The 63,345-nt window shown below is 42.8% G+C and overlaps 1 protein-coding gene across 1 annotated transcript; it reads right to left on the reverse strand.

Annotated features, from left to right (window-relative positions):
- Nucleotides 1–18,805: 18,805 nt before the first annotated feature.
- Nucleotides 18,806–52,310, reverse strand: depdc7b (DEP domain containing 7, paralog b). The gene is given in 10 exon segments (XM_060908272.1): nucleotides 18,806–19,029; nucleotides 19,776–19,851; nucleotides 21,418–21,543; nucleotides 24,772–24,914; nucleotides 25,711–25,970; nucleotides 26,116–26,302; nucleotides 39,763–39,881; nucleotides 40,007–40,352; nucleotides 40,355–40,429; nucleotides 52,235–52,310. Coding segments are annotated over 10 exon segments (1,632 nt in total).
- Nucleotides 52,311–63,345: the final 11,035 nt, after the last annotated feature.

A 63,345-nucleotide genomic window follows, 5' to 3' on the forward strand; every position in this document is an offset into this window, starting at 1 on the left:
GCCGGGCCAGTCTTCTGCGGAGGTGCCGCAGACTAATTTTGAAATTATCCCTTATTAAAAGACTTAATGCAAACTCTCCCTGTGTCAACCCCTGATCAAAATATTGCCTTATTAGGTGATCGATTATTCCAGACATTCTAATGACCAAAGTTGTGTCTATACAGAATGAGAACTAGCCCCAAAGTCAGCATATCACAAGTCTCTTGGCGCACCTGAATGAACCATTTCTCAGCTGTTTACTCGAGATCATGAAATAATTTTGTTTTCTCGAGATCACGGAATAATTGTTTTGTTTTCTCGAGATCTCGAATTAGTTGTGTTGTTTTCTCGAGGTCCTGAATTAATTATGTTGTTATCTCGGGATAACAAGGTGAATAAAAAAAAGGATTATATGAAGGGCCTCTCTCGGCTTCCGTACGGATGAAACGACGTGTGTGTGCTTTTTGTTGTCAATGTACAGTCTGTATTTCTGGTGGTCATTTATTCAGTCGAATCGTATAAAACACGCGAGGCAGTTGAGAAAGAAACAAACGAATCTCCGTTCTTCACTATTTTATTCAGCGAAGACATCGATTGAGGTGTGTGACTTTGCGCATGCGCATTATATTTGTATCGATACAGAGCCGCTTCATCTGTCCACACTACAGCGAAGCGCTACAGTGCCGATACTGTACCGGTACGAAACCCATACATTTGTGGGTTTCGTACCGATACAGTTATACCGCTACAGTACCGGTATAGTTGCTATTGTGGACAGGTGTTGCGATACGAAAGTAGTTTCGTATCGGTACAAAATCCCTAGTGTGGACAGGGTATTAGAGTCACCAGTTAACCTAACCTGCATGTCTTTGGACTGTGGGGGAAACCGGAGCACCCGGAGGAAACCCACGCGAACACGGGGAGAACATGCAAACTCCGCACAGAAAGGCCCTCATCGGTCACAGGGCTCGAACCCGGACCTTCTTGCTGTGAGGCGACAGCGCTAACCACTACACCACCGTGCCGCCCGCCATAGTAAACTGTGGGTGGTAAAAGAGAGCAACTGGACTTGCTTGAAGATTCTTGAAGACGTTTCACCTCTCATCCGAAAGGCTTCTTCAGTTCTGACTAATAGGGAGTATCAGGTATTTATCCTCTCATGGACGAAAAGCAATCCTAAGTGTCATTGAGTCATCCTGTTGGTGTGGGTCACTGGGGGCTGGGTGTGAACGGCCTCGAGAGTCGTTGGGATGATCAACATGTTCAACATCAGTTCCACTCGGGAGGACGTTAGTGGGAATAATCTAGCCTTCTTGGATTGTGATGTACACATTAGACAAGACAGAAGCCTTAGCATTGAGGTCTACCGGAAACCCGCCCACACAGACCAGTACCTACTTTTTGACTCTCACCACCCACTGGAACACAAATTGGGGGTCATTAGGACCTTGCAACACAGGGCTCAGAACATCCCTACAGCGGTAGAGGGAAAAGCGAAGGAGTAGAATCACATCAAGAAAGCACTTCAGAACTGTGGGTATCCCAACTGGGCTTTTTTCAAGAGCAGAAAAAGGAACATAACGGACAAGGAGGATAACAGGAACAAACTCAAGAACATTGTCATTCCCTACATTTCTGGTCTATCTGAGAAACTCAGGAGGATCTACAAACACAACATTCCGGTACATTTCAGACCCAGTAACACCCTGAAGCAGAAACTGGTCCACCCTAAGGACAGAATAGCCAGACACAAACAAGACAATGTCGTGTATGCAATTCAGTGCAGTGCGGAATGCACGGACTCGTATATTAGGGAAACAAAACAACCGCTTCACAGGCGCATGGCTCAACACAGGAGATCCAGTTCCTCAGGCCAGGACTCTGCTGTCTATCTTCATCTTAACAACAAAGGACACTCATTTCAGGATTGTACCATACGCATTTTAGCCAGAGAGGATCGTTGGTATGAGTGAGGAGTTACCTGGAACGGCCATCACTGAACAGAGGTGGTGGTCTAAGACATCATTTATCAGCCACCTACAATGCAGTCCTTGGCACACTTCCCAGACAACTGAATACACACCAAAACCCAGCTGTTTTCAGTGACTCACAAGAGGACAGAGAGAGCCAACTATCCATTGATCATCCCAACAACTCTCTAGGCCGTTCACACCCAGCCCCCAGTGACCCACACCAACAGGATGACTCAACGACACCTTAGGATTGCTTTTCATCCATGAGAGGATAAATACCTGATACTCCCTATTAGTCAGACAGAACTGAAGAAGCCTTTCGGATGAGAGGTGAAACGTCTTCAAGAATCTTCAAGCAAGTCCAGTTGCTCTCTTTTACCACCCACTGCTCCATTATCGCCTGCAAGCTTTAAAGTGCATATCCTGGACCAAATTCTTTTTTTTATATGAAAGTATGTCCCTTTACACACTCATCCAGAAGGGTAATTTTGCACAAGGCCATCTGTCTACAGCAGAAAAAAATAAAATAACAAAACGCGTCTGGAAAAATCCCAAGGGAGTCTGGAGCCAGATTCGTGACGTCACCTGCAGAAGTGCCAGCAGGCTGGGGGCGTCGTGGCTCAGGTGGCTGGGGCGCCATGCCATGGATCCGGGGACCCGGGTTCGGTTCCGAGCCGGGGTCATTTCCCGATCCCTCCCCGTCTCTCTCTCCCGCTCATTTCCTGTCCTGTCTCTATGCTGTCCTATCCAATAAAGGTGAAAAAAGTCCAAAAAAATATCTCATCTCATCTCATTATCTCTAGCCGCTTTATCCTGTTCTACAGGGTCGCAGGCAAGCTGGAGCCTATCCCAGCTGACTACGGGCGAAAGGCGGGGTACACCCTGGACAAGTCGCCAGGTCATCACAGGGCTGACACATAGACACAGACAACCATTCACATTCACACCTACGGTCAATTTAGAGTCACCAGTTAACCTAACCTGCATGTCTTTGGACTGTGGGGGAAACCGGAGCACCCGGAGGAAACCCACGCGGACACGGGGAGAACATGCAAACTCCACACAGAAAGGCTCTCGCCGGCCACGGGGCTCGAACCCGGACCTTCTTGCTGTGAGGCGACAGCGCTAACCACTACACCACCATGCCGCCGTTACTCCACAACTCAATAAAATAATCCCATCAAACTATGACCCTCTGGTAGATGAAGTCACCAAATTATTAAACTGATGGTCTAATTTACCCATGTCCATGATGGGACAAATAAATGTTATAAAAATGACAGTTTTACCTAAATTCCTGTACTTTTTCCAGACACTTCCTCTACCATTACCAGCATCGTTTTACGATCATTTAACCAAGTTGTTCAGTCAGTTCATCTGGAACAATAGGAAAGCAAGACTTCACCTAAAATTACTATACACGTACCAGCCTTATGAGAGAGGGGGGCTTCATTTTCCAAATCTCAGGTGGTATTATATGGCGGCCCAGTTAACATCAGCTACACATTATTTTTGTACTTCACCCCCATCTTGGGTAAGTATTGAACAAGAATCAGTTCCAGAATTGTCCTTACATAGTTATTTATATTCTTCAGATGAAAAAAAGACTTAAAAAAATACAAAAAAATCCCTTTCTGAAAAACACAATTTTAGTGTGGCACGCTGCACACAAGCATATGGGAGATTCTCCAGTATTCTCCCAATTCACCCCTATCTGGGGGTAATGAACAATTCACACCTGGTAAAAAAGATGGGAGATTTAGATCATGGCATGCAAAAGGCATCCAGAGAGTGAAATATTTGTATATGGATGGAGTGTTGCTTACCTTCAATCAGTTATGTGAAAAATATCAAATTCCTCCAAAGCATTTTTTAAAATATCTACAATTGAAAAATTTCATGTCATCCAGATCCAGACAGATTATGCGTGTCCCACCATTATCAAAAATAGAAGAAGTCTCCCTTGGGCGTATGGGAAAGAAACACCTACTTTCTATTTATTATAATTTGCTAATATCTACTTCTAAAGATTCAGCAATGGACAGGTTAAATGCTTGGACAGATGACATACAAGAAGACGTAACTGAAATGGATTGGAATAAGGCTTGTTTAAAGGCACAAACACAAACAATAAATACAAGGTTTAAGCTCCTCCAATATAAATGGTTGATGAGGACGTACATGACCCCTGTCAAACTTCACCATATGTCTGGCAACATTCCAGACACTTGTACTAAATGTCTAAATAACAAGGGAACCCTTTTTCACTGTTTATGGGAATGTCCAAAGATTCAGATGTTCTGGAAAGATGTTATAAATTGTCTGTCAGAGGTCTTTCATATTAACATACCACTAAATGCTAAGCTGTGTGTACTTGGAATCTATCCATTGAACTTCATACAAATGCAGAAATAGACTAAACTACTGGACTTTGGACTTCTACAAGCCAGGAGAGTGATTGCACTTAATTGGAAGAGTGTAGAGGTGCCCTCTATGAAACAGTGGATAAAGGAACTTTCAGAGTGCCTTGGTCTAGAAAGACTAACATATATTGCTAAGGGAAAACAGAAAGTTTGTTCATCTCTGGTAAACATATATGAGCTTTATAGAGTCTGAAATGTAAACTTTTATTTATTTCAATTTTATTATATATTTTTAAGTGTGATCCTTATTATATTGAAGTTAAAGTATTTAATTTCAAATTTTACATTGATTTTAATTTTGCAAAATTGTGCATTGATATGTGCATTGTGCAAGTTTAGGTGTGTGTGTGTGTGTGTGTGTGTGTGTGTGTGTGTGTGTGTGAATGTTAGGTTCTATTTGTGACAATAGTTCAATTGTTAAAGTGTTCTGTAATGCAAAAAGACCAATAAATATATTTTTAAAAAAAAGGAATGCATTTTTGATCGCTATTTTGTCACTGCTATAGCAAGTGTTTGAAATATGCTGTGTGTCACGCTTCCGGGCTCACCCTCCGTCTGCCTCAACCCTCAGGACTCCAGTTCCCATAACCCCCCTCACACGCCAGTCACTACCATGTGCACTCCGCCATCCGATCTGGAACCACTTCCTAGGAGTGGTTCACCTGAGTTCTAATCACAATCACCTGTACCTTTTTGTTTATGTCTGTATTTATACCCCTTTGTCTGTTTTGTTCCTTGCACAGTATTGTCTTCACTTCCCATAAGCCTATTGAGCGTTATTGTACTGATTGTTTTTCTGTGTATGACCCTTTTTGCCTTCTGTTTTTTTTCCACTTAGCCTCGCCCCTGTGTTTTGACTGCCCATTTCTCTTGATTCCTGGTTCCTCGACCTTTGCCCGTTTTCTGATTACGATTTGCCTAGCCCTTGTGTTTAGATTGCCCGTATCTCCTGATTCCCAGTTTTTCGACTATTGCTTGTTTTCTGACCACGTTTTGTCTAGCCCTTGTTACTGTTTTGGATCTCTTTGGATGCAGATGGCGGATTACATGGAGCTACAGGTAGCAGTTAGCAGCCAAGGACAGATGCTTGGACAACATCACCAGCGCTTTGACTCCGTAACTCAGTCCATCCAGACTCTGACGCAACAGCAAGGTGAGCAGCAAAAACACTTGGTACAAATTGTTGAAAGCATGAGAGAAATCACCACCTAACTCCAACGACTCAGCTCCTCCGGCTCACCTATAGTTTCCAACCAAACTGTTCCCTCCACGGCTGTTACCAGTTCGTTTGTTGTCAGTAAACTGGATAAATTTGATTGCACACCTAATCAGTGTAAAGGGTTTTTGTTACAATGCTCTATATTTTTTGCTAATTCCCCCCGAGCTCTGACAAGGCTCGTATTTCATTTATGATATCTCGTCTTATAGGCAAGGCATTAGATTGGGCTACCGCAGTTTGGCCCACAGTCCAATCCAACACTTATGACCACTTCATTAGAGAATTTAAAGCAGTTTTCGATCACGCCAATGAGGGCTGCTCTCAAGGGGAATTGCTCACCCAACTACAGTGGTGCTTGAAAGTTTGTGAACCCTTTAGAATTTTCTATATTTCTACAGAAATATGACCTAAAACATCACCAGATTTTCACACAAGTCCTAAAAGTAGATAAAGAGAACCCAGTTAAACAAATGAGACAAAAATATTATACTTGGTCAGTTATTTATTGAGGAAAATGATCCAATATTACATATCTGTGAGTGGCAAAAGTATGTGAACCTTTGCTTTCAGTATCTGGTGTGACCCCCTTGTGCAGCAATAACTGCAACTAAATGTTTCCGGTAACTGTTGATCAGTCCTGCACACCGGCTTGGAGGAATCTTAGCCCATTCCTCCGTACAGAACAGCTTCAACTCTGGGATGTTGGTGGGTTTCCTCACATGAACTGCTCGCTTCAGGTCCTTCCATAACATTTCGATTGGATTAAGGTCAGGACTTTGACTTGGCCATTCCAAAACATTAACTTTATTCTTCTTTAACCATTCTTTGGTAGAACAACTTGTGTGCTTAGGGTCGTTGTCTTGCTGCATGACCCACCTTCTCTTGAGATTCAATTCATGGACCTGACATTTTCCTTTAGACTTCACTGGTATAATTCAGAATTAATTGTTCCATCAATGATGGCAAGCCGTCCTGGCCCAGATGCAGCAAAACAGGCCCAAACCATGAGACCACCACCACCATGTTTCACAGATGGGATAAGATTCTTATGCTGGAATGCAGTGTTTTCCTTTCTCCAAACATAACGTTTCTCATTTAAACCAAAAAGTTCTATTTTGGTCTCATCCGTCCACAAAACGTTTTTCCAATAGCCTTCTGGCTTGTCCACGTGATCTTTAGCAAACTGCAGATGATCAGCAATGTTCTTTTTGGTGAGTAGTGGCTTTCTCCTTGCAACCCTGCTATGCACACCATTGTTGTTCAGTGTTCTCCTGATGGTGGACTCATGAACATTAACATTAGCCAATGTGAGACAGGCCTTCAGTTGCTTAGAAGTTACCCTGGGGTCCTTTGTGACCTCGCTGACTATTACACGCCTTGCTCTTGGAGTGATCTTTGTTGGTCAACCACTCCTGGGGAGGGTAACAATGGTCTTGAATTTCCTCCATATTTACACAAGCTGTCTGACTGTGGATTGGTGGAGTCCAAACTCTTTAGAGATGGTTTTGTAACCTTTTCCAGCCTGATGAGCATCAACAACGCTTTTTCTGAGGTCCTCAGAAATCTCCTTTGTTCGTGCCATGATACACTTCCACAAACATGTGTTGTGAAGATCAGTTTTTGATAGATCTCTGTTCTTTAAATAAAACAGGGTGCCCACTCACACCTGATTGTCATCCCATTGATTGAAAACACCTGACTCTAATTTCACCTTCAAATTAACTGCTAATCCTAGAGGTTCACATACTTTTGCCACTCACAGATCTGTAATATTGGATCATTTTCCTCAATAAATAAATGACCAAGTATAATATTTTTGTCTCATTTGTTTAACTGGGTTCTCTTTATCTAGTTTTAGGACTTGTGTGAAAATCTGATGATGTTTTAGGTCATATTTATGCAGAAATATAGAAAATTCTAAAGGGTTCACAAACTTTCAAGCACCACTGTACGTCAGGGTAATTGCTCAGTTTCCGATTACACTTTGGAATTTCACACTCTCGCGGCTGGGAGTGGTTGGAATGAGCCTGCATTACTAGTGATATTTCGCAACGGACTGAACTCTGACATCCTAGCTGAAATGGCTTGTAAGGACGACGGTCTTTCACTAGAAAAGCTGATTTCATTGGCCATTCACCTAGAACAGGGGTTCTCAACCTTTTTCAAGCTGGGCCCCCCCCCAAAGCTGGTTCATTGCAGTTGGGGCCCCCCCTCCTCCTGGCACCCCCCCCCCCCTTACAGGCCCCACCCCCACTACACCACCTTGCATAGATAGATAGACAGATAGACTATTATTTTTAGGCCCACACATTATTATTATTATTAGTAGTAGTAGCAGTAGCGGTAGGTAGGCCTATCATCATTACTAGGCTATTGTTATAACTGGAAGTAGCATCAGACTTCTAATGTGAGCTTGCAGGCATTATTATTATTACTATTATTATTATTATTATTATTATGAGTAGTGGTAGGCCTATTATCATTATTAGGCTATAGCTATATAATTATGAGGTTACATGTTTTGCTATTATTATTATTATTATTATTATTATTATCAGTAGGCTTATTATCATTACTAGACTATTGCTATAACTGGGAATTGGCACTAGACCTCTATGAATTTATGCTTCATTATTGTTATTATTACTAGGCCTAATAATAGGCATATCATCTGCATGTTTTACAGAAGCTTGCAGGTAGGCGATGTTAATGTGAGACCTGAGCCTGCTTTGCCTTGCAAAGATCCTCAATTCTTGGTGCAATATCTGATAAACATAGCCTCAAATCATCCTCAATTTGTGCACGATTGTGGTATTTCGTTTTGAGTGCAGTCATTTTTGAGAATCCTGCCTCACACAAATATGTGGACGCGAAAGGGAGAAGAATCTTCAAGGTGACGTCACACAGAGTTGAGGGTATTCCTGCATCAATGCTGCCCAGAATGACGAAAGAGGGCAGGAGGTAAAAAGTTCCTTCAGCCTACTGTCACTCTTCAGCTCAATAAGCTGTTCCTGCATATCAATTGACAGCTCGTTTGCTGTGCACACAAATGGATCTCGAACCCACGCAAAAGAACGATAATCCTCTTTAAAGTACATCACAAATTCTTTTCTCATTGCAGACAGGTGCTCAGATGCTGATTGAAATAGAGAGGAGAAATCGTGTGACATGCCTGCATCAGTGATAAAGTCTGCAAGGCTGGGGAACATGTCGCAGTTCCCTCAGGACATCCTCCTCAATCGCCTTGTCATGCAGATACCTGACATAGGCGAGGAGCTGTGCCTGCCCAGCAATATCAGTGGATTCGTCTAGCTGCAGCATGTAGTAAGGACTCTGTTTTATGAACTCTGAATTGCTCTCTGATGTCATTAGACATGTCTGAAATCCTCCTAGCGACTGTGTCATTGGACAGTGGTACTGCACCGAGTTTGGCTGCTCCACTATCTCCTATCATTATTCTGCACGTCTTGTGCGGCCGGTAAAATGAGAGTCTCGGCAATTGTATGCGGTTTACCCAGTTTAGTTATTCTTTTGGCCACTACATACGATGCCTCCAAACACTGTTTAGACAGTGCTGTGCACTGAAATGGCTGGCTGTTGCTGATGGAGGCCATCAAGCTTTCTTTTAAAATATTCTGCTGGTTTATCTTTAATAGCAGCATGTTTTGTTTCGAGGTGCCTTTTAAGTTTGCAGGGCTTCATCCTGTTGTATGCTAGCACGTCGGCACACACACATGACACACTGAGGTCTCAGATCAGCCGTGACTGTAAATCCAAACTGCAGGTATGCTTCATCGTACCTTCAAAGCTTTTTTGCGGCTGGTGGTGCATCAATTGCCTTGTTGGTCCTCACTAGAAATCTCTCCATTTTTGTTAATTATAATTTGGATGTGTGGCTATGTTAAGAGACAAGTATCGGGGACTAATCAGACGGGACTTATGCACGTTCTTTAATGCAAGTGTTTAACAATTTTGCAGGCAATACCAATTTTATTTGAAGACTTAAGATTGTAGTCCTGAGTGAGTGTGTGATTGTCTTAGTCGCGTGTGTCATATGTGTTGCAACATGGTGAAAAAGGCAGAGGCTTACCCTATTAGCTAAGTGCACGCTTAGCAGTTAAAAAATAGCTAGGGCTGAGATTGGGATAGTCTTTAAAAAGACTGTTTGTTTGGGTTTGAAGTAAAGGCCTAAAGTAGATCGATATCAACACTGATAACAGACTAGCGAGAGCTGGCACAAGCAAACTTGGCAAGAGACTAGACTAGAGTGAATGAAGCTCAATGTGTGTGCAGACGCTTATATAGTAGCCTAGCAGTTACGTGACATCGCGTCACAGGCTCAAAATACTACCCCCTGTATTGGTAAATTTGAAATGAAACTGTGTGGTTGATTTGTTTCTGTGTTATAGTAGTCCAACCACTTGCATTTTAGACATGGGAATTTTCATGATTTTTTTTCCCCTCATCCTAGCCTACTCGCATGCCCCCCCAGGGGGGCGGGCCCCACCGGTTGAGAACCATTGACCTAGACCAACTGAAACCCGGGAGAGGTCCTTGTAAATCACCTACGGTTCCAGCTGCTGCACTGACCCCTCGCCGCTTGTATCCACCAATGACCCGGACTCATGAGGATCCAGAATCCCTGCTAAGACTGACTGTTGTCGATGGGGAGCCTGTGGGAGAGGGGCTTGTTAACTGGGTCACGAGACCAATCAGTATGACTGTCAGTGCGTTATATTCTGAAGAGATCTGTTTTTTTGTATCAAATTCTTGTGAGTATGCTATCATTTTAGGTTTGCCCTGGCTTAGAAAACATAACCCAGTCATATCTTGGTCCAATAAAGAAATACTCTCTTGGTCCATTTACTGTTATGACACCTGTCTAGCATTTTCCACAGTTATGGTATCATCAACGACTATAGAAAGCCCCAATGCCAATGTTGTAGTCTCCGTTCCCCCCAAATACAGTGACCTGTTAGAAGTGTTTAGCAAGAAAAGTGCTACCAAACTTCCTCCTCACAGAGAATATGACTGTTCCACTGAGTTGATAGATGATGCTATTCCACCTAAATCTAGGATTTATCCACTCACTCAAGTGGAGGAGAAAGCGATGGAGGAGTATGTTCAGGAGGCTTTAGAATAAGGTTTGATCCATCCTCCTACATCTCCCGCAGCTGCAGCGTTCTTTTTCGTCAACAAGAAGGATGGGGGACTTAGGCCCTGCATCAATTATTGTGGGCTTAATCAAATCACTAAACCCTATTCTTACCCGTTGTCTTTAGTCCCCATAGCGCTAGAACAACTTCATGGAGCAACAATATTCACAAAACTCGACTTAAGAAGTACATACAATTTAGTCTGCATAAAGGAAGGTGATGAATGGAAAACTGGGGTGGCATGGTGGTGTAGTGGTTAGCACTGTTGTCTCACAGCAAGAAGGTCCTGGGTTTGAGCCCAGTGGCCGGCGAGGGCCTTTCTGTGTGGAGTTTGCAAGCTCTCCCCTTGTCTGCATGGGTTTCCTCCGGGTGCTCTGGTTTCCCCCACAGTCCAAAGGCATGTAGGTTAGGCTAATTGGTGGCTCTAAATTGACCGTAGGTGTGAATGGTGTGAATGTGAGCGTGAATGGGTGTCTGTGTCAGCCCTGTGATGACCTGGCGACTTGTCCAGGGTGTACCCTGCCTCTCGCCCATAGGTCAGCTGGGATAGGCTCCAGCTTGCCTGTGACCCTGTAGGACAGGATAAGTGGCTACAGATGATGGATGGATGAATGGAAAACTGCATTTCTCACCACTAGGGGGCACTATGAGTACTTAATAATGCCCTTTGGGTTGCGTAATGCCCCGTCCATATTCCAAGCGTTCATAAATTATGTCAGGGTGGCACAGTGGTGTAGTGGTTAGCGCTGTCGCCTCACAGCAAGAAGGTCCGGGTTCGAGCCCCGTGGCCGGTGAGGGCCTTTCTGTGCGGAGTTTGCATGTTCTCCCCATGTCTGTGTGGGTTTCCTCTGGGTGCTCCGGTTTCCCCCACAGTCCAAAGACATGCAGGCTAAGTTAACTGGTGACTCTAAATTGACTGTAGGTGTGAATGTAAGTGTGAATGGTTGTCTGTGTCTATGTGTCAGCCCTGTGATGACCTGGCGACTTGTCCAGGGTGTACCCCGCCTTTCGCCCATAGTCAGCTGGGATAGGCTCCAGCTTGCCTGCGACCCTGTAGAACAGGATAAAGCGGCTAGAGATAATGAGATGAGATGAGATGAGATAAACGATGTCCTCATTTTATCCATCACTTTGCTGCTTTCTGGGGATATCGAACAATGTCCTGGCCCAAACATCTCAGACAGGGGAAACATCAGCCAAATGCCGGCCGCAATGATTGCCCAAACTGTGGGAAGATGGTGAGAGCTAATGCCAAAGCAGTTGCTTGTGATTTTTGTCACGCTTTTGTGCACATAAAATGTGCGAATATCGCATCAAAAACATATGATTTGGCCGTAAGGAGTAAATCCGATATTCCCCTGGTGTGTAATCAGTGTTTGAATGAACTGTGTTGTGCCAATATGATCGAGAACATGGAAAATTCAGTGCATTGTTTTGAGGACAATTTGGTTAATATGAGTAATAACAATGAGACTGTTTGTTTTTAATCGGAAAGGACTTCATTTTATTCATATTAATGCAAGGAGTTTGTTGCCTAAACTTGACGAGGTCAGGCATCTCGCATTTACTTCTAAGGCTGCGGTGATTGCTGTGTCGGAGACCTGGCTCGATGGTTCCATCCAAGATGCTGAAGTCGAGCTAAATGGTTATTCCATCTACTGGTGTGATCATAGCAGAAACGGTGGAGTGTGTTTGTTTATCAGAGATGATTTAAAGTTTAATCCTCGAGTTGACCTCCAAATGGATGGCTTAGAGATGGCTTGGGTGGAATTGCTGCTTCGTAAGACGAAGCCCATTATTATTAGCGTCTGCTCCAGGCCCCCTAAGCAAGCAGACTTTTATGAACTCTTTGAAACAGTTTGTTGTAAGAGTGCTATATGTACGGAGAAAGAATGTATCGTAATGGGCGATTTTAATACAAACTTATTATTGCCTTCTAGTAGGACTAGCTTGAAAAAAAAAAAATCATTCTTAAACTTTTGCAAAATGTTTGGCCTACAACAGTTGATCACTGAATCAACAAGAATTTCTATTAACAGGAGGTCTCTGCTGGACTTGATATTGGTCTCAGACAGTGAAAAGATATCACAATCAGGCGTCCTTGATATTGCCTTAAGTGACCATAATGTCATTTACTGCACACGCAAGATGTATCTAATTCACAAATGAAGACTGGTAACCATCGTTCCATCAGATAAAGATGCACAAAACATTACACAACTGAAGGGCTTATACAAAGGCTTTCTGAAAGAGATTGGTCTGATGTCCTAGGAAGTAATGATGTTGATAGTGCTTGGGTTTTTTTCAAGCAGCATTTTATATCTGCACTTAATTCTGTTATACCAATGAAGGAAACGAGAATGAAGCAGAATAGTGCAAATTGGATGACATCTGAAATTCTGGATCTTATTAGACAACGTGATGGCTGGTTTAAAAAGTTCAAGAAATCCAAGTCACCTACTGATTATGATAAATATATTTATTTGAGAAATCAAGCGAGTTACAAGGTACAGAAAACAAAGTCTGAGTTTTATGCTGATGCTATTGTTGCAAACTCACATCAGCCAAAAAAGTTATGGAAAGTGCTCAATGATATGGGCTCTACAGGTAAATCAAAATCAAAGCCTGGTAACATTGGGCTAGTCATTGAGGATAAGTTATGCTTTGACAAACAGCAGGTTGCTCGTCAGTTTAACACATTTTTTACAACTGTTGCAGCCCGTTTGGTTGATAAGTTGCCTGTTGCATCATGCAGATACAACCAAACCTTTTAAAATTGCTTTTATGAAGGTAAACATGCTACTTCTAACACTTTTGAGTTGAACCCTGTCTCAGAGGCAAGGGTGAGGTCATGTTTATCTGCAATGCCTATAAATAAAGCCACTGGACTGGCCCTTATTCCATCCAGATTTCTGAAAGACAGTGCCAGTGCAATTGCAAGTGTACTCACCCATATAACAAATCTATCCTTAAGCCAGGGTATCTTTCCAAGTGAAATGAAGAGGGCTAGGGTTGTTCCCCTTTTTAAGAAAAACAGCAGATCAGATGTTGGCAATTATAGGCCAGTATCAATTCTGACAGCCATCTCAAAGGTGTTTGAGCGTCTTGTGTTTGAGCAGGCGGAGGAGTTTTTGGTTAAACAAAACCTGCTGTATGAGTTTCAATCTGGGTTTAGAGCAGCTTACTCCACTGAAACCTGTTTCATCCACTTATTTGATTACATTTGGCAGAATTTTGATGAAGGAAAGCATGTTGGTATGATACTACTTGACTTGCAGAAAGCCTTTGATACGGTAAATCATGCAATACTGTTATTAAAACTACAGTGTCTGGGTTTTAGACCTACTGCTATTAAATGGTTTATATCGTATCTTAATAGTAGAACTCAAGTCTGTGATGTTGAGGAGACAGTATCGGATCCCTTGGGCATTACAATGTGGGGTGCCCCAGGGTTCTATTTTGGGCCCTCTTTTATTTTTGGTTTATATAAATGATATGCCAGCTGCAGTCAAATGTAAACTACTTTTATATGCTGATGATTCTGCATTACTTGTCGCTGAGAGGGAGTGATGTTTGTGAGATTGAAAATACTCTTGGGAAGGAGTTAGAGAGGGTTAGTGAGTGGCTTATTGACAATAAGCTTTCAATCCATCTGGGTAAAACAGAATCCATTTTATTTGGAACAAAGAAAAAAGTTATCAAAAGCAAATGCACTGAAGGTTGTGTGTAATGGTACTGAAATAGCGTCTCAAGAAAGTGTTACATACCTGGGGTTAACATTAGAGCAGTCACTAACTTGTGACTCTGTTGCTACCAAAACATTATCCAAGAGTGCCAGTAAACTTAAATTTTTGTTTCGTAGGACAAGGAATTGTGCTTTCTCTGTCAAGAAGCTTATTGTTTTGTCATTGATTCAGTACCATTTTGATTATGTATGTTCTGCTTAGTATTCTTGTTTATCAGCTAAACTTAAATATAAAATGCAGGTGACGCAAAATAATGTTATACGGTATCTATTAAATGCATCCCCTCATACTCACATTGGTAGCACTGAATTTAAAAGGGTAGGATTACTGCCAGTATATCTTAGAGTTGAGCAGCTGAAGCTAAATCACATGTTTAATGTTATTCATGGACATGCTCACAATTACCTACATTCTCAGAAATGGTACATACACAGCATGATCATTACACTAGGGCAAGTATTTGCTCTTGTATAGTGCCCAGAGTCAATAATGCAGCTAAAAACACACTTTAAAGATGCAGTGTCTGCTCCCCATTCTTGAACAGCTAAACACCTAACATTCATTACCTCTCTCCATACATGTTCCTTCCATGTTAATCAGATACACCAAGAACAGGAAACTTAACTCTCTCCAAATTGTTCTGATAAAGTTTCAGTTGGATGTTCTCTCTAATCTTTTTTTCCCCTTTATTTAAAAAAAAAACAAAAACAACAAACTTTGACAGAAAACCTAGAACCCCATCATCTTCCCCCTACTGTATCCCTTCCTGAACTTTCTTGATGACATCCTCTTCTCCTTAGGCAACCAGCTGCAAAAAAAAGCTCTCCTAATTCCTGGCTGAATATCTTCAAATATACATCATTTATCACAATAGTAAATAAAACTGGACTTCTCAATCCCTTGAGGAATCCCATTCTCCACCACACGCTTTCTGGATGTTACCAATTGTGTTGCATTACCTCTTAACAGCACTTTAAATAAATAAATAAATTACGGGGAGCGAACCCCCCCGTACCCTCCACTCTTGACAGCTTTGCCATTGTGAGTTGCTAACTTGAATGCTTCTACTATTTTAAAAACGCCATAACCCAATTAAATACATTTCCCCTTAGGCCATCAAATGCATCCTTCCAACCCCAATTTTATAAATTTGGGACACTAAAATGTAAACAAAACTCATCTCATCTTCATCCGCTTATCCGAAGCCAGGTCATGGAGGCAGCAGTCTGAGCACGGAAGCCCAAACTTCCCTCTTTCCAGACACCTCGGCCAGCTCCTCGGGAAGAACACCGAGGCGTTCCCAGGCCAGCCGAGAGACATAGTCCCTCCAGCGCGTCCTGGGTCTTCCCCAGGGCCTCCTCCTCCTGGGGGGACATGCCTGGAACACCTCCCCAGGGAGGTGTCCAGGAGGCATCCAAAAAAGATGCCAGAGCCACCTCAGCTGATTCCTCTCGATGTGGAGGAGCAGCGGCTCTACTCCGAGCTCCTCCCGAGTGATTGTGCTTCTCACCCCATCTCTAAGGGAGCACCCAGCCACCCTGCAAAGGAAACTCATTTAGGCCGCTTGTATCCGCGATCTTGTTCTTTCGGTCATTACCCAAAACTCATGACCATAGGTGAGAATCGGAATGTAGATCGACCGGTAAATTGAGAGCTTCGCCTTTTGGCTCAGCTTCTCCTTCACCACGACGGACCGGTAAAGCGACCGCATCACTGCGGAGGCTGCACCAATCCGCCTGTCAATCTCACGCTCTATCCTTCCCTCACTCATGAACAAGATCCTGAGATACTTAAACTCCTCCACTTGAGGCAGGACTTACCAATCTGGAGAGGGCAAGCTACCCTTTTCCCATCGAGAACCATGGCCTCAGACTTGGAGGTGCTGATTCTCATCCCAGCCGCTTCACATTCGACTGCAAACCGCCCCAGTGCATGCTGAAGGTCCTGGTTTGAAGAAGCCAACAGGACATCATCCGCAAAAAGCAGAGATGAAATCCTGTGGTTCCTAAACAGGACTCCCTCCGGCCCCTGGCTGTGTCTAGAAATTCTGTCCATAAAAATTATGAACAGAACTAGTGACAAAGGGCAGCCCTGCCGGAGTCCAACATGCACTGGGAACAGGTCTGACTTAATAGCGGCAATGTGAACCAGACTCCTGCTCCATTCGTACAGGGACTGGACAGCCCTTAGCAAAGAGCCCCGAACCCCAAACTCCTGAAGCACCCCCCACAGAATACCATGAGGGACACAGTCAAATGCCTTCTCCAGATCCACAAAGCACATGTGGACTGGTTGGGTAAACTCCCTTGAACCCTCGATCACCCTATGAAGGGTATAGAGCTGGTTCAGTGTTCCACGACCAGGACGAAAACCACACTGCACCGGCCCCCTACTACTACCTCTGTGGGTGGTGAACCCACAGGAGGTCAGACCCCCATCACCGCTTCGGGCTGAGCCTGGCCGGGCCCTGTGGGCAAAGGCCCGACCACCAGACGCTTGCATACAAGCCCCAACCCCGGGCCTGGCTCCAGGGTGGGGCCCCGGCTGCGCCATACTGAGTGATGTCACGGTCCTTGTTTTATTAATTTCCATAGGGGTTTGGTGAACTGCTCTTGGTCTGGCCCGTCACCTAGGACCTGTTTGCCTTGGGAGACCCTAACAGGGGCATAATGCCCTGACAACATAGCTCCTAGGATAATTCAAGCACACAAACCCCTCCACCACAATAAGGTGGCAGTTCTAGGAGGGGTTTAAAAAAAAAAAAAAAAAAAAAAAAAGGATTTGCAAAATCAATGAAACCCTATATTTCATAGAAAATAATACAGACAAAACACAAATGTTGATTTTTTTTTTTAAATTATGCTTATTTTGAATTTCTCATCAGCAACACATTTCAGAAAAGTTGGGACAAGGGCATGTTTACCACTGTTTTGCATTACCTCTTAACAGCACTTTTTTTTTTTTTTAAATGGGGGAGACCCCCTGTACCCTCCCCCTTGGTGGCTTTGCTGTTGTGAGTGACCGCTGCATGGCCTCAGCCTCTGGCATCACTTCAGACATGAACCACCATTTGGAAGTTGGAAACCTTGGACCTATGGGAGGCAACATCTGGAATGGGATGTTCAACAAGCACAGGGGTATGATAGTCAGGTATCCACATACTGAATGTGGCTCATAGATCCAAATCCTGACTGGTTTCATATGCAGGAAGGGTGAAACTGTTGAAGTGCCATGCCTGAGGTCACTTTAAGGGGAGTAAATGTACTTTATTTTAAAACTAGGAACACAAGAATCAATGGTAAATTAAATGACAGCCATATGAAGGAACTCATGTTAAGGGTATAAAAGTACAACTTGATTAAGGGTTTGTAAAATGTATACAGAAGTGCAATGTAAAAACACAGCAGCAAATCCAGAAATTCATACAAAGTCTTAGTTTTAACTGGGAACATTTCCCCCCTTTCCAGCCCACATTAGCAATAGGATATAGGTAAAGTGGGACTCTTGCACATGGACAGTCAGTCAAGTCATTTAAACAGGGTTTATAGGTGAAAGTATTTAAGAAAGAATCAAATGGTTAAACAAAAAATGAACACAGAAGGAAAAGGCAGTGAGCAAGAGCACTTTAAGTCAGTTGTGTGAGGAGAGGAGTGGAGATGCTTGGTAGAAGAATGGAAGAATACAAGCAGCAGTAGCAGAACAGAACATAAATCACATCCTAAGATGGTGGGGGACCGGAAATATAAAAAAAAAAAACTCCAGATTTGCATAAAAATATATCCATGTATTTTATAAGCATAATGTGTGTACATAATTACAAGTAGAGGGTCATACAAGCAGAGATTTGAATAAGTCGCATTCCACCCATGTTTAGCATTTCTTTATTTTTGCTTTTGAATAGTGCAAGTCTGATTTTAAGCTTTTCACAAAAGGTAACGGTTAGATTATATAAAACCAGGATGACTACAATTAATTACCCTGTTTGTAAAGAGAAATATTTTCAAAAATTCTCACTTCAGCACTCTTCTTACCCAATAATTAACTTCAGACAAATATCTTGAAATAATGTCCGACTATCAACTGCATCAGTGGCTGAACAGAATTACAACAAAACATTAAGCTGTCAGGACTGTAAAGTGATTTAGGCATGTATACATTGCTGCAAAATTGGTTTATAGCAGTGTTTATTGGTGTTCGGTATACCATAATTGAAAAATAAATTTACCCACTTTCTCAAAATGTAGGAAAAAAAAAATTTAAAAACAACAAAATGGTAAAATCTACAAAATTAAGAAAAAGGGACAAATAATTACACTTCAGACAAGCTGATTGTGCTCAGTCTGGACCCAAAATACTGAGCAAAAATGTCAGGATGGCCTTTGTAGAACTGTGCCAGCAGTCTATTCTTCTCCTTCACGGAGTACTTTGTATTTTCATCGATATTCCTGAGCAGTACAAACAACTCCGTATTTGTCAGGTTTTTTACAGTGTCGTGGTACACGCTGCTTGAAATGTGCTGACAGAATGCAGGGCCTAGGAATAAAACAGATATAAAGCTATAAAGTTCAGTAAAACAATCACCAACTAGATTTAAAAAGAAAAAAGGCTGATCTCCATAGTCATAATTAAGCCTGTATTGATGCATCTTGTGATGAATAGTGATGCAAATTATTCAAATTGATGAAATTGTGATTTATCAGGCTGCGTGATCAGTTTTCCCCCTAACTGCAATTGTATTTAGATAGTACAGGGCAATGTACAGTGGGAATATGACTTCGGCGCGGTGGTGTAGTGGTTAGCACGGTCGCCTCACAGCAAGAAGGTTCCGGGTTCTAACCCAGCGGCCGGCGAGGGCCTTTCTGTGTGGAGTTTGCATGTTCTCCCCGTGTCTGCGTGGGTTTCCTCCGGGTGCTCCGGTTTCCCCCACAGTCCAAAGACATGCAGTTAGGTTGACGTGGGGTGGCCTTGGGCTGAGGTGCCCTTGAGCAAGGTACCGAACCCCTGACTGCTCCCTGGGCGCTCTGGGCTGCCCACTGCTCTGGGTGTGTGCGCGCACGCGCGTGTGTTCACTACTTTAGATGGGTTAAATGCAGAGGATGAATTTCACTGTGCTTGAAGTGTGCATGTGACAAATAAAGGTCTCTTCTTCTTCTGTTGTGTGATTGTACAAAAACAGAATCACACCAGCATTTTGGCTCAACTCAAGATTGCAATTCCAAGCAGCACCTAACCAATAAAAACATTTTTAAAATGAAAATTAAAATAAACGACTGACATACCTTGTGTGTTGGGGTCCTTCTTTTTCACAATGTCATCCAGTTTGTCACTGACCAGCCTGTGCAAAGAACCTGGGATCTAATAAGATCATTCAATTCACTACAATGACCATTTAAAAAAGGAGAAAAAGAAAAAAAAAGTAATCATGTATAAACACTAGACCTCTACCAAGTAGAGAATAAAACACTAGGGGACATGCCGTTATAGGAAAACAAATGATGCAGTGGTGTGGTGCAGTGGAGTTACTTTTACTACATGAAAATGATCAATTTCCAATAAGAGCACACACTGCAGCGAGTCATTCTCTTATACAAATTTTGCCAAGGATTACAATTATATTTATTAAAGAATGATGCATCATACTATTCATATTTCATGTGATGCATCGTGAAATTGTTTCTCTCCAAGTTAAAGCTAGACTGCCTTTCAGATTTTTCAAGTGTAGGTCATAAGAAGAATTTTCCCCCAACACCCAATTATTTTTGTTTAGTGGACCAAAAGCTACTGAATTTGAATCACAGACTTCCAGTTTTATTAAATTTTTTTTTAAATAGAACAATTAATGAATTTAGGGCCACATGGCCCTAAATTCTCTATTTTTTTCCTGCTTCACCATGACACAATACAAGATACCACGTCATGCATCATGTGGTGGGCTTTCCCCGTTCGTGCAAGGCATTGTGGGATACAAATTTGAAACCGGAGAGAACGGAGGATGCGAATGAAACATGAAAGACCGACTACAGTAATGGAAAGCAAGAAAAGACGTTATGTTGCGAATGAAAGGAAACAGGACCAAACGAATAAATATCGGCCATCAGCGAGCATCTCTGTGTGATCAGCTGTTCGTTTAGCGACAGAATGATGCAACTGTCAATGCACGGTCAAGGTAAACCTGTAGATGGCAGTAATGGAACACTGGGGATGCCAGCTGCTGTAAAACCCAAAAAATGAAGACAAAAGGTAAGCATGCGCACATGGACTTCCTCTGTCTGCGCAAAGCAATTTCATGCACATTATTTGCTCGGGAATCCCCTCAAATTAAATAATTTCCCAGCCACAGAATGGCCTGGGTTTTTTAAATTATTACAGAAATACATACATCACAAATTTCACCGATTTTATGAAATCGAAAGGCCGTCTACGTTTAAGACAAATTCTGCTCATCTTATTCCATTACTGAGAAACTAAAGCTCACAGTTCTGGAGGCTCTAAAGTTACAGCTTTATCTCCAAGCTACCAAACATTGATGCTGGAGATTCCTTCCAGAAATCTAAACAACCGTCTCCTCAAAACTTCAGCAACCACCATTTTGATTTGCTTATGTGGATTATCTGCACTGCAAATCCCTGTGGAACAGGGATCACTAAAAACAATGTATTAAAAACACACTGGAACCTGTGGTTTGTGTTCTAGCTGGAATTAGCATCAGAGCTGAAAACTGATCAACCCCTCACCTGTTAATCTGAATTCAGACAAAATTAGACCGCCACATCAATATTTATACTACATTTTCCATTCACAAATTCATTTTTCTGTTAGACTGCTTAAATAAATCCATAAGACCAGATAAAGGATGAATTTGTAACAGGCTGCATTTTTTTTAAATCAAGTAATCAATCATTAAAACCAAGTATTTAATACCTTGAAGATGTCCTCATAGTTATCCAGCATGAAGAGCAACATTAAGTCTACTTTGCCTTTTGAAAGGCTCTTGCTTTGTATTATGGCTCGACAAAACGCTTTCTTCACATGAATCCGATTCTCGTTCTGAAAAACAATGTATTGAAGTGCTTTTAACATGAAAGAAAATGACCATTCCTTCAAAAACAAAACTCAAAGCTTGAATAAAAGTTCTGATCCAAGTTCAGTGCTTAAATGAAAATCCCACTTAAGGGTCTTCATTTTACTTCCATTTTAGAATAATGAAAACGCTGACTGTATAAAAACCATGTATGAAATTACTCCGTGAGCAAAATGAAATCAAGTTAGTATTTTTTTCTTAAACATCTCAAACAGCTTCATGAGGGAACACCAAGAAAGGATTTATTTTATATTAAAAAAAAAAAAAAGCCACTGTAGCAATTCTGACGGGTGGGTGGAGCACAGAAGGATGGCAGGCCAGAACTGAGTTCAACAAAACTATTTTATTTTCCACTTTTCAGTGTACCGTATTTTTCGGACTATAAGTCGCACTTTTTTTCATGGTTCGGCTGGCCATGCGACTTATACTCCGGTGCGACGTATATATGTTTTTTTTTTTTTCACCGCAGAATAACTGGAGCTGATGCTGAGTCTGACGACAGCCATGCAGAAGAGGAAACGGCGCTTCATCTGCCGCTGGAGGCAGAGTTGTTCAGAAGCGACACCGAGGATGAGGAATTCAATGGATTTGCTGATTTGGAGTGAAATCATCAGCTTGATAAACTTGATTGACCTGTGTTTTATTATTAATGATAGGCCTATAGTTATTTAAATAAGTTATGTAGTGATTTTAGGCAGTGCTTAATTTGTGAAGTGGGAGGTCCCAGAACGCAGGAGGTGGGTGGGTCCGGCGACTCAAAAAAAAAAAAAAAAAAAAAGGGCGGGGGATGGTTTACTAACTTTACGCACATGCGCTTATTGTGTGTGTAAAATAATAATAATAATAATAATAATAATAGACATTATGATCTTAGAAAACGCTTTAGTGACAAACAGTTACAGACAGTAATATGTCGTGATATTATATTATAAAATATTAATTTTTATTAGTCTATATATTAAATTATATATTACATTTATCTTCTAAAATAACAGACTGTACTCATCACAACCGGTTTATTTCACCATTGGAGATCAGATCACACAAGACATGAGTTAAATGACTCATTTTAAGGATTTAAGTAGGGGATTTAAAAGCGTTTTTTTTTTTTTTTTCACTAGACGGTTGTTTTTACTACCGTACCTGTCTTTGGAGATGATATACCTATAGCCTACTTGACCTCTGATTTGATGAAATAAAATTCGACAAAAATGAAGAATGACACTCCTCGATGATGACTACAGCTTTAATAACACAGATGAAAGAGCCATGGGGCGATAATAAGCCCTACCGGTAAAAATATTCTAAAAGCAAACTGATTAATGCATCAGTAATAGGCTACTAATATTAGTTATAATAATAATAATAATATAGGCTATTAGTAATAACGATAGTGATAGTATTAAAGATAGTAGTAGATATTTAAAATAATCAGACTAGGCTACTTACAGGGCAAAGGGCGCGTTATCACTGCTCAGCTGTTCGTTTATTAAATAAACAATGCAGTCGCGCAGTAACCACGCGCCGCTTATCAGATAGAATCACAGATTCCATGGATAGAATAACCCTTCAAAAAAGTGTGACTTATAGTCCGGTGCGACGTATATATATGTTTTTTTCGTCTTCATAATGCATTTTTTGGCTGATGCGACTTAAACTCCGGAGCGACGTATAGTCCGGAAAATACGGTACTTATTTTCCACTCTCCCAGCCACACACGCATGCGCACACACAAGGCGTCTGGTTGGGGAGAGAGCTCCCTTCCTCTGCCCTCTCTCTCCTTGTATAGGGCGCGGTCACTGGGGAAGACACCCAAAACACACGTTAACTGACATCAGGTGCAGTGATTCTGCCACTTACCTTCCCTGACTCCGCCCTCCGGTCACAAACCAACGCTTGACCACGCCCCCGCTGCCACAGCCACTTTCTGGGCTCTTCAACTACATTTTATATCAACACTAATTACAAGTTCTCCAAACAAGTAAACACTCCATTTCTAATGAAATGGAAATTAGACTCTGAAATAAAAGCACAGCCGATATAGGAACATTAAATTCATCATTTACATTAGTCTTAAACGCCTTTCAACCACATACCTACATTAATGTCCAAGACAAGGATGCATTTACTCACTGTTGAGAAGCCAAATGTTTGACTGGTGGTGGACATTTCTGAAAAGCACCTTTAGTATGAAGTGTGCTAATCATATGTTTGGCGTTAAATAAACTTGACACTGATCCAAGATATCAGTTGTTTGCATGTTAATATTAATGAATCTTAAAAGGTATACTGACTTTCAGATCTCAAATTTCGTCCATAAAAAGAAATTTCCCCCAACACCCAATTATTATTATTATTTTTTTTTAAGTGTACCAAAAGCTACTGAATTTGAATCATAGACTTCCGATTTTATTACTTTTTCCCCTCCTAAAAGAACAATTAATTAAATTCCTAGCCCCTTGACCCTAAATCCTCTGCCATTTTTTCCTTGCCTCACATCAAGGTACTATGTCATACATGACATGGTGGGGTTTCCCCGTTTGCACAACACATTGTGGGATACAAATTTGAAAGAACAATGGCGGATGTGAGTGTGTGAATGAAACGTGGAAGACCGACTACAGTAATGGAAAGCAAGAAGAAAAAACGCTGTATTGCAAAGGAGAGGAAACACAGGACCAAACTAATAAATATCAGCAGTCAGCGAGCACCTCGGTGTGAGCAGCTGTTTGTTTAGTGACAGTGCACGGTCAAGGTAAACCTGTAGATGGCAGTAATGCAACACTGGAAGCCAGCTGCTGTAAAACCTGAAAGGTGAAGACGACGATGACAACGGTTCAGGTAAGAGTGCGCATGCGCACACGGACTTCCTTTGTCTGCTTGACTGCATGAAGCGAGTGATTTCATGCACATTATTTGCTTGGGAATCCCCTCAAATTAAATAACTTCCTAGTCACAGAACGGCCTGGTTAAAAAAAAAAAAAGTTACAGAAATAAACATATATAACAATGGCCAAATTTTAGAGGGAACTAAACTTCACCGATTTTATGAAACCGGAAGGCCGTCTCACTTTACGTGTTATTGTAGTACCTGAGAGTTACGTGTACATTAATAAAGCCAATCAGTATTAATCCAGGTATGATGCATGTAAAGATGAAATGCAGACCTTTCTCCATTTATAGACATACCCTACCCCTTTATGAAGACGGATCTGTTGTGGGTCTGCAGCCAGCGACATGAAGTTCAGCAACCTGTACAGCTCCTCTCTAGTAGCCACAGGAAGCAACTTCAGACACAGCTGTAACACCTCCAGAGCCACGTCGAACTTCCCGTTCACTGCCAACAAACCAGAGATGCAAAATGCACCAGTGAATATCCATCCAATGCATTCAATACATGGGGAAGATTCAACTCCTTTCAAGAGAAGTGTAATGGGAGCTCTTGTTGAGTTCCTTCAATTTCATTTACTGTACAGGTATACATGTTTACTCAAAGTAGAGTTACATACATTAGGTTAACAATGCTCATTGTTCATATACACAAATCAGAAGCCTATTTCACTCTAAACTGTAATGCAACATATACACACTGTTTTTGTATAGTAACTAGGGATGTGCATCTCCATCGCTGAAGCTAGGATACACTGATCCAATATTTAAAAAAAAAAATGCATAAAGCAACTCCTAATGCCATACAATTCAATGCAAAAAAAAAAAAAGGGTAGCTCTTCCTCATTCATAATCTGTGACCCCATCTAGACGTCAACTCTTGTAAAACTCGGCTTGAATTGGCCACCGACAGCAACTGAAAAAAACGCATTTTTAAATATTCAGTTACTGGACACATTTCTAAATAATTAAGGCAGAAGGCCTCTCAGAATATTAATAAACTGGATTAATTATTTTAAAGATGTTAGGATTCGTCCATCTTGAGTTTATCCCCAACTGTACCTATTGCATGGTTTTTTTAATCAGGGCAATCACATTGAACTTTTATATCTGTGCACCAGTGCAAATCAGTGAATCTTACCATCTGTAGTAACAATTTGCAAATAATGGGGACAACCATAAAAATAACTCGCTCATTACTTCCTCACTGTTCATGGTGATGGTGTTTTGTAGTCCTAACTTACCCAAAAGCTCAGTAATCTGTATGCAGACATCATTCAGTCCACTAGGGAGAAGAGGCTGGAAACTGGACTGTCCATAATGTTTAGACAGAATTTCAAACAGTAGAGTTTTGCATTGCTGGATGCCTGTGGGGCTCCACTGTCCATGTTCATCACCCTCATCATCCAGTGAAAACTTCGGGAGCTCTTTGCTCACCTCTACCACTTGCTGGTCTGGCAGAAAGTCCATCAGCTCTAATGCTGCCAACAGCCACTCATCATTTCTTCGGGGAGGGGGGGGAAGGATTTTCTACTATAAATATTTTGTGTTGTGTGTAAACACAAGTATGGCAATCACACCATTTATGACAAACAAGTTACTTCAATTTGTCATTTTAATGTTATTTAGTGAAAGCAATTTTAACTCACTGTGATTCCTTAAAAGCCTTCAGTATTTCTCGATCCAGGTAGTGACTGGTGTAGAGAATGTCCGGTTCATTATTGTTGGCAGCCAATAGGGGACACACTCCACAGTCCAACAGTCCGTCCAGCAGAGGGAGCTCAATCAACTTCAGCAGACGTTGAACAGTCTGCTCCTGCCACACCTTACTGACCACTGCATGAGAGCCAGAGAGCTAAAATTCTACTTGGGGAACACCTTCCTGTGGAGCCTCCCCAAAGGTCATGGTGATTTTTCTGCCCTGCTCTGTATTCCCCAAACTCAAAAATGTTCTAGGAAAAGACTATGCTGTTTTACTGGCCAAGGGAGGATGTACGGTACAAAAGTATTAAATGCAGGGGTGCCAATAACTGTGGTACACTTGTTAAAAATTCAGGGCTTTTTCTCTGAAAAACTACTAGTACATCTCGATTAGAATATCATGAAAATGTTCATGATTTTCCAGCAGTTATTGAAGGGAGTGGAAATGTATTGTAGACTCATTTCATGCAAAAATATTTCAATCCAGTTCTCCCCTCCACCAAGTTTATGGCTTTTTTTTTGGGGGGTGGGGGGGGTGGGGGGTGTTGTCACCTGCAGGACCCCTCTCTACAACTCTTATTACAGGGCATTTAGACCAGTTAAAAGGAGTCATATTTAAGGCTTCACGTTTATTTTAGAACAATAATTAGAACTCTTTTTATCCAAGTTGGATCAAAAAGTCACTGATCCTGTGCTGAAGGGATGCGGTTTCAGCAGGAGAGCTGGTCGTGTTCTATTCAGGCAGGGATTTTGATTTCAAAGGTGGTGGGGGGACAAAGTACAGGCACAATTCCTCAAAATGGCTTAAAGGAGATACACAGAGCCATGGCCTCACTTTGTTTATAAATGCCTTGAGACCTCAAGAATGGCACAGGAATATAGTTAAGCGTTAACAATAAATCTAGTATAGTAATTTTTACGATTAAAATGATTCATATAGGTAGCGGTCTGAGTGAATGACCTTAACATCTGTGACGTCACAGCAGGAAGTCCATCAGTCTCATCTCCATTTCTGCTATACTAAAACACAGAGCTAACTACAACTTTGATCCTCCATTTTGAGCTAACTTATCGCCATGCCACGTAGATGTGTTGCCGGCCAGTGCAGCAACACGACAGAAGGTGGATTTATGTTGCATTCATGGCCCAAGAATGTTCAAACTGCAAAGACTTGGACGCATTTTGTAAGAAATTCATGGGCACATTTTACTGATTACTCTGATCTGTTGAGTAGCGTTGGATACAAGCCCATATTGAAAGAGGGTGCAGTACCAACAATTAAAAAGAAAACGAAAACTACAAGAAAAGGAAAGCAAGTTCAGTTGCACCAGTTCTCCTGGAGTGTGAGCTGAGCAGTAATGGCGGAGTACTCCGTATGGAGAAAATGGAGAATGAATAGCCCAGTTGTCAGATTTCTCTGCTGGATATGCTTGCCTCAGCAGCAATATCTCACCCTTACGTGGAAGAAGCGAATGAACTGAAGGTCAGATTGTTTCGAAACAATCAGCCACAAGATCGGCCTTCAAGAAGCAAGAACACAGACAGGCGAGATGCGACTCATTTGGTTACATAACACTCGTTTACCTGCATTTAGATTAATACATGTAACTTGTATTGTGTATTTAAGTTACGGGTACAAGATTATTTAATTTGCTTCAGAATGTGATTGTCTCAGTTTATCTGATTATTTAATTAGCCTTTTACGTTTTATCAGTGAAAATGCATGCATGTACATGTATGTTGCACAAGTTATAACACCTATCCTGGTTTAATGAGGGTCACAAGAGACTGCCAGTTTAATTCCATCCAATTCTCTAGACAGCTTTGTTCTCTGGCTTTATTTCGTAAGGTGGGGGCCTCCGTGGCCGACGTGTTACTATCGGATTCACTTTTCGATGGTTCAAACTGATACGGTTCTACATATATAGCAATAGAATGTACACACACTCCAATTTCAGGACCATCACAGTCAGATGTATTACTATCTGAGGAATCCGAAGAATCTCCAATAAATCCAAATGAAGAGGCCATTGCAGCCACTCTCACCTGCCGAGTCTGGCAGCTATAGACCAAAGCCAAAGACCTCGGCCTTATAACCAGTTACCACTGTGACGTCACTCACTCAGGGCTGGCTGGCTCAGCGGGGCAGCTCGAATGCCAACTTTGCAGTTGAGTTTAACTCCTATATATTTTTTACTCCCATTTATGCAGCATACAAGAGTCAAGGATGGAGATACTATCCACTCAAATGTATTTAAAAATAAAAAGGTTCTGAGTATCTCCTTTAAGTTTTTCAGACATCCCTACTTGAGGTCCATCTGCTATACTCCAGTCTCTTGCAAAAGACATCTTGATCTCAATTAAATAACCTGATTAAATAAAAGTTGTATATAAATGAGGGAACATCTTGGAAGAAAGTTCATCCCTCCAGTACAATTCCACAGACTTGGCAAGGAGCACTGAAGATATTCTGGAGACTCATGACAGCCTCACTAAGACTTCATTTTGGTTTTAATTTGTCATCCCTCTGTACCACAACCTGTCATACCTTATTGCTAGATTCTCTAATCTGTAATTCGCTCACCTCCACTGCCCATCATTACTTTGATTTGTGTTGAGTGAAGCACAGTAATGGACTGTGCTCATTTGAAATAACGTTTAAAAAAAAAAGGTCACTTTATATGGCTAGCTAACTTGATATATTCCAACATAATGTTAGCTAACTTAGGGGTGTCTGAAGACTTTTTTTTTTTGGGGGGGGGGGGGGGGGGAAATCGCCTGTCCTCCATCTTTTCCACTCGGGTTTTTTTTGCCATCACTAACTATTGTTTGAATTGAATCATTTTTGAGCGCATGAGAGGAGAGCACAGCTTAAAGTGCTGGTCTTACAAAAATTATCATTACAGAATCCCAGGTTTTGTGTGAGATATGCTCAAAAAGGTTGTAAAGTCTCGTCTCGTCGTCTTCTGCTTATCCAGGGCCGGGTCGCGGAAGCAGCAGTCTCAGCATGGAAGCCCAAACTTCCCTTTCCCCAGACACCTCAGCCAGCTCCTCGGGAAGAACACCAAGGCGTTCCCAGGCCAGCCGAGAGACATAGTCCCTCCAGCGTGTCCTGGGTCTTCCCCGGGGCCTCCTCCCGGGGGGACATGCCTGGAACACCTCCCCAGGGAGGCGTCCAGTAGGCATCCAAAAGAGATGCCCGAGCCACCTCAGCTGATTCCTCTTAATGTGGAGGAGCAGCGGCTCTACTCCGAGCTCCTCCCGAGTGACTGTGCTTCTCACCCTAAGGGAGCGCCCAGCCACCCTGCGAAGGAAACTCATTTCGGCCGCTTGTATCCATGATCTTGTTCTTTCTGTCATTACCCAAAGCTCATGACCATAGGTGAGAGTCGGAACGTAGATCGACCGGTAAATCGAGAGCTTCGCCTTTTGGCTCAGCTCCTTCACCACGACGGACCGGTAAAGCGACCGCATCACTGCGGAGGCTGCACCAATCCGCCTGTCAATCTCACGCTCTATCCTTCCCTCACTCGTGAACAAGATCCCGAGATACTTAAACTCCTCCACTTGAGGCAGGACTTCTCCACCAACCTGGAGAGGGCAAGCCACCCTTTTCCGGTCAAGAACCATGGCCTCTGACTTGGAGGTGCTGATTCTCATCCCAGCCGCTTCACACTCGACTGCAAACCGCCAAAACCCTTATGGATGAAATAAAATCAAGGACTGTGACGTCGCCTGGTATGGCACAGCCAGGGCCCCACCCTGGAGCCAGGCCCGGGGTTGGGGCTCATATGTGAGCGCTTGGTGGCCGGGCCTTTGCCCACGGGGCCCGGCCGGGCTCAGCCCGAAGCGGTGATGTGGGCCTGACCTCCTGTGGGTTCACCACCCACAGAGGTAGCCATAGGGAGCTGGTGCAGTGTGGATTGGGCAGCAGTCGAAGGCAGGGGCCTCGACGACCTGATCCCCGAACACAGCGGTTGTAAAGTTTATGGATTTAAAAAAAAAAAATTATATAAACACATTTTTCGTGTTTGAATTCCATTCCAAAAATCACAAATCTTGTCCGCCATTAGATCGCAGTGATTCATAGGTCAGTGGCACTACATTTGTAACGTCATATGCACCACTGCCTTCTTTTGTGTCCACACTAACTATACTATTCTCTGCAATGGTGTGCGTTCTTGATGGTAATTCTTTTGAAAGAGATGACAAAAGCTACAAGGGAATGGTACACGTCAATTATATTTTATAATTTTATTTTAGGTGCCTATAGTAGGGAATATTGAGTGCTGTTTTATGCCCCGGTCCCACAACATCGATATTTATACCTATACCTGAATTTAGTTCCAGTCTGGAGCAGTCACACCACAATTTATAATCAACTATTGGTCGCTGGTTTTCACAGGAAAATGTAGCAGTTGTATGCTGTTTGTGCACACAGCAGCATACAATGGCTGACAGTGAGGAAGAGGCTTTTGATGCTCATTTTGCACAGAAGGCAAAGCTGAAAGAAGAAAATCTGGGTGCATGAAATCCTGCAGCACACAGATGACTGTTAATCTCAGACTCCTGGCGCTCCCGCATGTAACACTCACTTGGATAGTCAGTGGCATGAGACACATAGCTATACACTGTACATCAGGCACACGCCTGATTAGTGTGCTAATAAATGAACCTTTAACAGAAACAGGTAGCCTCAACTGTGGTCGTGGTTTTATCCTGTTTACGGTGGGCGTTCCCACCACGAAAGAGAAGCCAATCGAATCCGAAAGAGTGAAAGTGATCGTGCCGTTACCCTATGAATATTCTTTTGTGAATGCGCAAGTGGGCACTCAGCACTCCAACTCAGGTGTGAGTAAAGTGACAAGTTTTATGTTTCCTCTAATTTAGGTAATTAAAAAAAAAAATTATAAAAAAAAATAGGCAGTGGGCACATAGGAAAGTATATCAGACATGAGACCTCATACTTCAAATCTTTTCTTACATGATCCACAGATAGTATTTGTGGCAAAGTGTGTGTAGCTGTGCACTAAAATCTCAGTTTTAGATCTCCATTTTAATCTCATGCAGCCACACAGACACCAATCATACCCACTCTACTGCTGATCTTCCATACATCTTCCTTTTTGTCTGCATCCTTGTACAGCTTGTGCTTTTTGTCATAAAGCATGGGATTCTTTGACACTTCTACAATCAGCTGCTCCATTTATGCAACAAGGATGTACAAAGATCTCATATCATCTCTAGCCGCTTTATCCTGTTCTACAGGGTCGCAGGCAAGCCTATCCCAGCTGACTACTGGCGAAAGGCGGGGTACACCCTGGACAAGTCGCCAGGTCATCACAGGGCTGACACAGACAACCATTCACACTCTCATTCACACCTACGGTCAATTTAGAGTCACCAGTTAACCTAACCTGCATGTCTTTGGACTGTGGGGGAAACCGGAGCACCCGGAGGAAACCCACGCGGACACGGGGAGAACATGCAAACTCCACACAGAAAGGCCCTCGCCAGCCACGGGGCTCGAACCCGGACCTTCTTGCTGTGAGGCGACAGCGCTAACCACTACACCACCGTGCCGCCCATGTACAAAGATGTTCAGGAAAAATAGCACATGCTCAGACGTAGTCACATGTAAACAATTACCTGATTGGTCAGATGTTTTATTGGATCAGGTTCAGGTCTGGGGGGCGCTCCAGAAGCAAGCTCACTGATCCTGATAAACCCAGGCCTGGGCTACAGGCATTGATATCAGTCTGGTGTGACCATCCACAAACTGCAGGGGGCTGATTTATAGTTACCGGTATTGTGGGACCAGGTCTTTAGGCACACCAGATCCATTACATTCTTAGGAATGCAATGGATTTGAAGTCAGATTAAATAAAGGAAATAAAAAAAAAAAGAACCTGTATATGTACCTGCTGAAATGGTTATTGGAGAATCAACCATAGTTTTAAAATGTAGTCACCCAGTTGCTCTGATTGACTTTGTGGCAGCGGGGGCGTGGTCAAGCGGCAGTCTGTGACCGGAGGGCGGAGTCAGGGAAGGTAAGTGGCAGAATCACTGCACCTGATGTTGATTAACGTGCATGTGTGTGTCTTCCCCAGTGACCGCGCCCTATTTAAGGAGGGAGCGAGAGCAGAGGAGAGCTCTCTCCCCAACCAGACACCTGATGTGTGTGCGCGCATGTCTGTGTGTATATGAGAGACCACTGAAAAGTGTAAAAATAAAGAGTTACGAAATTCAGTTCTGGCCTGCCATCTTCTGTGCTCCTCCCACTCCTACAAACTGCCACAGACTTGTATTCGTGTTTCCTTTTCTTTTACTTTACATTGCAGCTTTTTAATTTTAGACCACAGAGCTTTCTTAGGGCGGCACGGTGGTGTAGTGGTTAGCGCTGTCGCCTCACAGCAAGAAGGTCCTGGGTTCGAGCCCCGGGGCCGATGAGGGCCTTTCTGTGCGGAGTTTGCATGTTCTCCCCATGTCCGCGTGGGTTTCCTCCGGGTGCTCTGGTTTCCCCCACAGTCCAAAGACATGCAGGTTAGGTTAACTGGTGACTCTAAATTGAGCGTAGGTGTGAATGTGAGTGTGAATGGTTGTCTGTGTCTATGTGTCAGCCCTGTGATGACCTGGCGACTTGTCCAGGGTGTACCCCGCCTTTCGCCCATAGTCAGCTGGGATAGGCTCCAGCTTGCCTGCGACCCTGTAGAAGGATAAAGCGGCTAGAGATAATGAGATGAGATGAGAGCTTTCTTAACTGCCTAACTCTGAAATCAGATCTCGCACTATAAATTAGAGGAAAGAGGTGTACTTGACAACGGTGGTCTTGTAAAGTCTGGAGTGAGAGTTGCAAAAATACTTGGAGTTGTAAAAATTTTACAGCTGCAGAGATAGTGATTTTAGTCAAAGTCAATAACAGTAAGTGCACGCTGGGACCCCCCCCACACACACCTAACGTAGCACAAAATAGAAAGGGTTTATATGGTCCAAATTGGTACTGTTAAAACTACAACCTTTTCTGGTTCCATGAGCAACTTAATTTTGGAGGTTAGGGGAAACACTGCAATCATTCTTCTATTCTAATAATTGTGGACTACAGCACAAAACTTAAAATGATAATTTAATTTCAAGTTTGAGTAAAACAGTATAAATACTGTGCATCTCTCAGTCTAGTTCAGCACATGCAAGCACAATCATGGGGAAGACTGCTGACTTGACAGTTGTCCAGAAGACAATCAAACACCCTCCACAAGGAGGGTAAGTCACAGAAAATCACTGCTGAAAAAGGTGCACAAGCAACAAGGAGGACTTCAGCCTTGAGAGGATTGTCAAGAACTTCAGAGAGCTTCACAAGGAGTGGACGGATGCTGGCATCAGTGCATCAAGAGCCACCATGCACAGACATCTCCAGGAAAGGGACTACAACTGTCACATTCCTAATATCAAGCCACTCCTGAACCAGAGATGTCAGAAGTGTCTTATCTGGGCTAAGGAGAGAAAGAACTGGACTGTTTCTCAGTGGTCCAAAGTCCTCTTTTCAGATGAAAGTCAATTTTGCATTTAATTTGGAAATCAAGGTCCAGAAGTTTGGAAGAAGAGTGGAGAGGCACAGAATCCAAGGTGTTTGAAGTCCAGTGTGAAGTTTCCACAGTCTGTGATGATTTGGGGTGCCATGTCATCTGCTGGTATCAGTCCACTGTGTTTTATCGAGTCCAAAGTCAACACAGCTGTAAACCAGGAGATTTTAGAGCACTTCATGCTTCCATCTGCTGACAAGTAGGGTTGGGCGGTATCCAAATTTTGATACCTTTAAACTGTCTGTGTTTTCCCGGGGTATACGGTATTACCGAGAAAAAAATATTTTGTTTCGGCCTACTGTGTAACGTGCGCCTATACCGGCGGACCTTGTCCAGACCTGCGCCTATGCCTCAAATGTACTATTTAAAAGCAGCATAGCGAATTGTGTGCATTGTGGTATGGATTAAGCAGCAAAGCGAATTTTGTGCATTGATGAATGGATTAAGAGATATTTCAAAGCATCACGCAACTCTTCCTTCATCTTGAAAATAGCATTCAACTGTCGTTTACACGTCTGCGTTGAAACGCCATTTGCAGCACTATTTCACCTACTCCATCAAAAAAAAGTACACGATGAGCAGGATCATACCCTTTCAAGCATGGGAAATAAAAAAAAAGAAAAGAAAAAGAATCAACCAACACCCAAGTCCGTTTAGACTGCGCGATAAACCATATTCTTCAGCGCAAATGAGGCGAACCTAATTCAAATGCGTGATAGCTGCACAAGGCAAAATCATATGGGCCCACGTCATGCCATAGCGGGGAAATTAATAATCAAATGGCCTTACCTTGCTTAAAACGTTGTCTTGATCACATAACTCCTTACAATTATTCCACTTAAATCCATACGGTTTAACACGCCCAACAAAGATAGCAAGCGCATTGCTAATTCCCACCAGAAACCTAACAGTTTACGCTACGATGTTTTCTTCCGTTTCTTCAGTAGATGACATTTCAAACGTTTATTACCCACATCCCAAATGTCATATGTTATATTATTTTACCTTGTTGTTACTCATGTAACCTACTCAAAACACAACTCGTTGGAGAGATCTCGTGGAAGTGGAGTACCCCAGGCTATGGTGTGCCTTAGGGGACATATTAGATTTTTTTCGATTTTGCGCGGTCATTTACATTATTTTAACCTTATAAGCTAACCGTACATTGATGTTGGTGATTTTTAAAGTTATTTTATCAATATTACAAGGCCCCTTACGAGGCCCTCTGGTCTAACATAAAACATAATAGCATTAGGCCTACATTTGCCTAAAATATTGAAGAAAAAAACCCATCAAAACATATACTGCATTAACAACTTTTATTAACATTTTTGAAAGTGCAAATGTAACAGTCAGCGAAACCTAAACGTGTATTCATTTTGATCGTGCAAATCTTAATAGTGCAAATCTTAATGTACATCTAAAATTAGGCCTATTATTTTATCATTTTTAATGCGAACGTACAGCAGACCATATAGGCCTAGCTAAAATAAAATAACAAACAAACAAAAACGAACAAATTGTAGGCTACCAACACAAACATTTGTAGCTGCACCTCAGTTCTAATCAATGTTTTTTGCCAAAAACACCAACATATCCACCTTTTCTGGCTTCAGCAAGACACGAAGGGGATGTACAACTTTGCCCGCTGTACTGAAAACCCGCTCTGACTGGCAGCTTGTGGCACAGATGCACAAGTACTTGCGGGCAACCCTTGACATCAGTGGAAATCGCCTGGTTCCTTCTTGCTTCCACCACACAAGGGGGTCTTCTTCTCCCTGGATGACAGGTTCCCGGCAACAGACAGACGTCTCTGCTTCTGCCCGCTCCACTAAACCGACCGGACGTGCCAGCGCACCGACTTTTCTTTGAAGCAGACATCCTAGAGTCATTTTTTTCTTGGGTACGGGTTGCTCTTCTTCCTCCTCCACTCGAATGCCCACTGGTGCGGCTGCTTGGGCACTGAGTACAACCATTTCGGCCTCCAACTCTGACTTTGTCTCGGCCAAAGCAGTGTCACTCTCGTAGCCTCCGCGATACCGAGGGTCAAGGAAGGTGCATTTTCGGATGAGTTTACGCACTGAATCGCTGGCATATTTGGCCTCTAGCTTGGCAAGAATTCCGGTTCTTATGGAGTTTGTTAATTGGGCGTCATCATCTGACATGGCCAACACAGAATCCTTGCAGAGCTGGAGCATGGGTAGGATGGAGGAACTGGTGACATAATTTTCCCCGGACAAAACGTCTGTGAGGTCACTGACTGGTTTCAGCGCTGCGTGGATGGATTGCAAGACATCCGTGTCCTGCCAGGTGAGCGAGAGGTTGTTCCTTCTGTCGTCAGACAGGACATGTCTGATGGCTTGTGACTGCTCGAGGATGCGATCCACCATGGCAAACTTAGAGCCCCAGCGAGTGGCGCAGTCCTGTGGATGGATGGATTTATTTATTTATTTATTTATTTATTTATTTATGTCTGAACATGCGCTGCCTGTTTAAACATTTAAACATTTTCTTTAGACACCTACTATTTAATGTCAGCTTACCGTTATGAGACTGTGCTCTGGGAGTCCCAACTCAACTTGTTTCTTTCTCAGCTCGCTCTTGCGGTGCCAGCTGTGAGAAAAGGCCCCCACGATGCTACGGCAGAGTCCAAGGGCGCGCTCAGTTTTCTGCCGTTGGTCTTGCAGAGCATTGGTGACCGCCAAGTTTAGATTGTGGCCGAAGCAGTTGAGCCACAGCCAGCGCAGGGACCTCACAGCTGCAGAGATGTTGGCAGCGTTGTCAGTAGTAATTGCTGCCAGTTTTGTGTCATCAAGTCCCCAGTCGTGAAGCGCGTCTTGTAGCGCAGCGGCAAGATTTTCTGCGGTGTGGCTTTCCGGCAAATACGCTGTCTGGAGGCATTTTGACACTAATTTCCACTCAGGTGAAATTGTATGTACAGTCAATGACATGTAGGGCGTCATGTTGACGGACGACCACAGGTCGGTGGTGACGGAGTAGCTTTCAGCCTCAGACAACAATGACTTAACTTCTGTCTTTACCTTATTGTACATCTGAGGGATAGCTGTTTTTGAAAAGAATTTTCTCCCCGGCAGCTCAAACTGGCCATCCAGCGTCTTCATGTTTTTGAACGAGGTTTTCTCCACCGTATGGAAAGGCATCATTTCCTTCGCGATGAATTCGGTCACGGCACCAGTGCAGGTCTTCCATCGGATGCTGTCTCTTGAGTACTTCGTTGACTTGGAGAATGCCTCCTTCAAGGTTGGTTGATGTTGTGAGGCAGCTGGCCTTGCTCCTTCGGCTTCATCTCTCTTTGGTGGGGCCGCCAAACTCAGCCTTGAAGCCGTCAATGGATGGTTTATCCGTAGGTGAGCTCTCAGATTGGAGGTGTTCCCCTCTCGCGCCGTGACCGTCTTCTTACATACTTTACACACAGCTTCATCTGTGTTTGCTGGCTCTCCCTTTTCGTTTGGTTTGAAACCAAAATACTGCCGATGTTGTATTTTTTTTTGCCACTAACTCGTTATCTTGACTTGCCATCTTTCAACCGCGGTCTCAGTCTCTTGCGAAGCTTTCTGTCAGACTCCAAATGTCACGCAGGGTTGCCATGGTAACGACAAACAACCCTGCACGCGATAAGAACTTCTTTAGGAAATTGATAGAATTAGTGAAAATACGATCACACAGTTATTCGGGATGATCTTCAATTTATTATTTTATACTATGACCACATGTACTCCATATTTATTTAGATATTATATATTTTTTTAAAATGACGGTAATGAGACCGATACCGTTGGTACTTTTGGATACCTCGGGATACCTTCTTACCGTAATACCGCCCAACCCTACTGACAAGCTTTATGGAGATGTCAATTCCTTTTTCCAGCAGGACTTGGCGCCTACCCACAGTGCCAAAACTCCTATCAAATGGTTTGCTGACCATGATATTACTGTGTTTGATTGGCCAGCCAACTTGCCTGACCTGAACCCCACAGAGAACCTATGGGGGATTGTCAAGAGGAAGATGAGAAACACCCGACCCAAAAATACAGACAAGCTGAAGGCTGCCATCAAAGCAACCTGGGCTTCAATAACACCTCAGCAGTGCCACAGGCTGATCACATCCATGCCACACCGCATTGATACAGCAAGTCATGGTAAAGGAGCCCCAACCAAGCACAGTGTCTAAATGAACATACTTTTCAGAAATCTGACATTTCTGTATTGTAAATCCTTTTTTGATTGATCTTAGGAAATATTTTAATAACTTCTGATTTTTATAAGCTACAAGCCGTAATCAAAATTAAAACAAAAAAGGCTTGAAATTTCACTGTGTAATGAATATAGAATATGCAGCGGTCTCAAAAGTAGCCGGTCACCGGCGGCAAATCGCCGGCTATGGCTTATGCCGCCGGCTATTGTCAGTCGAGTCACAAAATTTAATATTAAATATTTCTGACAGCAAAAAAAAGTTGTGAACGTAAATTACATCCACTATGTCATGTATGTCCGTTGCCGCGTCAACTGTGTTTACATCCTCGACACGAGTGCAGCCATTACTGCCGCCTGTGTTGCCAGATTGTGTTTACATCCTCGACACGTGTGCAGCCATTACTGCCGCCTGTGTTGCCAGATTGCGCGTTTTCCCACCCAATTTGGGCGGTTTTAAGTGCATTTTGGCGGGTTTTGAACATATTTTGGGCTGTAAAACGTCAGCAGTATCTGGCAACATATTTTTTTTACTTAATACAAGAAATTAATGGATGCCAACGTTTTTGCCAAAATGGTATTTTATTTTCCACTGTTTAGGCAGCTTCAGCATCATACTGTGAGATTCTGTTCAAATTTTTTTCTTCTATGAAGCCTGAGCCATTTATTTTATTAGTTTATAATTATTGTTTAATTTAGTCTTCAGGAGAGACTGCCTGCACACAGCACTAGTATTAATAGTTTTTTTTTCTTACATGAAAGCTGAGGCATTTATATTATATTTTAAGGTAACTTCATGTTGTGCTGTGAGGTTCTCTGCACTTTAACTTTTGAACCAACAGGTGCATTTGGATAAGTAAAGCCTATTTTTCTGCATTTTTGTAGTCCTGGTAATCTTTTATATTGGTAAAGTTGTTTATAGGACCATTTCTCAGTGTCTGTTTTTTTAATCAATAGTTTTTCAGTAATAACTTAATATTTAACATATCACTCAATTTTAAACAACCCCCGTGCCTCCCCCATGGCTTGCCCCCATAGTCTTCAAAATTTCTGTGGGAAACACTGGCGTGCGTAACAATGCTAATCAAGCTTAAGCTAGACGACCCGCCTCAAATACCCGTCCCGGGTAAATGTTATCCCAATTTTAGATGGCCTGTTCCAAACCATCCCGCGCCATGAAAAATTCGTACTTGCATCTCTCTCTCTATATCTATATATATCCCTGCACGCTTTGCGTGCATTATGTCTGCCGCTGGCAGACATTTTACCATTTTGCACCCTGCTGTAAATTATTTGTACCCTGCTATTCTCCCAAACTTTGAAGCCCCTGATATGAAAGTTTAGGTTTTAAATTAATTACAAAATATAACTTTCACAAAATTCTAATTGAGATGCACTAGTATTTAAATTAAAGGTTGTATTATCCCCCTCATTTTTTCCCCCAGTGTGAGATGAAGCTACTTCACCAAAAAGGTGGATTTTTTTTTCTTCCAACCCTTTTTACTAATCTTTCCAAGGGGTGTCAATTGTGGAGGGCACAGTAGTCTTGCAGTCCCTTGCAATAAGTGTGAGGATTAATGCAGAAGTAGTGCCAAATAAAATCCCCAACCATGACCCTCAGGAGGCTCTGTACCTTCCAACCAGAAGGCAAAATCTTTAGTAGCAGCAAATAACTGACCAATTAAAAACCACACACTGAATGGATATTTTTATAAGGCAGACTAAAACGCACACAGTGGAAGTAACTGCCAGTGCAGCACAACCAATGTATTTGTCCTGTCTCCCAAGTATTGAATGGGCTACCTGATGGTGGTAAACACGCAGGATGGAGGAAGCTAAGGCTAAGGTCAAACTCCTCCAGCAGGATGTTCATAATGTGACCTGATTTTACTGGAGTACTGTGAGTGAACAGTGGGTCATCCCTGCAAGGTCATCCAAAGCAAAGTATTCAGAGATTGTTCTTTATTCAAATTACAGTCAAAGAAAACATTTTTTGCATATACAAGCCTAGAGATGGCTTGCGTGTCAAATAAAGAGATTAAATCACCTGTGTTGTTGGCTGTCCACATTTCTCTCATTATCGGAAGAAGAAATAACGTTTTCTGCGCTGCACAGCACAGGGCTCTGGGTTTTCAGGAAGCGGTACAGGCTGCTGACGCTGTCCTGAAACTCCGACAGCTTGCTCTCCTTCCCAAACGTTTTACACGCTACTGCTTCAAGCACTTTGCAGTCCAGTAGTGCTGGCCTCACACACGCAATGCTTTTGGACCTGGGCACTTCAGCATCCCCCAAAACCTTGCTCTGCTTTATGTAGGCTTGGATCACAGTAACTGCATCAGAGCCTACAAAGCAATTGTCATGAGATTTCAGGAAGTGACGTCGCCGTTTCACCTCACCTCTGACTGGAGGTGAGAGATCAGTCTGCTCCACATGAGCTGGTCTGGCAATGGATTAGCAAACACCTGCTGATCTACAGAACAAGACATTAGATAACCGATCATGTCAGTTTTATTGAGCTTTGAAGAACAGATATTTTAAAAGATCAAGCAAGCTTTTTGACCTTCCTGTAGTTTATTTAAATTCTTGCCTACTTTTTTTAATTTTGTTAATTCACATAAATTGAGCTACCAGAGAACATGGGAATTTTTTTTTTTAAAAAGTGTCCTGACCAGGGGCGTCACTAGGCCTTTTTTTTTTTTTTACTGGGGCATGTGCCCCAGTAAGAAAGTGTTGAAAGATTTTTCATAACAAACTAGTTTCTTTGGCAGATCATTTATCTACTGTAAGTTGTAGGACAGGGTGTGTTTCAAACTTCTATCGCCTCTTCTTTCTAACTAATTTTCTGATTGGTCTGGGAGATTCTCACTGTAAACATAGCGTGCGTGTGGCGTGCCACAAGTCCATTTAGCCTACTGGAGAGATGAAGGCCTCTGCATGCTCTTGCGACAAGGCTTTCGCAGATAGCTTTTCGCAGACAGTTGTAATTTATCGTTGAGCGGGGAGTAATAGGCGTGCGCGATGTTATTCACCGCCACAATGCAAGGGGGCGCGAAGTCGCGAAATCACTAGGCGTTGTTGGTGGGTGTGGTTAGTGGAGTGTTTATCTTCCGGTTACTTATAATGACTAGAACTGGAGTCGTATAGATGTACGTACTTTCTCATTTCCTCGATCAACCGCTCTTCGTGCTGCTCCATCTTCGCTCGTGTTTTTAAAAATGCCGGTCGTGAAAACAAACCAAACCGGGAAAGTAGGGAAGCGGAAGTGCGTGTACAGCGGATGTAGAGTGGACCAATCAGAGCCCTCTTGTCTGCGACGCTGTCTGCGAGGCTGTCTGCGGTGGTCACAATTTTTGGGAGGTGCGCGCAGAGCGTCTGCGGGGGGGGGGGGGGGGGGGGGGCTTCGCAGATGCCATCTGCGAGGACTGGGTTGTCAGCATAAATTGGCCTTGAGTCTACTCTTTGGATGAGTCCGAGAACGGGCTCTGGATGAGTTAAGGTAGCGCGAAGTTTTTGCAACGAAACTAAGCAAGCCATATTCTAACAAACCCATTAAACTACATCGAATTAAACGATATTAAATTACTTTTCCAGATGGATATCAGACAATTCTTCTCACAAAGCAGAGACGGGGCAGGGAAACAGTGTCGGAGGAGGGTGAGAGAGGTAAGATTAAGGTTGTAGGCTGTGCGCTAGTCAGTCATAACTAACCAGCTAAGTTCGTGAATCGTGAGAGTTGAGGTGACACGTTTAGCATCAGCATGCATTAAAAGCCCAAATGCCAACAATACATTTTTTGGGGACTGGGATGTGTTTTCCGTCTCGTTGACCTATTCCTCGCATAACTTCATCCACGAGAGCATGAGAATTATCCACTTTGCATAGGTTGGGGTCCATTTGCATAGGTCCTGACACCATTACATTCACAAATCCACTTTATTAGGAACACCAATATGCATCCATTCATGCAGATTGGCAATCAGCCAATCATGTATCAACAAAGTCCTGTATCAATGCAGAAAGTCATGCAGGTATAGGTCAAGGGCTTTAGTTAATATTCACGTAAAATGCCAGAATGGGGAAAATGTGTGAGCTCCGTAACATTCAACCGTGGTAAGGCTGTTGATGCCAAACAGGTTAGTCTGAGTATTTCAGAAACTGCTGATCGGCTGGAACTTTCAAGCACAACAGTCTGCGGAGTTTACACAGAGTGGCACAAAAAAAAAAAAAAAAAAAAAAAATCCAGCAAGCTGCAGTTCTGCAAGCAGAAACAGAAATAAAAGGAGAATGAATAAAAGGTTAAAGTAACTGATAACTCTTTACAAACATGAGCAGAAATGTATCTCCAAATAAATAAATAAATAAATAGTCAGCAAGGTTTTTCCTTGCAATTTTGTATGTTGTACACTCCCCCCCCCATCATCCAATGGATCGACTCACGCTTCCTAAACATGCATCATATTTCTACTTGTCTTTTCATTAATTACAGATATGTGGTTGGGGGGGGGGGAATTTGAGATCTTGCAAAATTACACCTGTTCTTGCAGTTTTTGCAAGATTTCACAGAGGTTTTGCAGGATCCCAACCACGTCCTTTCCAGGGCTCCATGGTTAATGAATTAAAGACACAAAAAAATTAAGGTTTATAATGAATTAAGATATTAGTGTTAATGAACTGAATTTTCTAATTAACTCACTAAAAATTAAAAGTGCTGACTGCAAAGTTGAATCCCGGGCAAAATGTTCCAATTCTATTGCTGTTAGAGTTTTGAGATGTTGCGAGGCTGCACACATCGTGTATCCTGTGTGTGAAATGTTTTGCCGAGATAAAACGTGTCCTACATTTTACGAATCCAGAGATCACCGAAGTGAGCAAGCAACAATATCATGTGACCACCGTGGGGTGTGTTTGACCTGCTTCTAACCAAAACAAGTCAGCATGGACAAACGTGGCGAATGCCGCTCTCGCGCCAGTTAAAAGCCAGCAGAAAAGCAAAGGAAAGCCTGCCTAGTGAGTGCAACTGCAAAATAGAGCAAGGTTAGAGGACGTGTCATTTTTCTGGACAGATGATCATTCTAGCTAATGCTTGGCTATCTTAGCCCATGTTTACATTAGACCGTATCAGCGGATCATCAGATTAACGTTTTTAAAACGATTAGTGTGCACACAGCAACACCAATACACGATTAGCGTGCAAATAGCAACACCAATACACGGATACGCTCGGCTCTGCAGGCATCCTGCGCTCCAAATCACTCCGCCCTGAACAGCGAGTGCCCTCTGGAGGGTGCGCACTCCGGCCCTGCACAGCTCACAGAGCGCGCGAGTGAAGTGCACAAGCAGTGATTCGGGACTGAGCCGCTGTGTGTGTGATCCCAGCGCATATCACTTACCACTTGCAAGTGGAAGGATGGCAAGCCTAAAGACAATCATAACTACACAATGGGCAGTATTTGCATCAGTATTTGCAGTATTTTCATACTTTTATACTCTTTAATGAAAGGTGATACAAGGCGGAAGTCCGTGCCGTTTTTCAGCAGTCGCGTCACATGACCAACGCCAGCAAATCAGGAAGGTGGATGTCACAGTGACGTTGTCCAATGACAACGCCAGCTAGAGCTCAGCACAGCGTATCCTCAATGTTTACACAGCACCGGCGCTGACACGATCTGGATTGAATATGTGGACGCTGGCGGATTCCCGTTTCCCGGCGTTTCCAGGCGGTTTAATGTAAACGGACAGTGCATCCGCGAAGAAAACAAGACAGATACGGTCTAATGTAAACTTGGCTTTAGCCTTAGAATACCTGGGCTTGACTCCACAGTAGCGAGTTCTACACCTAATGTTTTGACCTTAAAGAAAGAAACGATAAAAGCAAAAACTGTGAAGAGATATATTCATCTTTTGTTTCACGGATCTATTTGAAGGTCAACCACAAATTACATACCTGCGACTTAAAACTCTCCGAGGTCGATGCAGAGTCAAGGTCTTCTATGCGTCGCCATCTTTGTGTGATGCAGTTCCATAGTTATGCTAATTAGTTAAAGCTCCTCACATTCAGCTGCTTCCGTAGGGCCTTACTGTTTACCTCAAGAGATAGGCTATTCAGTCCAAACCAGAGAAAAGCAACCCTCAGCACGTTAAAATGATCACATCTCATCTGCATGATCTTGTTCTTGCAAGACATAGGAAGATGCCATGCACAAAGGTTTTAAAATTTCAGAGGACTTTGCAGTCAGTACCTTTAAGTTTAATGAACTGATAGATGACGCAAAGCTTTTAAAACAGTAGATGACATGATATAGATAGAAACATGACCAGAGGTGGACAGTAATGAAGTACATTTACTTGAGGATCTGTACTTAAGTACACCGAGTATCTGTACTTTACTTGAGTATTAATTTTTTTTGGCAACTTATGACCAACTTCACTACATTTGAAAAACAAATATTGTACTTTTTACTCCACTACATTTCTATCAAGATCCTTGTTACTATGAAGTGGCTTTGAAAGTGGATGTCGTTTTCTTTTCTAAAACGTGATTGTTTTTTTTCGCAGGTGACACTGAGAGCCCATCAGTAATCACAAGGGTCAGGTCATGTCCATAGACTGTATAAAATCAAGATCAATGATTTCTCCGCAGCATTATTTAACACAATCAGTTGATGGCAGAATGGAAGGAGGCGGCTTTTCTGGGGAATGCATGTACTCGTGTTTCAGTTTTCTGAAAGGAATAAAGAGTTCTTTTGTTTTCCTAAAATGGAGCACATCACGGCCTACAAAAACTCGCTGTCCGACCTGCGGAAGCATATTGAGGTATGTAAACGTTTTATTCCAAGAGAACGCTTGCAATGAAGCGGTCTGTGCTTTTAGAGCTAGCGAGAACATTGCAATAGCTATGCAGTCTGGTTAGTCAAATTACTTTCTATGGATTTGCCCACCAAGTCGCCGTAACCTTGTCCACGGCTAACGTTAACACATAGCTAGTTAACTTGGACACCGTTAGTTAGCATGTAAAAATGGAGTTACGCTAACATGAATAACATTAGCTTATCTGAAGTGCTTTCAGAAATATGTTTTAGCATAATCTTGCCAAATAAACAATGTAGAAATCTCTCTTTTCTAGTATTATTAGCTACCAAATATGATTTCGAGTTTGAAAAGACTTTGCTAGCATGTCAGGTGGAGTTTCACTGACTTGCTAATGTAACATTAAACGACCATGATTCCACAGGCAGATTCATATGTGCATGAATACATACACTTGTGCACGTGAGACCTGTGAGATGGACAGTATTGTACTAGTCAGTCACAACAAATTGCTGGAATTTTTTATTTTGATGTCAGATGATGGTCTTGCACTTTTTTTTTTTGGTCTTGCTTAAAAACAGTGTTGCTGTTGGGCAGTTATTAAGCTCGAGGTGTGGACCTGGGTTTTAAGCAGGTTGGATTGTCCTTTTTATTCTCTGAGCAAGCTGCATTTACAGCTATTCCACTGTCTTCCTGATTAACATCCACATACATGTGTGCACACACTGCCAGAGCTGGGTCAGAACACTACCATGCTGCTTTGTGGGGGGTACAGAAGAGTATTACAAATTTAAAATAAATAAATAATTTAAAAAATGACAATGGCTATTTTTCAGTTCAGTTGTGTTTCATTTTGTATCATTCTACCAGGTGTTTATTCTATAAGCGAGTCAGTAAATCTAGTCGGTTGCTTCAGAGCCATTAGGTTTTGTAAGTGTTGTGGCAATAATACAACAATGCGTTGACAGAAAATGTACTTTTAATACTTAAGTATTTTTAAAAGCAAGTACTTCAGTACTTTAACTTAAGTAAAAATTTGACTGGACAACTTTCACTTGTATCGGAGTAACATTTGACCAGTGGGATCTGTACTTTGACTTAAGCAATGAAGTCGGGTACTTTGTCCACCTCTGAACAGGACAAACACCCATCATGGATTAGTATAGTGTGTACAAGCAACAGTGAGAAGAAAAGAAAGAAAAACATTCCACAAGTTTTATTCAAGAAATCATTCTTTACAGCTTTAAAATGGGAGGAAACCTTGCTCTAAACAGCAAGCTAAAGATCTAGCTCTGGAGCTGTGCTGTTAATAATAGCAGAGGTGGACAGTAACAAAGTACATTTACTTGAGTACTGTACTCAAGTACACTGAGCATACTTTTTTTTGGAAACTTATGACTAACTTCACTACATTTGACAGGCAAATATCGTACTTTTTACTCCACTACATTTCTATCAAGGTCCTCATTATTCGTTACTATGAAGCAGCTTTGAAAGTGGATGTTTTTTCTTTTCTAAAACGTGATGGGTTTTTTTTCTCGTGAGAAAAACAAAAAACAAAAAACTGAGCCTATCAGCTGAGAGCCTATAAGTAATCACTCGGGTCACGTCACGTCCATAGACTGTATAAAATCAAGATCAAGGATTTCTCAGCAACATTATTTAACACGATCAGTTGATGGCAGAATGGAAGGAAGCGGTTCTCCTGGGGAATGAACGCACCCATGGCTTTACCTGGAACCCATGTTTCAGTTTTCTGAAAGGATTAAAGATGCGTTTCATTTTAAATGTTTGCCGAAAACAAACCACATCGCGGCCTACAAAAACTTGCCATCTGACCTGCGGAAGCATACTGAGGTACATAAATGGTTTATTCCAAGAGAAAGCTTGCAATAACGTTGTCTGCGCTTTTAGAGCTAGCAATAAATGTGGCAATAGCTATGCAGTCTGGTTAGTCAAATGACTTCCTATGGATTTGCCCACAGCTAAAGTTAACACATAGCTAGTTAACTTGGACACTGTTAGTTAGCATGTAAAAACGGAGTTACGCTAACATAGGGTGACCAGACATCCCGATTTTACCGGGACAGTCCCGATTTGGGGTTGTGTGTCCCGAGTCCCGACAAAAGTCTGTCGGGACACGGATATGTCCCGGTTTTCGCCACTCGCGACGTTTGCGACTGAGCAGCGTGGGAATCATTAGCGGCGGAGAAATGTCTGCATTTAATATTTTGATGAATTGACCGGTGTGGCAGCGGGGGCGTGGTCAAGTGGCGGTCTGTGACTGGAGGGCGGAGTCAGGGAAGGTAAGTGGCAGAATCACTACACCTGATGTGAATTAATGTGTTTGTGTGTCTTCCCCAGTGACCGCGCCCTATTTAAGGAGAGCGAGCTCTCTCCCCAACCAGACAACTGGAGTGTGCGCGTTGGCTGGGAGAGTTAAAAGTTTGCTGAAAAGTGGAAAAAAAAAAAAAAAGTTTTGTGAACTCAGTTCTGGCCTGCCGTCCTTCTGTGCTCGGTCCCGGGTTTCAGCACCACTGTGACAGTCTGTATGGGTGGGTGGAGCACAGAAGGACGGCAGGCCAGAACTGAGTTCACAAAACTATTTTTTTTTTCCACTTTTCAGCAAACTTTCAACTCTCCCAGCCAACGCACACACTCCAGTCGTCTGGTTGGGGAGAGAGCTCTCTCTCTCTCTCTCTCTCTCTCTCCTTAAATAGGGCGCGGTCACTGGGGAAGAAACACAAACACATTAATTCACATCAGGTGTAGTGATTCTGCCACTTACCTTCCCTGACTCCGCCCTCCGGTCACAGACCCACGCTTGACCACGCCCTCGCTGCCACAACAGGAATCGCAAACTTTCCTGGTTACTGCCCCCTGGCCCTGTGGCATGGGTGTTTATTTAGCCACATTATTCCAGACAACAGAACGTGTTGCCATGCAACAATAAAATAAACATTAACTGGCGCGAATGTTCTTTGTCTAGCAGCTAGCAGCAGTAATGCCACAGCAATTATGCTTAAAAGAAAATGTACCTTTTCCAAAGGTTTACAGGGCACCTACCCCTTCCTCCGAGAGGTGCAGAACAATGCGCACGAAGCCTACTGCACACACTAAGTGCTTTGTTCTTGTACTGAGTTGGGTAGCCTATGTTGCAAATGCTGTGCGCTCCTGTGGGGGCTTTCCTCGGGCTGTTGCCCCTCTCCTCCTTTATTGCTGTTTTGTTTGAGTGTATATTCTCAAATCACTTGTCTCTTTTTTTGTTTCCTGTTTAACATACCATTCTGACAGTTTGGCCATATTGCTGTGTTGAACAGCTTGTTGCACCTTCCATTAAAGTGTTCACTTTTGTACACATCTTCTTGCTTTATTCATTCAGTTGTGGGGAATGGTTAGTAAGGTTGATTCTGACCTAGGCTATGTTGAGGTCACACATCTACTTTTTAAGTTCGTGCTATAGTGCATACAATTTTAGAGCTATAGCCTACATGTGCATATGCATTCTTCTTGGTGTTCTCACAAACAGGTGAAATAAATCAGTTTAAATTTGGCCTATGGACATAGCCTGGCCTATTCTCAGCCATTACAAAATCTGTTGTCTGACCATAATTTAACTGATCTGTATACCACTATGCTACTAGATAACAAAATGCCTGTTTGTTTTATTTCATGTGAGATGTTGATAAATGTGAGCTTCAACAAAATAAGAGCACCTCTCTGAGTGTCACGTTTACATAAAAAAAAAAAAAAAAAAAGTGTGCGCGTGCACGAGCATGGTCGCGCGCAAAAAAAGTGTCCCAGTTTCAGACTAGGGAAATCTGGTCACCCTACACTAAAATGAATAACATTAACTTATCTGAAGTGCTTTCAGAAATAAGTTTTAGCATAAGCTTGCCAAATAAACAGAATGTAGAAATCTCTTTTCTCGCAACATTAGCTACCCAATGATTTTGAGTTTGAAAAGAGTTTGCTAGCATGTCAGGTGGAGCATCACTGACTAGCTAGCTTAATGTTAAACCACCATGATAGCACAGCATGCGCTCATTTTCTAAAGTCACAAAATAACCCAGTAGGTTGCTTCAGAGGCATGAAGTATTTTATTGCCACAACGCTTATTACAACGCGTTAAGTATTAAAAGTACATTTTATGTTAAGTATTTTTAAAAGCAAGTACTTCAGTACTTTAGCCTAAGTAAAAATTTGACATTTGAAAAAGTTGATTCATTTTGTGGTGACGCGCCACATTTCTTGTCAGTAGGACTCATGCATTTGAGTTACTTGTTACTATGAAGCAGCTTTGAAAGTGGATGTTTTTTCCTTTTCTAAAATGTGATTTTTTTTTTGCAGGTGACACTGAGAGCCTATCAGTAATCATTAGGGTCACGTCACATCCATAAACTGGATAAAATCAAGTTCAGTGATTTCTCAGCAGCATTATTTGAACACGATCAGTTGATGGCAGAATGGAAGGAGGCGGTTCTTCCGGGGAATAATGCATACACACATGGCCCATGAACCCATGTTTCAGTTTTCTGAAAGGATTAAAGATCTGTTTCGTTTAAAATGTTTGCTTTGTTTGCCTAAAACGGAGCACATTACAGCCTACAAAAACTTGCCGTCTGACCTGCGGAAGCATATTGAGGTATATAAATGTTTTATTCCAAGAGAAAGCTTGCAATGAAGTTGTCTGTGCTTTTAGAGCTAGCGATAACGTTGCAATAGCTATGTGGTCTGGTTAGTCAAAAGGACTTTCTATGGATTTGCCTGCCAAGTTGCCATCACTTTGTCCACGGCTAATGCTAACACATAGCTAGTTAACTTGGACACACTTAGCACGTAAAAACGGAGCTATTCTAACAAATAACATTCTGAAGTCTCTCATCTCATCTCATTATCTCTAGCCGCTTTATCCTTCTACAGGGTCGCAGGCAAGCTGGAGCCTATCCCAGCTGACTACGGGCGAAAGGCGGGGTACACCCTGGACAAGTCGCCAGGTCATCACAGGGCTGACACATAGACACAGACAACCATTCACACTCACATTCACACCTACGGTCAATTTAGAGTCACCAGTTAACCTAACCTGCATGTCTTTGGACTGTGGGGGAAACCGGAGCACCCGGAGGAAACCCACGCGGACACGGGGAGAACATGCAAACTCCGCACAGAAAGGCCCTCGCCGGCCCCGGGGCTCGAACCCAGGACCTTCTTGCTGTGAGGCGACAGCGCTAACCACTACACCACCGTGCCGCCCCATTCTGAAGTCCTTTCAGAAATACATGTTTTAGCATAATCTTGCCAAATAAACAATGTAGAAATCGCTCTTTTCTAGTAGCATTGACTACCCAATAGGATTTTGAGTTTGAAAAGAGTTTGCTAGCATGTCAGGTGGCGTTTCACTGACTAGCTAGCTTAACATTAAACCACCATGATGGCACAGCATGCGTTCATTTTGTGAATCCACTAGGTTGCTTCAGAGGCATTAGGTTTTGTAAGCGTTGGCAATAATACAACAACGCGTTGACAGAAAACGTACTTTTAATACTTAAGGGTAATTCCACCCCAAATGACCAGATTTAGAATAATGTTCACCAGTGACCATCTCAGATTTACTTCATACTTTCTGGAAATATTGTCAGTATGCCCAGTAAATAGTGTACAACATTTTAGGCTTGTACTTTCATTAGTTTCTGAGATATAGGGGCTTTAAAAAAAGGGGCGTGGCCCCAATTTCACTGTTGAAATGCATGATACAGAAAATGGACCTAACTTCCATAAGTCATTACTTTTAAACTATTCAAGCAAGATGCATGAAATTTTCAAGGATTGTTCTTCAATGCCAGACGCCTTTAAACACTAAAATAGAAAGTTCACAGTTCAATATTTGCCAAGTTATGGCTTGCTGAAAATCAATACACCTTAATATGTAATAAGTTTGGTTTAGGGTACCAACTTCATATTCTGTGCATTTGCTAATCAAAACAAGCTCTTTCCAGTGGTATAATGTTTTTTATGGTAGACCTTATCATACATTTGTAATATGCATTTGAATTATAGGCGCAAAATGTTTTAATTTTTAAAGCCTAATAAATCAGAGTTTGATTTCTTTTGAACACATACCTAGTTGCCTAAAGAGTACTATAACATGAGTAATAAATAAGAAAATTTGAAAGATCTGGTGTGCTTTAATGTGGAGATATGGGGCGTCAAAGTTGCTCCAAAGCACATTTTAGGATTTTCAGCAAGCCATAACTTGGCAAATATTGAACTGTGAACTTTCTATTTCCATATTTAAAGGCGTCTGACATTGAAGAACAATCCTTGAAAATTTCATGCATCTTGCATGAATAGTTTAAAAGTAATGACTTATGGAAGTTAGGTCCATTTTCTGTAGCACGCATTTTAACAGTGAAATTGGGGCCACGCCCCTTTTTTAAAGCCCCTATATCTCAGAAACTAATGAAGGTACAAGACTAAAATGTTGTACACTATTTATTGGTCACACTGACAATATTTCCAGAAAGTATGGAGCAAATCTGAGATGGTCAGTGACGAGGCCTCTGGTGATTTCACATGGATTGACCCTTAAGTATTTTTTAAAAAGTCACATACTTCAGTATTGCAACTTGAGTAAAAATTTGACTAGAGAACTTTTAGTTGTATCGGAGTAACTTTTGACCAGTGGGATCTGTACTTTGACTCAAGTAATGAAGTTGGATACTTTATCCACCTCTGAATAATAATCTCATATCATCTCTAGCCGCTTTATCCTGTTCTACAGGGTCGCAGGCAAGCTGGAGCCTATCCCAGCTGACTACGGGCGAGAGGCGGGGTACACCCCGGACAAGTCGCCAGGTCATCACAGGGCTGACACATAGACACAGACAACCATTCACACTCACATTCACACCTACGGTCAATTTAGAGTCACCAGTTAACCTAACCTGCATGTCTTTGGACTGTGGGGGAAACCGGAGCACCCGGAGGAAACCCACGCGGACACGGGGAGAACATGCAAACTCCACACAGAAAGGCCCTCGCCGGCCACAAGGCTCGAACCTGGACCTTCTTGCTGTGAGGCGACAGCGCTAACCACTACACCACCGTGCTGTTCCGAAGAACTCGAACCTCTAATGGAACATGATTTATTTACAAAAATTAATATTTCCTTACTAAACTAGGTGAAGTTGAAGATTTAGGCTACTACTGTATAATTAAAAGGCTACAGAGAAAAACAGTCAAGTTTATTTATATAGCACATTTAACAGTAGACACTGGTACAAAGCAGCTTTACAGAAGATTAAATGCTTTAAACATGAGCTATTTTTTATCCCTAATTTATCCTTACTAGGCTTAACATGCATATTGTTTGACTGAAATGTAATCATTTGTGACACCATTACATTATTTCATAAAACACTAGAGGCAGCTGATGATTTCAGTCAATAAAACCAAAGTGCTTTACCAGCAGGGTGGGGCATGGGGCTGAACAGCTTCCCTGAAAGGTTTAAAGCAGCAGCTCGCTCTTTCACAGTCGCCATGTTGTTGTTGTTGTTGTTGTTTTTCTCTCAGTTACACAACAACCCGACACGAGCTGCTTATCAAAACTTCAGGGTCGCGTGCGCGTTTCTTGCTCGTCATCAATTAGCTCATCTGCTTTCCTATTGGCTCCCAGCTGCATGGCTCACCTCAGCCAATCAGCATCAACCAATAATTGTCCCTTCCATCCTACAGGCTGCATCCTAAATCACCTACCGTGCCCTCAGTCAATTAGTAAACACTCAAATATGCTGTTATTGATATTTAGGCACACTATGTAGTAGGCTTTAGGCGATTTGAGATCACCTATAAAGTGCTGTAATAGTTTTTCTACAGAAGGTGGCAGCAAAGTACATTATTTAAAAAAGTAATAATAACACTTTCTTCCAGCAGCTTGAAGTGCTCTCATCTCATCTCATTATCTGTAGCCGCTTTATCCTGTTCTACAGGGTCGCAGGCAAGCTGGAGCCTATCCCAGCTGACTACGGGCGAAAGGCGGGATACACCCTGGACAAGTCGCCAGGTCATCACAGGGCTGACACATAGACACAGACAACCATTCACACCTACGGTCAATTTAGAGTCACCAGTTAACCTAACCTGCATGTCTTTGGACTGTGGGGGAAACCGGAGCAAACCCACGCGGACAACATGCAAACTCCGCACAGAAAGGACCTCGCCGGCCACGGGGCTCGAACCCAGACCTTCTTGCTGTGAGGCGACAGTGCTAACCACTACACCACCGTGCTGCCTTGAAGTGCTCTTTGGATTTGTTTTCCAAGGACACTTGAGGAGGGCGGCATGGTGGTGTAGTGGTTAGCACTGTCCTCTCACAGCAAGACGGTTCTGGGTTCAAGCCCAGCAGCCAACTAGGGCCTTTCTATGTGGAGTTTGCATGTTCTCCCTGTGTCTGCGTGGGTTTCCTCCCACAGTCCAAAGACATGCAGGTTAGGTTAATTGGTGGCTCTAAATTGACCGTAGGTGTGAATGGTTGTTTGTGTTTCTATGTTACCCCTTTTCCACCAAATCAGTTCCAGGACTGGTTCGGGGCCAGTGCTGGTGCTGGTTCACAACTCGTTCAACTTGTGAGCCAGTTGAGAACCAGTTTGCTTTTCCATAGCTCGCGGTGCTAAGCGGAGCCACGTCATTACGTCGCTGTATACGTCAGTTACGGCGCTACGTTTACATAAACCTTGGTGCGAATATCAAAGCAAAAACAACACGGAAGAAGCAGCAGCAGCAGCAACAACAACAACAATAATAATAATGGATGACTTCGCGTTTGTACAGCTGCTGCTTCTCATCGCTTAAAAATGGCGATCTTTCGCAGTCTTGTTATTGTTTTTGGTCTTAACAACTCCGCCCCCCGCTGATGTAAGCGGTTCTTTCCTCTGGCCCAGCAGAGAGTTGGTGCTAGCCTGGAACCGGTTTTTCTGGCCCCAGAGCCAATCCTTTGTCAGTGGAAACAGAAAACCCGGTTCCAAACTAAGCACTAGCCCCGAATCAGCCCTGGAACTGCTTTGGTGGAAAAGGGGCATGTGTATGTCAGCCCTGCGATGATTTGGTGACTTGTCCAGGGTGTACCCTGCCTCTCGCACATGGTTAGCTGGGATAGCTCCAGCTTGCCCCCTGCATTGGATAAGCAGTTACGGATTAAGCGGTTACAGATAAAACAAACAAACAACTCGAGGAGGGTGGCACGGTGGTGTAGTGGTTAGCACTGTTGCCTCACAGCAAGAAGGTTCTGGGTTCGAGCCCAGCGGTCGGCGAGGGCCTTTCTGTGTGGAGTTTGCATGTTCTCCCCGTGTCTGTGTGGGTTTCCTCCGGGTGCTCCGGTTTCCCCCACAGTCCAAAGACATGCAGGTTAGGTTAATTGGTGACTCTAAATTGACCGTAGGTGTGAATGGTTGTTTGCCTCTATGTGTCAGCCCTGCGATAACCAGGGTGTACCCTGCCTCTCACCCTTAGTCAGCTGGGATTGGCTCCAGTTGCCTGCCACCCTGTAGAATGGGATAAGCGGCTACAGATAATGGATGGATGGACACTTGAGGAACCTTTTTTAAGAGTCTATATTTCATGTACAAAACCACTGAAACTTTTTTTTAAGCATCAACAGAGTTTAGCTACCATGTTGGTTAATAGTTTTGCATCTCCTCAAAACAGAAAATCAGTAAACAAACAGGCTTTGGGGGTCAGATTCCACTCACTCACTTATTCACTCACTCACTTTCTGTAGCTTCTGGTCAGGGTCATGGTGGAGCTGGACCTTATCCCAGGTGTGAGATACACCCTGAATAGGGTCATCAGTCCATCATAGGACACCATGAACGTATATGAATTCACACGCTTATTCACACCAAGTGGTAATTGCAGTAATTTGAACCAGTCCAGGAGGAAACCCAAGAACCCAGAGGAAACCCATGCAGATACAGAAACTCCACACAGACAGTTATCCAGACTGGGATTCAACCCAGGACGCTGGAGGGATGTTGGATCAGATTTATTTACTTCAAACTAGCCCATCTGTACTGTTGTTTAAAGTGTTTCAGTAATTTCCTCGATGTTTGATATGTGCTTTAGACATTGAATAACGTTTTATTTGCAGATGCTGACTCTGGAGGCACATCTTATATAACTTTAATTTATAGCTCATCTTAATTAACCTACCATCTATCAATTTACCCATCCATATTTATTCCTAAATAATCCATGCATCCATACCACTTATCCGTCAGGGTTGTGGGGGAAGCTGGAGCCAATCCCAGCTGACTTCAGGCATGGGGTGGGGTTCATCCTGGACAGATCACCAATCTATCACAGGGCTAACACAGAGACAAGCAACCATTCACACTCATATTAATTAATTAATTAATTAATTATTTGTGTTAAATAATCTCATCTCATCTCATCTCATTATCTCTAGCCGCTTTATCCTGTTCTACAGGGTCGCAGGCAAGTTGGAGCCTATCCCAGCTGACTACTGGCGAAAGGCGGGGTACACCCTGGACAAGTCGCCAGGTCATCACAGGGCTGACACATAGACACAGACAACCATTCACACTCTCATTCACACCTACGGTCAATTTAGAGTCACCAGTTAGCCTAACCTGCATGTCTTTGGACTGTGGGGGAAACCGGAGCACCCGGAGGAAACCCACGTGGACACGGGGAGAACATGCAAACTCCGCACAGAAAGGCCCTCGTTGGCCATGGGGCTCGAACCCGGACCTTCTTGCTGTGAGGCAACAGCGCTAACCACTACACCACCGTGCCGCCTGTTAAATAATTGATGTGTCAACGTTTTTTTTTTCCCCTCCACAGATTCACACCTATGGGCAATTTAGAGTGGCCAGTTGACCTAATCCATGTCTTTGGACTGCTGAAGGAACTTAACTTTATTTATATAGCGCACAGCTCAAGGTGCTTTACAACAATATAAATTATAATAAATACACAAATCATTCAACTGGCATAATTATGAAATACTAAAAACCAAATACTAAATACATACAATACTAAAATTCTATAATCCTAAAAAAATTCATGGGAAACAAGGAACGACTATCTAAAAATTGCTTAAAAAATAGGTTTTCAAAGCCTTAAACTATTTGTGTATTGAAATCGGTAACCAGGAAACCAGAGCATCTGGAGGAAACCCACACAGGCAAGAGGAAAACATTCAAACTCCTCACAGAAAGGCCCCAATCAGCCGCAAGACTCAAACCCTGAACCCTCTTGCTGTGAGGTGACAGTGCTAACCACTGCACCACTGTGCCGCCCCAAATAACCCATCCATCCATTATCTCTAGCCGCTTTATCCTGTTCTACAGGGTCGCAGGCAAGCTGGAGCCTATCCCAGCTGACTACGGGTGAGAGGCGGGGTACACCCTGGACAAGTCACCAGGTCATTGCAGGGCTGACACACAGAGTGTTACCACTGTGCCACCCTCCAAATAACCCACTGTATGAAAATAATGTATCAATAATGAAATCGTGTAACTGTTTACAGTAATATCCCTCGTTATTTCTAGAATCTTCTACTAAAGGTGGAATACAAACAGCCTGTCTGTATGTCTGTTTATTCTGTCTGTTTCTCCACTGTGTCTATATTCTCTTGTGTACAACCTTTCAGAGCTGCACTATTCTCATCTTTCTCGGGTTGCTGGCAGCAGACTGGATTTTCCATCTCTGAAGCAGGTGGTCCTCTCTCGAACACATTCAAAATATAAGATGTGTCTGCAAACTCAGTGTCTGCCATGTTGCACGTCATACACATAAATAGTGCCAATGGAAAACATGGCCGTGTGTGTGTGTATACATATTTATATTGGGAACTCAGTGTACCCATATGGATGGTAAACCACAAGAACTTTGACCCTTGCATTTTTCAGGTCCTGGTGGGGGAAAAAGCCACATCTCTCTCTCTCTCTCTCTCACACGTGTGCATGCTCATGCTCGCTCTATGTCACTAAGGTTAACACTGCATACGTATCAGAGTCAGGCTTGTGGTTCTGCTTAGTTGATACTTATGTTAATGATTAAGGTTAGGTTCTGAGGCTCAAAAAATCTTCAAGATTGTCAACGGTATGCATTATTTACATGATTTAGTTTCCACAAATCTGACCATAAACAAACGTGAGTATGTGTCAGAAAGAACAGAGGGGCACATACTTGCAGAAAAGAAAAAGATAACCATAAGGGTTGGAGTACGTATTCTGCAGAGCTACCCATAATGAGGAATGATATTAGCTAATGACGTAAGGTAGCCATACCGCAAAGAACAGCACACCTGGATGGGTATTCACAGGAAGGAGAGTGCTCTTTGTAGTGATATAAATGAAATATACGGTATGCTGAGTCATCAGGCAGCTTAATCCTGCCTTGTAACTTGCATCTTTTGTCTTCTTCTAGTTGAGTGCGTGCTCCCTCTCTCTCTCTCTCTCTCTCTGTTGGAGGGGTTTGCTTTCACTGGCTCTCTTTGTGTGCAAACGCTGCTAACAATCTTGAAATGATTGCAGTCACTGGCCTGTGCCAAATGTCTGCAGGGGATCAAATACATGAATAAAATATCTTCAAAGAAATCTTTGTTCAAGGCCCAGTAGAAAATGAGAGCTTCAGATATCAGTGGGAAGACTGCTGAATATGAATGGTTCACAGACTTCTATGTATGTTCATGAAATTAGTTACATAAAGTGGTTTCTCCATCCACATAACTCTTGGTTACACATTTTGAGATGGGAAGTTTATTTGTGGCGTATAAAGAATGTATGTGCAGTGTAGGACCATACCAATTGTTACCGCATTCTTCTCCGGCACTTGCTTGTAATCGACTACAACAATAATCATGAAAGCTTCACATTGCATGTAACATAAGTTCACGTAACATAACTTAGACATAAGAGATTAATTTTGCCGACTGATGTCTTTCTAAAATCATCCCTAGGACCATGTGCATGTTTTAATGATAGTCTTTCAAAAGGCCTAGGGTGAGTGCTGTTTCTAATTTGGTTATAGCAAATAGCTGCGGAGTTAGCTTTATGACTAAATTACAACGCTGGATGTCCTTTAGTGAGTGTAGAATTGGCAGGGTATGACTGACTATTGCATTTTCACCATGTTTGACTCTTGATATTTTTGACCAGAGTGCATATAAGGCCAAGCTTTGACTGTGATGCAAATCTTGGACACACACACACACACACACACACACACACACACACACACACACACACACACACACACACACACACACACACAGTTTCTATTTCAGCTTACGCTCCACTGACCCACTGAAGACCAAAGCACCACATGTCCCAGATTCCTGAAACGTCTTAGATCAAACAGACTCAAACGTCCTCTTGTCCAATCAGTTGGGACATGCAGTGTATTTAAATCAAACAGACGCAAACAAAGGAAAACAAATCTGATCTGGAGTGACAAACTTAGCTTGGGTAAGTTTTCAGCATGTCTGAGTGCATTTGTGATACAGCGTGTGTGTGTGTGTGTGTGTGTGTGTTGAGATCTGGAGCAAGCTTCACTGTGGCCATATCGGAATGCAAGCTTGTATAGAGCCAATGAAAATTCCAAAGACCAGCATTCAGCTTTAAGTCTGCCTTTTAGTTTTCACAGTTAAGTACACTGTTGATGAATGATTTATCAGAGTACAGGATACGGGAGTGTGTGTTAACAGATGTGAGCAATAACACCAGTATGCATTTTCTCAGTTCTTTTCTATGCACAGTTCTTTGTCTAAATGCCGTATTTCCCCTGTTTTACACATTGTTCAACTTGAAGCCCTGTTTACTGTAATATACCTTATCGACAAAATCATCTCGGCTGCAACAGATACAGATTCCATGCACTGTGGATCATTTACTATAAGCTTTTATGATTTTTGACTAAAGAGCCAATCTGAGTTGGAAAGAACACTTTATACACTATATGGCCAAAAGTATGTGGACACATGAGCATCACATCCATAAGTGGTTCTTCCCCAAACTGAAAATCCTGAAAGATTGTAGGGAATTCTCCAACAGAGATTTGTTTAGAGGTCTACTGTAGGTGCTCCATTTAGAACCTTTATGCTCGAAAGGCGGTGCACTGGTTAGCACTGTTGCCTCACAGCAAGAAGGTTTGGGTTTGAACCTTGCGGCCAATTAGGGCCTTTCTGCTTGTGTGGGGGCATGTTCTCCTTGTGCCTACATGGGTTTCCTCCCACAGTCCAAAGACATGTGGATTAGATTAACTGGCTTCTCTAAATTGCTCATAGGTGTGAATGTGAGTGTTTGTCTCTGTGTTAGCCCTGTGAGAGATTGGCAACGTTTCCAGGGTGTACCCTGCCTCTCACCTGAAGTCAGCTGGGATTTGCTCCAGCTTCCCCTGCAACCCTGACCTTTATGTGGTCTAGATAATGAGTGGATGGATGGATGCTATACAGGCTCTGTGAAAAAATAGTAATAAATAAACAATCAAACAATGATACAGTTCTTCTTCTTTAGTGTTCTGCCTGATGGCAGGTCTGCTCTGACAGCTTCGGCCATCAAAGTGTCTACGGAAGTAGTGGTTTCCCATTGCCTTCTACTGGGTTATCATAGAGGTTTCCTCCTCTCAACCATTCACACAACTGACAATTTAGAGTGGCTAGTTAACCTAACTGCAGGTCTTTGGACTGTGGGGGAAACCAGAGCACCTGGAGGAAACCCACACAGACACGCAAACTCCACACAGAAAGGCCCCTGCCGGCCACTGGGCTTGAACCTAGAACCTTCTTAGTGTGAGGCGACAGTGCTAACCACTACACCACCGTGCCACCCAGGGGTCCAAGAGGAGTCAATTTCTGTACCCCATGGTACAATCTACACTAATGTACCCCTTAGGGCTTATTATTGGACCTAAAGGTAACTCTGTGTACCTTTTTAGGGCCAAAGTGGTACATACATATATGTTCTTAAGCAGGCAGCATGGTGGTGTAGTGGTTAACACTGTCGCCTCACAGCAAGAAGGTCCTGGGTTCGAGCCCAGCGGCCGACGAGGGCCTCTCTGTGTAGCGTTTGCATGTTCTCCCTGTGTCTGCATGGGTTTCCTCCCACAGTCCAAAGATATGCAGGTTAGGTTAATTGGTGGCTCTAAATTGACCGTAGGTGTGAATGGTTGTTTGTGTTTCTATGTGTGTGTCAGCCCTGCGATGAGCTGGTGACTTGTCCAGGGTGTACCCTGCCTCTCACACATGGTTAGCTTGGATAGCTCCAGCTTGCCCCCCGCATGGGATAAGCGGTTACAGATTAAGCGGTTACAGATAAAACAAACAAACAACTCGAGGAGGGTGGCACGGTGGTGTAGTGGTTAGCACTGTTGCCTCACAGCAAGAAGGTTCGAGCCCAGCGGCTGGCGAGGGCCTTTCTGTGTGGAGTTTGCATGTTCTCCCCGTGTCTGTGTGGGTTTCCTCCGGGTGCTCTGGTTTCCCCCACAGTCCAAAGATATGCAGGTTAGGTTAATTGGTGGCTCTAAGACCCCGTTTACACATAGCCGGGTATCTATAAAAACGGATATTTATTTATGCGGTTGCACCCATCATTTACACGTAAACGGAGGTTTCAGTCACTGAAAATGGCTGCATTCGAAAACTCCGGGCAAAGTGGAGATTTGTGAAAACTCTGTTTTCATGCCTGCGTGTAAATAGTGGAAAACGGAGTTTTCTCCGTGTTATGGGGAAAATGGAGTTTTAGCATTGTGATCTGACGGTCCCTCCTCCTTGGCTTTCAGATCTCTGGTTGGCTTTCTATTTGTTTGACATGTTTTTGACAGCCTTCCCTGGCTGTTTTTGAGCATTATGTAAACAGAATTATTTTCTAGTACGGGGAGGAGAAGATACCCGTTTTCATAAATACCCGGCAACGTGTAAACGAAGTATGAATTGAGCGTAGGTGTGAATGGTTGATTGTATTTCTATATGTGTGTCAGCCCTGCGATGAGCTGGTGACTGGTCCAGGGTGTACCCCGCCTCTCGTACATGGTCAGCTGGGATAGCTCCAGCATGCCCCCCGCATGGGATAAGCGGTTACAGATAAGACAAACAAACAACTCGAGGAGGGCAGCAAGGTGGTGTAATGGTTAGCACTGTTGCCTCACAGCAAGAAGGTTCCGGGTTCGAGCCCAGTGGTCGACGAGGGCCTTTCTGTGTGGAGTTTGCATGTTCTCCCCATGTCTGCGTGGGTTTCCCCCACAGTCCAAAGACATGCAGGTTAGGTTAACTGGTGACTCTAAATTGACCGTAGGTGTGAATGTGAGTGTGAATGGTTGTCTGTGTCTATGTGTCAGCCCTATGATGACCTGGCGACTTGTCCAGGGTGTACCCCGCCTTTCGCCCATAGTCAGCTGGGATAGGCTCCAGCTTGCCAGCGACCCTGTAGAACAGGATAAAGCGGCTAGAGATAATGAGATGAGATGGTTCCAGGGGCGTGTTTAGCCTATTTTTGGGGGTGCTCAAGCACCCCCAAAAACGAGCTCAGCACCCCCTAGCTCAGCACCCTCAAAAACACTGCTTTTGGACGTAATTTTCAGAAATAAGTGCCCTTGCGCACTGCGCAATGAATGTGTGCATGGGCGTGTGTGTTCTTGAATTCACCTGTTACGTGATAGTTCTATGAGCAGTAAAATACCTCTCCTCCTTGCATCCCCTCTGATTGGGTTGCCTGTCCGCGCGAGTGCTTGCTACGACATGGTGTTTTTTTTAACTGGATTCCACGCCGATGAGGAACTCGAAGTAGCACCTGAGTACAGAGTGCTCCGAGATGATGCTAAAAATAGTAACCATGCGGTCGGCGCGGCCATCTTGGAAGTCACTCGCTCCAGAGCGCGCATAGAGTACACATCATAGAGTACACATTCACCGATTCGTTTCCGCGTTAGAGGGCTTAGAAGCTTGGATTTTTTAAGAATTTAGACATCTGAAGTGATGGAGCACTACTGTGAAAGTTTGGATAAGCAGGCACGGGAGCGTTATGCTGAGAAGGTACGTTTCATTGGGAATGTAGATCCATACACTGTTAGTGAGAAGGAATGGAAAGCTGACCCCAGCTTGTTGCCGCATATTTATCAATTATTTTAGTCAGTGAATAAAATGTAGGCCTAGTATGTAACTTGTACTAACAGCATGTGTACATAAACATTACTAGGCCTAGATCTTAAATGCCATTTGATGCAACAATGCACTGCAGTAGACATAAGCTACCTAATGTGACAAATATATCCATTAATCATTGCTGAAAGTACATAGAAAAGATAATAGTTTGTATCACATTTATTTTAGTAACTATGAAATTCAAGACAATATAACCTACCTGTCACAAAGTGATCAGAACAAATCCGGATACAGTCAAGTTGTCCTACCGTAAATTTGATCGGTTGATGGCAGCCAGCCACTGTCGTCTCCTCCGCTCGCTTTTCTCCTGTGCTGCAATTCCCTGGTTACCCCCCGGCTACTACAGCCAACAATGACACACGTATTCGGCATTTTGCTTCGCTGAGCAACAACAATGCACTGACACAGCGACGTTTGACTTCCAATATGGCCGCCGCCGGGTTCGCGCTGAACTCGAAGCACTCTATTACTGGCATAGCGAGATGTGAAGGTACGGACTGGAGTTACAATTGTTAAACACAACACAAAAATAGTATATGCATAATGCAATATTGATGTTCTCTGGTCTATGAACAGAATGATAAAAACGACATTTATCATCCATATCGAGATACTTTTGTGCAGAGCTGTACAAGTGCTACGGTGCTAGACCACCGTGTGTTAGTCAATTTTATTTAATGTAACATAGCGTTTACTAATGTAAACTAATGTAAAATCATAATAATGCACACTATTATTACACAATAACACATTAATTAACAATTACCACTGTTCAAAATGAATAGCTCCAACATTACAAATGCAGTAGTAGGTCTTGTTTAGTTAAAAATATAACGTAAATATTTGTGTCAGTGGTTGTAAATGTGTAGGTATCATAGTTTATTGGGTCAGCTTCTATTAAAACATTGCATAAGTCTAGTCTTGTCTAGTCTAGTCTAGTCTTCTTGTCTAGTTAAAGTGCCATTCCACCATTGGATGTATTCTTTGGCATAAAATACAATATATTTTATGACAACATGACTAGACAGAGAAATCTTTTAGCTTCAAAATGATATATCAAACATAATTTTTTTGACAACGACAAGTATATTAATTTTGCGACCAAAGTCACCTACCCTTTTAATTTCCGCGGTAGTGAAACGTGATGTCATCGGCAGGTTCCCCTTCTTGTGTACCACGTGTCGGTCTATTTTTAGACCAGGAAACCCCCAAAGTGAGAGAGTCATTTCTCCTCGTATATGGGGGCCAAAAAAATTGCGAAAAATTTTGAGTTAATCTTTCAGTTAGCTAGATTTATTGGTATTAGCTAGATTTATTGGTATTATTTTTATTGCGTTCTATCCGCCATTGCTGATAATATGTGCCACGTCACACGTCACATGGTACACAAGAAGGGG

The sequence above is a fragment of the Neoarius graeffei genome, chromosome 2, assembly GCF_027579695.1.
Source record: "Neoarius graeffei isolate fNeoGra1 chromosome 2, fNeoGra1.pri, whole genome shotgun sequence".
In the NCBI taxonomy this organism is placed as follows: Eukaryota; Metazoa; Chordata; class Actinopteri; order Siluriformes; family Ariidae; genus Neoarius; species Neoarius graeffei.